General features: G+C 28.9%; 4 protein-coding genes across 4 annotated transcripts; 2 read left to right on the top strand and 2 right to left on the bottom strand.

Moving 5' to 3' along the window:
* The first annotated feature begins 8,732 nt into the window (after nt 1–8,732).
* On the top strand, nt 8,733–13,225 carry LOC145844461 (RNA-binding protein 25-like). The gene is made up of 3 exons (XM_082951865.1): nt 8,733–8,953; nt 9,649–9,720; nt 10,214–13,225. Exon 3 carries the CDS (start codon nt 10,251–10,253, stop codon nt 12,756–12,758), a length of 2,508 nt encoding a protein of 835 aa, XP_082807991.1. The 5' UTR covers nt 8,733–8,953; nt 9,649–9,720; nt 10,214–10,250; the 3' UTR covers nt 12,759–13,225.
* Nucleotides 13,226–23,483: 10,258 nt separating this feature from the next.
* On the bottom strand, nt 23,484–63,722 carry LOC145844723 (centrosomal protein of 135 kDa-like). Its single transcript, XM_082952143.1, has 25 exons — nt 63,621–63,722; nt 63,287–63,383; nt 62,872–63,000; nt 59,327–59,494; nt 58,880–59,007; nt 57,764–57,862; nt 49,986–50,114; nt 48,902–49,075; nt 48,301–48,408; nt 47,756–47,906; nt 44,501–44,661; nt 44,042–44,119; nt 42,221–42,364; nt 41,611–41,787; nt 41,012–41,116; nt 40,598–40,722; nt 40,222–40,327; nt 39,757–39,966; nt 38,769–38,908; nt 38,031–38,181; nt 37,051–37,245; nt 36,178–36,378; nt 34,965–35,167; nt 24,470–24,574; nt 23,484–23,941 (listed from the first exon to the last, which is right to left on the bottom strand). Exons 1-25 carry the CDS (start codon nt 63,708–63,710, stop codon nt 23,791–23,793), a joined length of 3,525 nt encoding a protein of 1,174 aa, XP_082808269.1. The 5' UTR covers nt 63,711–63,722; the 3' UTR covers nt 23,484–23,790.
* LOC145844272 (tubulin delta chain-like) lies at nt 44,914–46,191 on the bottom strand. The gene has a single exon (XM_082951655.1). The coding sequence runs from the start codon at nt 46,189–46,191 to the stop codon at nt 44,914–44,916; it is 1,278 nt and encodes a 425-aa protein (XP_082807781.1).
* Nucleotides 55,253–56,044, top strand: LOC145844442 (uncharacterized). The gene is made up of 3 exons (XM_082951842.1): nt 55,253–55,478; nt 55,688–55,746; nt 55,914–56,044. The coding sequence occupies exons 1-3, from the start codon at nt 55,262–55,264 to the stop codon at nt 56,022–56,024; spliced, it is 387 nt and encodes a 128-aa protein (XP_082807968.1). The 5' UTR covers nt 55,253–55,261; the 3' UTR covers nt 56,025–56,044.
* Nucleotides 63,723–72,089: the final 8,367 nt, after the last annotated feature.

Genomic DNA, 72,089 nt, shown 5'->3' with positions numbered 1-72,089 from the left:
TTTTTTTGATGTTTTGTGTTTTTTGGCGTAATGTATTTTAAGTGCTGCTCTATCACTAACATCATCTGTGGTTGTACTCTTCCAGATGTGTCTGTGAGAGCACCATCTTTGCGAAAAGGACGTGGTTGTCTGGCCGACATAGAACTCTTCGCATTCACTACATTTCGCCGCATATATCCCAACATTTTTGCAATTTAAGTTTTTTTTCAATTTTATCGTTTTTTTGTTTTTTAACTTTACTAAGCTTGTTTTCTTTACCATTGTATCTTTGCAAAGCAAACATTTACCACAAGGGGATGAAATTCCTTCTTCATTATTAACTTCATGAGCTAATTTCTTGTAGTTAGTTAGTAAAGTTGCAATAGTCTGCGGTCGTTTGTATGTTATCATCACGTTTTGATTCAGTTGTTTTTCTCTTTCTGTTAATTTAAGCAAATTTGGAAAGATTGTCGTCCAAATGCTTATGTTTTTATTACTTTCCTTCGTTCTTTTTGATGGTGGTCTGAACCGATCTTTCCATTTTTCTGTTTTTTCCAGCATCTCTACAACTAAACCCTCGCAAAAGTATGATTTTATGCACTTATCTTTTAATAGTTTCAAAGCTTCTAAATAGTCACAATCCCGTTCACACAATCTTCTTAATCTTATAGATTTGCTAAATACATGTATTTAGCGAATCTATAAGATTAAGAAGATTGTGTGAACGGGATTGTGACTATTTAGAAGCTTTGAAACTATTAAAAGATAAGTGCATAAAATCATACTTTTGCGAGGGTTTAGTTGTAGAGATGCTGGAAAAAACAGAAAAATGGAAAGATCGGTTCAGACCACCATCAAAAAGAACGAAGGAAAGTAATAAAAACATAAGCATTTGGACGACAATCTTTCCAAATTTGCTTAAATTAACAGAAAGAGAAAAACAACTGAATCAAAACGTGATGATAACATACAAACGACCGCAGACTATTGCAACTTTACTAACTAACTACAAGAAATTAGCTCATGAAGTTAATAATGAAGAAGGAATTTCATCCCCTTGTGGTAAATGTTTGCTTTGCAAAGATACAATGGTAAAGAAAACAAGCTTAGTAAAGTTAAAAAACAAAAAAACGATAAAATTGAAAAAAAACTTAAATTGCAAAAATGTTGGGATATATGCGGCGAAATGTAGTGAATGCGAAGAGTTCTATGTCGGCCAGACAATCACGTCCTTTTCGCAAAGATGGTGCTCTCACAGACACATCTGGAAGAGTACAACCACAGATGATGTTAGTGATAGAGCAGCACTTAAAATACATTACGCCAAAAAACACAAAACATCAAAAAAAGATTTAAAAGAAGCTTTTTCAATTATCTTTGTAGACACCACTAAAAATTATTCAGACTTAGATTTTTTAGAAAGTAAATGGATCAATAAACTCGAAGCAACAATAAATATAAACAAAACTGTATTACCACTTTACAGATAATTGACTAAATTACTATTATTTAACATGTTTTAATATTTATAAAGTTTTTTGATTATACATTTCTAAATAACTTAACAAGTTAAGGTTATACGCCTTACTACTTTTATCGACTTATTTAGTATGATTATTTACTCTATTTATTTTTGATTTTTTAACTTCAACCAACAATAAGCTCGATTACTATTTTAATTACTATTTTTATTTTTTTATTTTTTTATTTTGATTTTACATTCTAAAATATTATAAAACATTAAATCAAACACATCAAAGTTTAACAATGTAATTTCTTTTAGTTCTTTGTCTTTGATTTTATTTCATATTTACTTATTTATTTTATTTCAATTAGTTTTTGCGAGTTTAAACTAGAGATACTAATAAGATTTACTATTTAAAAAACTTTTGAAAGACAGACTTTTAAAACATAGTTTACCTTAAAACTTGATTTATAGTTACGTAATAATATCCTTTTTTGAACTTTTATATGCAAGAAAATTTTGAATTAATCAGTTCTAATTGTCTACTGAAGAAGATTTTGAAAGTACTTTAGGCAATATAACGTTTACTAAAAAATTTGTAGATTTTTTTGATAAATAAAAATAACTTTTTTATTTAAAACGATCGATAAAGGCAAAAAAATCACAAAGAACTTCACACAACCAAGGGAAGATTTGAGGCACTTAAAACTAAAATATTCTTACTGTTATTCTATTTAAGAAAGTTTTTTACTTTAAGTTTAATTTTATACTACAAATGGACATAAAAACATGTTTTTTAAAAACCTTGAAGAAATTTACAAAAAACCTTTAGCAACTTTGTAATTAGTAATGATAAATAATAATAAGTATTACATGTATCACGACAAAGTTTAGACAATGAAGCATTTACAATAAAATAAAACAAAATACAAAACAAAAAAAAGAAAACATTTTAACTAATTAAACAACAAAAGCTAAATTAAAAAACATGTCAATTAGAAATGAGGGCATAAATCAGCAAGCTTTAATTTTAAATTTAGTAATTTTTTCTTTTGAATTCTGCAATGGCAATTCTTCCCAAATTACATATTCTACTCACTTTGGTTTTTGAGGGGGTTGCATACATTTGTACATAATGTTCCATGGAATATTTCTGCAGTCTAGATTGTTTCTTTATATATGCCAACACTGTTGTTTGTGTGGATTTGTCAGAATTAAAGCTAAGTTTATGATGGTTGTATCTTGTGATTTTTATGAAATAGTCTATATTTTATCTTTTAGTTTTATGCCTACCTTTACAAACCTATTAACCGCTTAAAACTTTGATCACTTAAAACTCAAAAGTTACTTTATTACTTTAAATTTAAAAAAATGGTAAAAAGTAACAAGTAGCTTAATTAGCTATGTAAAAAAATAAGACAAAATTTGAAAACAAATGTTTTACCCCCTACGCTATTAAAACTACTTTGATTATCAAATGCCAATTAAAACATATAATTAAGAAAATTGAACATGTGCTAAGTTGTAGTATTGCATAAGAATATGACTTAAAAGAGCCATATTATTCCTTGATCATAATATATTAAGTGAATCTGATAAAGAGATTCTGTTTGCAGTGTGCACTTTGTAAAAACGTTACAAAAATAATTAAGGGCATAGGGGGGGGGGGTTCAACATTTTTTTACTAAAAAAAATTGTTCATATATGAAAGCTTCAAGTACAAACTACAAGCTAGTGTTTATAGAACTAAAAAAATATTTACCTTTTGAGATATGGTAATTTTTATAAAATTTTCTGATACAAACGTATAGACTGCAAATTTTTCAAGGTCAATTTTCTTGGAAATTTAAAAAATTACTAAAAATCTATCTACTCCTTCATTTTTGAGCTAGAGATCTCAAAATTCAGGAAACATTCCTTTTATAGTTTAAAAAACTTTGAATATTGTAATTAAAAAAAAAAAAAAAATTACATAAAAAAAAAAGAAAAAGAGTGGTTTTTTTAAATGAAATTTTGTTTTTTAAAATAAAAAAAATTCCTGCATTCTATCTTTTTAAAATTTAATAATATAGTTTTTGTGAAAATTTTAAGAAGATTGCTTAAAAAATGAAGAAGATAGATTTTTAGTGAAATGGTCTTTTTCTGCGTTTTTAGTTTGCGCCTTCCATTAGTAACCTATTGAGGTCACAGACTTTGATCACTCATATTTCAAAACTTACTTGGATTTTTTTAGGCAGTTAAAAATGCCTGATAACTCATTTAGAACTTTATAAAATAAGATCAAATTGTAAAAATCAAGGTGGACCCCCCAATGCCTTTTAAAAATGTTTTTTTATTTTATTGTACTTCATTTTATGACCAATGTCTTAAGCATGTGGCAATTAAGGCTTAACACTACATTATAATTATAAATTAGTTACTGTAGTAAATAAGTTCTCTCTGTTGTTTTTAGGTATATTTTTTTTAATAAACTCAGGATGACTTAGGCTAGCTTGAGATTTTCAAAAACTTAGTGCCAACTCAGACATATTACTTTTTTTTGCAACATTCTGGCTAGTTTTTTATTTGAAATATTTTTCTCTTAGGAATTGTTTTTTTATAAGTACCTTTGTTATTATTTTAGAGTAAAAACAATAGGTAATTAATCTCTATGTGTCTATTGGCAGTATTTATTTCATGTTTAGTGTTTTACACCCTTATGCCGTTAAAAAGCAGCTATTTTCAAGTCTCAAAATATTATTAAGTATTTCTAAATCTTTTACAATAATAAATAACCATCATGTTTTAATATGTATATATTACTACAATTATTCATTATACTCCAGACATTGCTTTAAGCTTCCTCAGATTAAAGTGTACAACGTTTTACTAAGTTTAAAATAAACCAACATATAATTTTATTGTATTTATTATTTTTACTTACAACTGATTTTGCTTGTAGCATTATTTATCATAAAATTAAACCATTTGCAAGTTTGACGGTTTTAGTTGTTGAAAAAATGAAAATGTCCATTCTTGGAAGAAAGCATTTCTTTGATTGTTAGTTAGTAAAATAAGTTTTGATGTTTTATTGCAAAAATCTTTTTGTAACTGTAATCTTATGATAGTCTCATATATAGGATTAATTACTAGTACAGCTAGTTATATGTTAAATTTATTAAGTAATGTGTGAAGTTAAGATAAAATATTAAGGCCATAGGGGGGGGGGGGGGGGGCTAAACCATGTTTTTTACAAGTTAGTTAAATTTTATAGAGTTTTTCAAAGCTTCAAGATGCTTTTTATTCGTTTTTAAAAATTCAAACTATTTTTTGAGATATTACCAGTCAAAGTCGGGCCCCATAATAGGTTCCCTGTGGGAAGGGAAAACTAAAACAGCGAAAAAAGACTATTTTGTTTGAAATCTATCTTCTCCTACATTTTTCAAGCAATCTTCTTCAAACTTTTACAGTCTAATCTTTATACATTAACAAAAAAACGTTACTTTGGACTTAAAAAAAATTGTAAAAATATATTTTTTTTGAAAAAAAACACTTTTTTTTCCAATTTTTGTGATAAAATTTTTATTTTTTAAAATTATTTAAATTCTGAAGTAACGTTTTTTCCTTTTATTATAAGGGACGTTTCCTGAAAATTTGAAGAAGATTGCTTGAAAAATGAAGGAGGAGATAGATTTTTAGTGAATTTTTAAATTTCCGAGAAAATTTACCCCAAAAAATTTGCAATCCATACGTTTATATTGGAAAATTTTTACAAAAAATTAAATATTTCAAAAGTTAAATGATATTTTTGAATTCTATAAAAACTGGCTTGTAGTTTATACTTAAAGCTTTCATATAAAAGCCAAAGTTAATTTTTGTAAAAAAAAAAAAATGTTGGACCCCCCTATGGCCTTAATTAGATTTTTTTAGTATTTTTATATGTGGTGGAAGTAAAAAAATATATATTATATGTCCAATGTGCATATTGGTATTAGTTGTTCAGATTTATGTTTTTAACCTTAATGCTAATAAGGTAAAAAGAATTGACTCTAAAATTTTATTTATGGTGGTTTAGTAAAAGTAAATCTTCTCTAAAAGTTTGTATAAATATATATTATTTTAATAGTTTGGTTACCTAACTAAAATAGCCCAACAATGTAACACTCTAGTAATGTTCAAATTTTAGACCCAGTTTTAAAGTTAAAAAGTAGAAAAATACCTAAGTTTGTATTTTAATTTGTAGGATATAAGTTTGCAAAAAACTAAAAAATATCATAACTCAGAAATCTACACTTCTAGTTTAATCAAGGCCATAAGGTGTCTAATATTTTTTTTAGAAAAATTAACATTTGGTCCTGTAAAAAAGCTTTTAAGTATGAACTACAAGCCATTTCTTTCTTTTAATATATTTGCTTTATAATGCTATATTAGGCTTTGTTTTATGGTATTTTTTGTAAAAAAATTGATACAAATATACAAACTAAAAAGTTTTTATTGTTAATTGTCTTAAAATTAAAAAAATGTCACTATAGTTCTTAACTTCTCATTTTCACTCATTCATGAGCTATAAGACCACAAATGTTAAGGAAAAATTCCTTATATAGTTTAAAAGAAAACAAAGTCTTGGAATTTTTTTAAAATTAAGGTTTTTTAAAATTAAAGAGTTATGGCCATAGGAGAGTGGGTAAGCCACGTTTTTTACAAGTTGATGTTATTTTATAGTGTTTTTTCTAAGCTTTAAGATGCTTTTTATGGTTTAAAAATTCTAGTTATTTTTTGAGATATTACCAGTCAAAGTCGGGCCCCATAGTAGTTTCCCTATGGGAAGGGAAAACTAAAACAGCAAAAAAAGACTATTTTGTTTAAAATCTATCTTCTCCTACATTTTAAAAGCAATCCTCTTCAAACTTTAACAGTCTAATCTTTATACAATAACAAAAAAACATTACTTTGGAATTAAAATAAAAAATTATAAAAATATTATTTTTTTGAAAAAAAAAAAGACTTTTTTTAAATTTTTGTCATAAGATTTTTAATTTTTTGAATTAATAAAATTTAAAAGTAACATTTTTTTTTTATAATGTAAGGAACATTTCCTAAAAATTTGAAGAAGATTACTTAAAAAATGAAAGAGGAGATAGATTTTTAGTAATTTTTAAAATTTCCAAAAAAATTGACCCAGAAAATTTTGCCGTCTATATATTTGTATTGGAAACTTTTTACAAAAAATAAAATATCTCAAACAATAATAAAAGCGTTTTATCCCCCCTATGGCCTTAAAACATGTAATTTTGCCGTCTATACATTTGTATCAAAAACTTTTTACAAAAAATAAAATATCTCAAACAATAATAAAAGCGTTCTATCCCCCCTATGGCCTTAACACATGTAATTTACTTAAATAATAGCAGTCAATTAACTGCAAAAGTTTAAACATTGTTTAAAAATGAATAAAGCTTATTATTTGTGAAATAGTTTAAGGTTGCCACCTACTCAAGATAACTCAGGACAGTTTAAAATTTTTGAAAATATCAGGATAATACAGGCTAGTTTGAAGTAATAATACTCTGTACTGTATAAAATCAACTAACAAAAAACAAGGTTAACCTCCCAATGATCATAATGTTTCTTAAAAAAAGTATTATTTTGAAAATTAAGAAAACTCAGTAAAAAATTGCCAGTTTGTAAATTAACAGTTGTACATTGTATGTATATGTTCGGTCTACAAATTAATTTTAAGCTACTTTTTTCTGCACAATTTTAAAACAAGTTTTACTCACATTGCAATTTTTTTTGATTTAAATACGTTCCTGCTTTCCCTAAAAAGTTTAAAGTAAGTTGTTGTACACATACTTAACATATATTTACTTTAAGTTGTTGAAGTGTTCAAGTAGTGACTTAAAATAAGTTTAAGCCCTTTTCATAAGCAACTTTATAAATTAACCTTATGATTTTATTTTTCAGTACATGGGCTATGATTGGGTTCTTTAAGGCAAACATGTACTTAGCAGGATTTCAAACTTTCAAGTTGCTTTAAATGTTATTTTAACTTCTTTTATCCTTTTTTTTACTTTTTTTCATTTAATCATATTGTTTTTATAGGCTTCAAGTTTTTTGTTGATGTTAAATAAAATAAATAAATTTTAATTTTTTAAATTTTATATTAAAACAAAGTCTAATATACTTTTTTTAGCTGGTTAAAAGTTTTTAAAGAATTTAAATAAAGTGTATAAGAGGCTACAGGTTGGCTTGAAATTTAGTGATATCATAGAAAATTGTTTATTCAAAAGATAGTGTTGAAAATCTATGGGATATTCTAAAAATTTTAATAATAATAAATTTAATTTTTAGGAATGTTGGACAGTTTTATTATTTTTTGAGTATTTAACTTCTGTAGAAACAGTGTTCAGGGTTGCAAAAAAACCTTAGTCCTAGAAAACCTAGAAAAAAAACTAGAATTAGAAACAAAAAAAAAACCTGGAATAACTTGGAATTTTAAACTATTTTTACATGTGAAGTAATGAAGTTTCGATTTGACAAAGAAAACTATCACGTAGATAATTTAATTTATTTTCATTAAGAAAATATTAAAAAACACATTTAAAGTAGATTACAGTATGTTTTCAATGTTGTTTAACTATTTGAGACAGTTTTTTACCTTCAACTTAACTTTTGACTAAAAATAGATCAAAAATATGTAATATTGAAAACCTGGACGAATTTTCTCAAAACCTTTTGCAACCCTGAGTGTTGTACATCTGACAACTTTATTTAATTATTTACAAATTCTCAGTTTTGTTATGTTCTACAGTTAGAAGTCTGAAACTTTTAAAGCTAACAAATTTGTGTTTAAAAAAAGTAAAACATCTTTTAATTAACCTTTAAATTTATTTTAAAGTTTTACTTTATATGATTGTTACAATAAATCAGTATAGTTATTTGTCTTTATTAAAAAAATATTGCTCAAATACTGTAATTGAAAGAGCTCATTTAGATAATAAACTACATACAGCTTACAACCAGAAAATCTAATCAATGTTGTAGCGATATAATTTTACACTTTTGGTCCTTTATCCGATCTTTCGTGATGATGTTGTTTTACATCCACAGGTTCTCAAGTTATTATTTTATAAATTTTTTGTTGTCTAAACACTATATGTTACCGATTTAACACTAGTCAATTTGAGTTGAATTTATTTCTTAAATATTAAACATGATATCATACAACTCTTATTAAATAAAGGTTATTTAAAGGATAAAGTAAAGTAAACATTGTAATTGATTGATACTACTTTTCTTGAGCATTAAAACAAAATAAATTCAATGTACATAACTAACTTTTAATATAAGAATAAATAAGAATAAAGCCTTGTAGGCAGTTTCTGAGTTAAGTCATTGTTGTGTAGGCAAGTCATATTGCATAAGCAATGAAAACAGTAGCTAAACATAATTCAGCAAACTTTCAAATATCTACAGAAGTTTTCCTTTCTTCATGTTGACTTTATAATACGGTATTGGATCTTTAATGTGGTGAGTATAAAATATTGAAAGCAACTTTTGTATCTAAATATGTTCTTACTTAATATTCAGCATTGAACAAGTTAATTCAAAGTATATTATAGCTGGTTTTGTTTAATAATTAATATTGATCAAAGGTTAAAGGATTATTTCTTAGATAAGTTCTAGTTTATTTTATTTAAAACAAAATATTTTAATTGAATGAATGTTTAATATGTTAAAAAATATGATTTAGCCTTAAATATATTTTTAAAGTCTATAGTAAAAAAATTAAATATTAATTGAAGCTAAAAATTGTCATAAAAATACTAGTTTTCAGATATTTTGATTTTTTACGATGAGTTTTGATACAAACTTGGTAATACTATTAAGTGTAAATTGTGTTTTTTTGAATTGATGCCTAAGGTATTTAATATAAAAATACATTTAAGAAATTAAATTTAAAAACAACGTTTTAATATAGCTTGAAAATAGATTGTTTTAATTCTGTGATAGTTCTATAGAAGTTATAATTTTTTTTCATATGATATTCAATAACAGTAAAAATCTTTTAACAACTATTTATTTAAGAAAGGATTTTATTTATAGAAAACTTATTTTTGCGAAAGTCTTTGAAATAGCTTTCTATTATTACTTATGTTGCAAAGTCACAATTTTTAAGCCAAAATAATTAAGCTCATTTCCAAATATAAACTTGTTGATTTCAGCTACATGTCTCGATATAATATTAGAGCTTAATAGAACAAAATTTAGTCCCATCTTCAAGATTTCTTCTTTTGGTATGTTCCATTGTGAAGTATTTTTTTACTATTTTAATTTTCATTAAAGCTTAACTTCTGGTTTTCCTTAAATAATATGTTTTTATTTATATATCTTTTTTAAGCTATTTTAAAGTGTTTTAAACTGTTTAATTAAGTTTGATAAATGTTTAATTGTATTCAACTAGTCTTTGTGATTTAAAACTTATCCATTTAAAGAAATAACAATATTTATAGTTTTTAAAATGATAAAGTATTTGTATGTTATTTAAAGAAGTTAAATATAGTTATTTAAATTTATTATTAGGGTATTTTTATTTTAGTTCAACTATTTTATAACATTGAAAATTGTTCTTTTGAAAGTTTAAAAAAATCTTTTAAATAAGTTAAAAGTATTTCCTCTTTGGTGCATGTGTAATGGTTATAAAAATAATTCATTTCTAATATTGTACTTAATCAAACAATTCAATATTTTTTAAAGGCAAAATGTTTGATCAAATTTTTAACTTTACAGTAAATTTTCCGTATAGAGTTAAATAAATACATAACAAATGTCGTACCAACAAGGAGTGCCAATGACTCCGGTGTTCGCGGCAACGTCCATGCCCAGCGGCACCGTCATGGTCAAAGTGCAGCAGCCCGGTCAGCAGGTCATAGTGGGCCAGGTGGTGCAGCGGCCGCAGTTCATCCAGGCCCAGCCCATCAGCCACATCGTCAGCCCGCCCATGATCCACGCCCACGGCATGGTGCAGCCGCAGCAAGCGGCCATACTGAAGCAGGTGCAGGCCCAGCAGCAGCAACAGCAGCAGCAGGAGAACGTGAAGACGGTGACGGTGTTCGTGGGCAGCATCACGGACCGGGCCAGCGACTCGCTCATCAGGCAGATGCTGATGAAGTGCGGGGCGGTGCACACGTGGAAGAGGGTGCAGGGGCCCGACGGGAAGCTGCAGGCGTTCGGCTTCTGCGAGTACAAGGACCCGGAGTCGGCGCTGAGGGCCATCGAGGTGCTGAACGGGTACCTGCTGGGCGAGAAGAAGCTCAAGATCAAGGTGGACTCGAAGACGCAGAAGGAGATCGACGAGTGGAAGAACTCGAAGGGTGACAGTTACAAGGTGGCGGGAATCGAGGATTCGAAGAACATGCTGGCAAGCTTGATGCTGGAGTACGTGGAAGAGCTGAGCAAGCCCAAGGAGAGCTCAGAGGAGGTTAAGATAGTGAAGGAGCCGCCGAAGAAGGAGCCCGAACCTGAAAAAGTGAAAGCTGAAAAAAAGGACGACAACATCGACCAGAACCTTGAAGAACTGAACATTGACGAGGACAAGAAGGAAGACATCGGCAATGAAATCAGGTCGTTCAGGGAGAGCCAGCGCAAAGAGGAGGAAAAGAAAAGGGAGGAGAGGATGAAAGAGAAGTCAAGGACAAGAGAGAGGACGAGGGAAAGAGAACGCAGCAGAAGAAGGAGAAGCCCGAGTCCGTTGAGGAGGTCTATTGGAAGAACCTCAAGAAGGTCTCCAGCTAGAAGGAGGTCTCCGATGAGAAGGAGCCCTGCCAGAAGGTCTCCGGCCCGCAGGAGGAGCCGCTCCCCGGTGAGGAGGCGCAGGGAAAGATCGAAGAGCCCGCGCAGCAGGAGATCAAGAAGCACGAGCCTAGTTCTGAGGTACATGGACGACAGTGACGAAGAAGCTGACGGGCACGAAAAGAGAAGGCTGGAGAGAAAGATCAAAGAAAAGGAGAAGAACTACCAGGAGCGGTTGAGAGGCTTCGAAATGAGGGAGAGGAGAAAGAAGAGAGAGATTGAAAATATGGAGGAGAGAAAGAACCGCGAGAGGAAGGAAATGGAGAGGGAAGCGAAGCGTTTGAGAGACTTCCTTGCCGACTACGACGATGACAAGTGCGACCAGAAGTTTTATTCCGGCCAGAACCTGTACAAGAGAAGGAACGAGCGCGAGCTGGAGATGGCCATGGACGCGAAGGACCGCAAGAAGGAGCAGGAAGAACTGGAGCTGCTGAAGAAGAAGCTGATCGAGGAGAACCACGAGAACGTGGAAGGAGTGCTGAACAAGATGAAGCTGGTTTCCGAGAACGCGTGGAAGCCGCTTCTCGAACCGCAGTCCCCGCAACACCACCAAGTTTCCTCCTCTCATTCCCACAAAAAGAGAAGGAGCGAGGAAAAGTCACAGAAGAGGAAGAAGTCCACTTCAGTAGAAGACAGCGAGTCCTCGTCTCCATCCGAGGAAGAAGAGCATTCTTCCGACGGAGCGGAGAGCGAAGAGGAGGAGATGCAGGTGGAGGAAGAAGTGGACGAAGAGGAAGTTGAAGCCGCCAACAACGAAAACATCATGACCACCGAGACCTCCACCGTCGTCATAAGCAGCTCCGACTTTGACAAGCCTCCAGTCAAAAGTCAACCCCCTCAGCCACCGGTTGTCAAGGAAGAGTCTCCCCAACGTAAGATTTCCCTTAAGCAGCAGGAGGTTCAAGCCGCCTTCAAGCCCATCTCGTTGAAGACGGACTCGAACAAGTCCACGCCCCAGCAGGAAGCCGGGAAGAGCAGCGAGAAGATGGTGATCCAGAAAAGGTCGCTGCAGAAGCTGCAGGTGAGCGAGATGTTCAGCTTGGAGGACGAAGACGAGGACGAGAAGCCGAAGAAGAGAAAGTTCGTGCCGTTCTCGTCGGGCGGCAAGAAAGTCGAAGACAAGAAGAAGGACGGCAACTCGATGGAGGACAAGAAGAAGCGGCAGCGGGAGCTGATCGAGTCGATCCCGTCGGACAAGAGCAAGCTGTTCGCGTACCCGCTCGACTGGGGCGTGGTGGACGACTGGCTGATGAACGGCAGGATCAAGCCGTGGGTGAACAAGAAGATCGTGCAGTACATCGGTGAGGAGGAGAGCACTCTGGTGGACTTCATCTGCGACAAGATCCGCATGCGCTACCCGCCCGACAAGATCCAGCAGGACATCACCATGGTGCTGGATGACGAGGCCGAGGTGTTCGTCATGAAGATGTGGCGCCTCCTCATATTCGAGATCGAGGCGAAGAAGCGCGACATCGGCATCTGATTGGCTGTCGCGGTTTCGCAAGAGGGACAGTTGTTGCGAGGCTTTTGAAATTGAACTTTTTTGTTGATTTGAAGTTTTTATGGCGGACAATAACATTTATAAGTCCGTTATGAAATCATCTATTTAATATTGTGTATTTAAAACTTAAAAAACTAAGTCTAATATTATGGATCGAAAATTCTAGATAAGTTTAATTTTGAAGATATTTTTTTTAAAGTTGTAATATTTGTATATTTTAGTAATTCCAATATAGGTTATTTAATTAATTGTTTTTCTAGCAAGTAATATAAATAAACGAGTTATTCAAAACTGACATATGTTTTATTATTTTTAGTTGGCTCGTTTGTCGGCTAATGTTACTTTAAGAAAAGTCTAAAAACTCTTCTTGTTTTTCCCATTTTAATTGTATTTGCTCGTACTTTTCTAAAAATAAATCTGGTATTTAATGGTAATTGTTGACATTTGTTACGAACTATTGTCATATTAATACGCGATACTGAAAAAAACTATTGAAGTCTTATTGAATAAAAATGGTAATTATTTTTGCGTAGTTTTTTAAATGTTCTAATGTCAAGCATATTATTTTGTTAAAGCAATCACGTTTAACACGTCACGTGTTCTAAATCATCAAGTTGAAAATTTAATTATATATTACAAATAAATTGATTTATAAGAGTCCATGATTCATAACTAAATATTTTTGATTTTAAACTTCGACCAATTAATATAAGATTTAAAGAAATTGTGTTATAAATAAAAAGATAAGTAACCTTGTAAAAAGTAATTTTATTTATTAAATGTGGTCTATAACGTAAATGTCTAAAATTTCTTTAAGTTATATATAAAAAAGCATACAAATTGATATCTATTAGTACAGTTGCTACCCATAAATACTTCCCAAAATAATTAAGTGCTCAAGTGAATAAAATGTATCTTAAGTTAAATGTATAAGAAGTTATTACAACATATATTTGATAAAACTACTAGTTTGTTATTGTTTGATTAAAAGCCAGATGACCATAATTAATCTTTGTTTAACTCTTTTTTTATACTGGATCCTCGAGACTTATGATATTTTTTAGAAAGACTTAAGCTACATTGCATATATAGAATTAAGTAACTTAATTTTTGTTTTACTAATCCTAAATTTAAACGTATTTAAAAAAAAAAAATCTTTTATAAACCAAGCTTTGTGTTAAATTAAAAACATTTAAATAAGTTAGCGACTTTTTAATAAATTTTTTGGTATCCAAAATAGAAAAATAGTTAAAAAAAACCACCTGAGTTCATAGTATCCTTGTATTGTTTAGTGTTACTCTTGGTCAGCTGAACAAATATACTTTCGTTTTTGTTGCTTGAATTTGCAACCGATGAAAACTTACTGTCATAATTGTTTCAATGCATTTTTATATTTAAAATCTGAAAACACGTTGAATGAACGAGAATGCAAGTTTTTACTCAAGTTAACAAAATTCAATAGAATTTTAAACATCTAGCATCATTATTTTTAAACTTGGTCTACATTTTAGTACTATTTGTTTAGTACTTACTTAGTGGAACATGATGTACATAATGAATGAAAATGAAAGTATTTGAGATTAAAAACCGGAATCAGATTGTCACTCATTGAAACAAAAAAAACCTGATTTACATTAATTATTTGATACACGAGTTTATAGAAAAATTAAAAATAATTAGTTATTAAAGTATTTAGAGCCAAACAGAAAAAAACCGGTTATTTAATACATAAACATTAAAACAATATGCTTTGGTATGTAATATAATTAAAATAAAGACTTAATATAGTATCTAGAAAAAAACAAAATTATTAATGAAAGAAATACATAAAAAATTAATCTGAGAATTTTGAATAGATTTTTCACTAAAAGTAAGCTAAAAAATTTCAACTTCTGTCCGACAGACGCAAATTTCAAAAATTCTTTGTTCTCTTAAGTTTTTTAAAATAGAGAGACAGAAACCGCAACTAGTAAAATAAAACTTTTAGCTTATTTTGTCGAGTAAGTTTTAAAGTTTTACTTCTAGTTAAAAAGTATTATTAACGAAGCGAAAAAGTTCTGTTATACAAAATAGACTACAAATGAATACCAACAAAATAAATTATACTACTTAAGTAAAATCAAACATACTGACACTATAAAAAACACTTAATTATAGTTTTTTAACAAAAAGAGTTAGCCAAAAGCCTACAGTAATACATAAATAACTTAGTTTTGTCAATTTTAATAATGTCATTACTGCATTTATTTTTATTCCTGATAGTTTTAGCCCTTAATGTAAGTTTTGAATGTTTAAACTTGCTATAAAGATACAGGTTTCCGCATTTATTACCATCTGTTCAATCTAAAACTACAACTGTATTGTACACACTTGATGAAGTCATGAAAATTTATATAACAGAGCATATAACAAACAAAGGTCACAAGCGGTTTTTGGTAAGTTCGTCTAAAATTGTTGATTTATAAATTAGCTATCAGTTGATTATTAATAGGTTTAGAAACACTTGTCAACCTTTAAGGTAAAGCTTTTAAGTATGCGAAAAATAACTTAAACAGACTCTGGTATTAAAATTACAATTAGTTTTTTTACATATATTAGTCAAGTTTTTGATAAAACAATCTTAAGTAATTTACATACGGTTTGATCATACCAACTTGATCATGAGAACACAAACATTCGTCCTTTTTAGGACTCACCAGTCAGTCACAACCGAAAAACCTGCAGTCATAAATTTAATCTTTAAAATAACTGAGAAATATATTAATACAGGTTTTGATTGAGTTAGTTTTATTTATATTTTCAAACGTAATTTGATTTTTTTTTCAATTACAAATGTCTTTGTTGAATGAACTCAGCGGAAAGTTAAATTTAAAAGAATATATATATATATTTCTAAATAACAAAAACAAATTGCGCGGTACTTCTTTTATTGAAACTCATACCTTTCTAAGTATTAAACGAGTTAAGGCACTTCAACAGAGCTCTGTAGAAAAATACTGCCAGAAAAGAATATAAGCTAAAGTAAGTGAGTATGTGTATTTTACTACAAGTAAGCATAATTACTGTAGATTAGCCATGAAATTGGATAAGTTTTAGTAGTTCGCTTCTACTCTAAGTATCATCAACCATCTTAGAAAGATCCTCTAAGTATATTTTTGGAGAATCAATCTAATCATACGAAACACGTTGAGCTCTCAAATTTAATCTGCTTTATCCCAAAAACTATCAAAGTTTTTTCAAGCTGCAAAAAGCTTCTGATAGCTAAGATAAAATTCTACAAAACAAGACCAGCTTGTAGAATTTAAAGCTGACCCCCATTCTGCTGGTATACACTTGTGGTTTTATAAACTAAGGCTTCTAAAACTATGACTTTTGAGATTTTTTCAACGAAAGATAAATTTTACAAAATTCATTATAACATAACTTCATTAATGAGTTTAGATTTTCAAAGAATCATCATAAAGGTCTTTGAAAACTGTAGTATGACTTTTATTTATTTTTAAACGTTATGTGTGATATGTTTATATTTTATACTTCCGATGAGGTTGTTTAATTACTATTTGTACATACAATTACTATTTTAATATTTCTGATGCAATAAAAAAATTTCTCAACACATAAAACGTCAACAATTTTTTCAGTGTGTATACATTACTTTGTTACTTTTAAGCTAATTTCAATAAAAAATTACGAAATGCGAACGGAGCGGCAGCGTCACAGTTTACGATCAGTGACGTCATCAACTGCGAGGCGATCCGTTCGGTGTCGCCGATGAGTTCCGACCGAGGTTCCGAACTCCGTCGAAGTTGTTTTATGGCTGAGTTCAAAAGTTTTTTGTAACTTTTTTTGTGAGAATTGTTTTTTTAGTTTTCATTTTGTATTTTAGATAAAATTTTATCAAACATTCATTGAAAAAAAAAACTTAAATAATTGTAACAAATGTCTAACTTAAATTTGCTATAATAACATCTTTCTGTTAGAATATAATTTTAGACACTAATTAATATACATAAGTTTGATCTTATGAAAGCAATTATGTTGTAGTTAATATTTATAAAATAAAGTGTAAATGTTAGTTTTAATTTAATAAAGGAAATTTTAACTACTGTAATTCTACTGAGATTGCCTAATTAGAATTTCTAGTTGCGTAGTTTGTCTATCATAGAGTTTATTAGATACATATGAAAGTTATTTCAGTTGCAATGTTTACGTTAGAGTGTTCACTTTTGTCAATGTAGGAAGTGTTAATGATGTTTGATGTATGCTTTGTAATGGGTGTCAATTTATTTAACATGTTGGAACTTTTCAATACAAAGCCAATGGATCGGCGCATCAGTTTGTGCAGCAAGTATATGCAAAGAAATCTGTTGAAGAGTCTAGCGGGATAATTTTTTTAAACAATTTTTAAACAATCTTTTTCAACTGAAATTTACCAAAAAAATCTAAAAGAATATTTTGTAAGCCTAATACCCACTTTGATTAACATTTAAATATTTTCCGAATCTTATTTTACATTTAAAATGCCTACATATCTTATTTATAATTTTATACTGTTGATTTCATCTAACTTATCGCTTGTTTTGTTATAAAATCTTCTTCAAAATTTACATTATTTAATTTTACTTTTTCCATTGAAAGTATTTTGCAAAATGATCAATTTTGGTTATAACATTTGTTGCATAAATTATTTTTGGTAGTGTAAAAAAATTTGCTATTTTTTAATATTGAATTTTGTATTGAAAGTGTAACTAACTTTTTAACGGATACTTTAACTCAACTTTTTACAGAAACTATCTACTTATATTTTATATTTTAATCGAAAATTTTTAAATAAACGATGGAAAGGAGATGACGGTAAGGTTAAATAAGCTTTATAACCCTATAGTTAAGTATTTTGATGCGTAAATTATAAAAAAAAAATTAAGGAGTTTCATGAAAGTAAAATTAAAGTAAACATAACAGTGCTATAATATAGTTTAACTAAAACAGAAACAGTCATTTATTAGTAATTTATTAATAATAAATTCATATATTAAGTTGTTGACGCAATACATTACTGCTGAAGGTTGGAATGTAATTGCTACGAAAATATCAACACTAAAAAATTGATAAAAGTATTTTAAAGATATTAAATACATGTGATTAAAAAAAAATCAAAGCTCTTTTTTGTAGATTAAGTTATTAGGGACACTAAATGCTGTGTTTAAAAACTTGAAAGTAAACAAAAACCTATACAAATCTATTCAAATAAATGATTTTTAACACCCAAAAAAAACTACATAAAAATCAGAATAACTTTTTATTGATAAGCTATTTGAAAACATTTAAAAATTTATCTTAAACTAAAAAAATACAGTAGTTTAAAAAAAGTTGTTTAGACAAAACAAATTTAGCACATTATGAAGTCGAATCTCATGGAAGGCCAATTTATATACGTAAAAACCTGGATCCTGAAATACCTGGCCCGAATATTCTCCTCAAACCTGTTAATGACTGGCGTGGCCCTATCCGCGTTTCCTTGAAAGTTCTTAAAATATATTTTTTTTACTTATTTTAAGTTTTAAATGGTTTAAAACATAGACCAAAAGTTTTTTAAATATCTTAAAGCATTCAAAACATTTATATTTGTAAAAAACTCTAATAAAAAAATCTCAACTTTGTACAAAAAAAGTATTACTTTAGGCTGGTTGTTTTCGTCGAGGACGGTTTGGAATTGGTCTTCTTCGTCTTTTTTGTACTGGACTCGGTAACTCGTGACCCACTGGTCAGTACTGTGCCTACCCTGAGTAACTACTCCCTCAGCAACAACGTTCCCGCCAAAATCTGCCTGCACCCACAGGTCATCGTGGATCACGCCTTAAAAATATTTTTTGTTCAAATCACAAATTACAAGTACAACCTGTACATAGATTGCTAAAAAAACTTAAAAACTAAAAACACCAGGAAACGGTTTTAAGCTTTAATTCTACGAGAAAAAACAACACATGAAAAAAATTTAACTTATAAATTAAAGTTGCACTTTCATGTTTTAAACTTGAAGTTTATTTACCCTCATAAATAGGAGGGGTACCTAATTCCCACCCTAACAATTTAAAAGCATTGAAAAATTTACCAGATTTTCTACCGCTAGGGCCGCACCACGCCCCAACGCCACTGGTGCTGAATAGCCTTCCCTGTACCGCCGAATGACTGCTTGAAAAATGACTCCCGGATGTCAATCGACTGTCAGCCACTTTTGATCTGTCCTGCACTCCCAACCCGCACGCTGGAAGTAAAATTAAAAACATTGAAAACAATTAATAATGTTTTAAAGTTTATTTACTAATCTTGTTTAGTTTGCCGTTGAACTATAATGTCTATACAAAGAGTTGCATAGATAATTGCGACGCACACACTTATCTAAAGCTTAAAAAAGTGAACTTTGTAATTGAAATTTATTTATACATGTCACACTTATACAACTTACTTTTCGCAATTTCTTTGCCTAGCCCTTTGTAAACAAAATTTTTCAGATGCTTCACTTTTTTTTCCACTTTTGACACCAAATTGAATGCTTCTTCGCCAAAGTGAGCGACTTCTTCAAAAGCCGCCATTCTTTCCTCCAAACTTCTCACAAAGTTCCCCGGTTCCCCCGGTGGCCCGGCTTCACCCTTCTGCCCCTTCGGTCCCTGCTTGCCGCGCGTCAACGCGGCAGAGGGACCGTTTTGGGCAGAAGAGGGGAATACCCTGTTGTTTTCATTGCCGCACACAATCCTGCAGTCGTCTGCGCAGTGCTGGCAAATCGCCGAGTGAAGAACAAACATCAAAATAGCAATGATTTTTATTTTCATTTTAAATAATTTCTTGTTGAAAATAAAACTTCTGTCTCGATTTTTTTTTTTAAATGATATGAACGCACCAAAGCTTATTTATATAAAATTTTGAAAAAAAAACATCGTATGATTTTTGTGTAAGTAGTAAGTATTTAATATTTTTTGTTGAAGTCGTTGGGAAATAAAGTTTAATAGTTATAACAAACAATCCTTGAAATTTTTCTAATAACTTTACATTGTTCAATGCAATTTATCCTTGGGAAAAGCAAATATTCAGTTAAAAATGCATAAATAAACAAATAAAACTTTTATTTAAAGAGCATTATTTTCCCATATATTATTTTATGTTTCATGTAAACAAGTACAATGTTCAAAAAAAGTTAAATTTTTTACAGTTTATATTTCAAAACACGCATTGTAACCCTTATTTTTTTTTAATCCAAATTCTAATAAATTTAGTTTTAAGATTTTCCTTAAGTTTTTAGCAGATATACTTGTGCTTTCTTTTAAAATTTTGATCATAAGAAAATAAGCGACCACATTCCGAGACAACATATTGTTTAAAACAATAAATCCCTTCTTTGGTGCTGTTGACTAAACAGAAACAGCTGGTATTAGTTTTAGTCAGTAGTAACTTTATGATGTCATAATAAACATATGACCTTTAAATGCCTTTTTGTGAAAGTAAAGTCATAACTAGTTTTCAATGGAAAACTTTGTTTTGGTAAATAAACTAGTCTCTGAACAGGACTTGAACAATATTCACTTTAATTTCCATAGTTATAGAAGTTGAACTAAGCTTATTAATTTGTAAGAAATAAACTGCTATGATACAAACTTTTATCTATTATTTATACATATAATTTGGGCTACTTAAAAGAAGGTTAGTTCACGTTTTTCATCATGACATTTCATTAGTAATTTTTTTTTAGTTTTGAGTTCTTACAGCTTATTAAAGATGAAAACTTTATTTTTTTTTACTAGACAGGTTTGCCAAATGTTTTCGGCTAGTTTTCTCCAGGTTTCAAAAGTAAATGTTTTTAAACCTGGAAAAGACGTTAAAAGGTATCCGTGGTGTGCGACTCGATAGCCGAAAGGTTTTTCGTGCACCGGGTCTTAGGACCAAATATTTTGAGCGTTTTTTTTGTCGTTCAATAAACTATGTATATATTTTAAGTTTAAAGTCTAGGTTAAGGTAAAAACTGTGTTTAATAGTAAAAAAAATATTGAAAGCTAGTGTAAAGCTACTTTATATGCGTTTTTTAATAAAAATCTATATGATTTTTTTTTTATGTGAAATAGAAATTTCATATTCTGAACATGTAACAATTGTTTAATACTTAACATAAAATTTATTACTTATTTACTACTACTAATTATTACTACTACTTATTATTACTACTACTTATTATTACTACGACTACTTATTTCACTAACATGAAATTTCACTACTTAAAATGTAAAATATTTTAAAACTTCATGATATTTAGTAACTTTCCAGGTTTTTTTTTTCAAAATTTCTCAAATCATAGGTTTTTTAGCCTAAATTGTCAAATTCCAGTTTTTTTGAGAACCCTGACTAGAGCACGACATCAATAAAATGATATTTAATTTTTTTTTGGCAGCCAGCTAAAGTACTTTATTTTTTAAAGATACGTTAATAATACTTAAACCAGTAATTTTTTTTTATAACAACATTTTAAATATTAGTATTCGAAGTGTATTAATAAAACTAAACAGTTTTACCAAAGGTTTTTTAATTCTTGCTTTAAACTTATAGTTTGTTTTAAATTATTTTTTATAACCAACTGTTAATATATACTAAAATTTTTTACCAGTTTAACAAACACTAGTTGTTTAGTTTTTAAATTTTTGTCACATTTGAATAGACCCTGTGCAAGATATGATCACGTTACAGTAATAGCGTCCGTATTCTAAAAGTAGTACAACTGTTATAAATATAGAACACTGCATGTCGTTACAAAACTTCCACGAAAAAGCTTTACAAGACAGACTTTAGAGCCGCGTAATGTTAGAAAGTTTAAGTAAAAAAATTAAAATAGTTTTTTGCAATCATAACTTTATTGGAGCAGTGTTTTAATAATTAGTACTGTGTAATAGAACTTGGAATTAAAAAAAAACTTAAAATTAGAATTTTAAATTTACTTGTTTCGCAGGTTTTACATTCACTTTAGTTTAATTTTAGTAACAGCCTTATTGGTTAGCACAAAACTGAGTTTGTTATGCTGCAACTACTTGCATAATTCATTGTTGAACTCTGAATACTAAGAGCTTGCTGCAGTTATGAAAAAATAAGGCTTAAAATTAATGATGCAAGATTTTACAAAAAAAAACATAACAAACACATTTTTATGTGTGCAGTTAGTGTGTTTTGTGTAGCTGAAGGAAGAAACTACTGAAAAAACTTTTTTGAAAACTTTTGTTTATAGTTTTAATTATTGTTTAGATTTAAAGTTAATATTCAAACTGGTGTTTAAATGCTTAAATAATTGAGCTAGATTTACATGTTTAATAGTTTATTAAGCCTTTAACAGTTTATTGCTCACTAAAAGCTTTTATTGTTTGAAGTCTTTCAAATAGTTGCCAGTTCTTTAACTGTTTTACAATTTGTTGCACTAACCTTGGTTTTTATTAAGTTTGCACTTTTGCCAAGAGATTTGTAAATGTTTTAAAAGTAATTTATATTTTTGAAATAGAGATTTTGTACTAGTGTTTTGTGGTTCCTTATGTAATAAATACATCACCAAAACTGTTTTGTCTGATTGTATAAAGCAGTCTTAAAAAGAATATTTATAAGATAATAATTAAATAAGGTAGAATTTAGTCATGATGAGTAGCACCAATAAACTGAGTGTACCACAATCCATATCTTGTAATGCAACTAAATATCTGTCTTACACAATTAACGATTTAATATGATCCGTTAGTTACGAATTAAGATTTCAAAGGTTTTAATAAAATTTATGACGTAATCAATTTAGCAATTGGAGATCTATAATATTTTTACTTATAAGAAACACTTGCGAAGCCATGACTGCACCTTTAAATACTTTTTTTTATATTGGTTTTTAAATATGATAACTAGAAAATAATAAATAAAAATGGTTTATTTTTATCACGTTAAGTTATTGTTAGATTAAACTAATAATCCCTATTATCTTTGGTTATTGCTACTCAAATATAAAAATACTTTTATTTTTTTATAGTTTATTTGGCGAAAATAACAATAGCACAGTGTATGAATCTGCACAATTAAAATAAATACAAAGTGCATAAAAATAGAAAATATAAATTTGGTTTCAATATAAAAAACTGTTGTTTTTACTAAGAGGTTTCAATATAAAGAGGCGGCAACTTTTAAAAACAATTAATTTTTGAACTGCAGCAAAATAAAAAAGCAGCTAAAAAGCTTTTTTTTACAGATTTTAAATAGAAATTTAAATATATTTCAAACACAAAATAATATTAAAAACAGTTATTTTTATCATTTTAGTAAATTTAAACTTAAATCAAAGCACTACGAATAAAATTAAAGGATTAGTAGGAGTTAAAAGAGGAAAAAAAAAAAGGTAGATGAGATTTGATTAGCGGATTTTTGAAACGACTTTTAAGGGTTTTAAAAACTTAACAATTCTTTAAAATATTTTTTGACCTAGAGCGACTTTTTGAAACATAAAAAAAAATCAACAAAAACTATTATGGACAGGGTATAAAGCTAAATTCTTTAAATCAAAACTAACTCTAGGTGTTTTGAATAAAATCTAGTTTAGAGATGAGTTTAACTAAACACATTAATAAAAGTCTAACTTTAATTTTTTGACCTATTAGGTTACTTTTTTTAAACTTAAACTTTAATGAAAATATACATGCTTGGGTTAAGAAAAACTAAAGAGAAAACTCAATTCAAAATGACATATAACTGAAATCAACTATTTGGGTGTTGAAAGTTAAACTCTGTTGAAACAAACTTTACTGGGTCTTTATTTTATTTTTCTACCTGGGGTATTTCTGGTAATTAATTATATTTTTCGACCTAGTGTGTTTGTTTTGTGTGAAAAAGTTGAGAATAAAAATTAAACTTCACAAGGTATTTATTGTAAAATTTTTTTTTTTTTATTGTAAAAAATTACAATTTTTTTTATTTATTGTAAAAAATTACAATTTTTCACTTATTTATTTTTCTACCTGGTGGGGCTTCTGGTGGGCGAAAGGTTGAAGGACACGTTCCTGGAGGGGCTGACGGACCTGTTTACCGGGGAGTGGGCCCTGCCGTACCTGGACATTGCCGGGGACGGGTAGCCATGACGACGGAGCTCCTGAACCGCTTTCTCCCTTTTTGATTGGTTGATTATTGTACAACATTTATACATATGTGTATTAGTTACCCTGTGGTAAAAAGGACCAACTTTTTCTCCCGGTTTTTTAAAATCTGGGAGAATAAGTTGGTCCACCGACACAAGGCATTACGTCATACTACGTCAGTCATTACTAATTGCTACTTATGTGGTTGATTGAAAATTATTTGATAAAAAAATAGTTATTAATGAGCTGTTTAATTTTGAAAAGTTACATTTAAGTTATTAAAAATAGTCAGTTGCAGCATTAAAAGCTTCTAAAATATTTAATTTAGTTTAGTGTTTTGTAAATATGCTTAAGCTACCATTTGAAAGTTTATAAATTAGCAAATACAAACAGCTTTAATACTTAATTTAGGGATAACCAAAAGTCTGTAACTTCTCAAAATGGAAAATTTATGAGTTATACTTGTAAAGCCAATACAACTGAATTAGATACTTAAAACAAAATAATCCAGAATTAAATAAATGCCTATTAAGACAATAATATGCATGAACCACTTACCTCTCATATCTTTCATTGGTCAGGCTTCTTTTAGTGACTTCCAGTTCAGCGTCCAGCTGTGAGTTTCTGTCTCTCAGAGCCAAGACTTCTCTGTTCACGCTGTGTCTGTATTTGATAAATAAAAAACTATAAAAAATATTGTACTAAGTTCAACACTTTAAATTAAATGATACATGTGTAAGTTTAAATAAAAATAAAGTGTGATTTATAATGATTTTAAAAAAGTATAACATTGATTCGGAAATAAATTTGTCTGTATTTAATAAATAAAATAAGAATATAACAGAAATAGTTACAATACAATAATAACAAGCAGATAGTTTTGATTTTTAGTCTTGATGAAATTAGGTGTTTGATCTATTACTTAAAGTCAGTTTGTCATTTAAAAATAAAGAAAACATAAAATAAACAATTTGCTTTCATTAAGCGCAAGTTTGTCTCCAAGAAATGAAAGTACTTAATTAATAAAATAAATAAACTAAAATAAACAATTTGCTCTCATTCAGTGCAATTTATCCCTCAGAAGTTGTAATTAATTATATAATAAACAAAATTAAAAACAAACAATTTGCTCTCGTTCAGCGCCAGTTTGTCACTCAACAATAAAATTAATCTAATAATAAAAACAAACAATTTGCTCTCGTTCAACGCCAGTTCATCCCTCAACAATAAAATTAATCTAATAATAAAAACAAACAGTTTGCTCTCGTTCAACGCCAGTTCATCCCTCAACAATAAAATTAATCTAATAATAAAAACAAACAATTTGCTCTCGTTCAACGCCAGTTTATTCCTCAACAATAAAATTAATCTAATAATAAAAACAAACAATTTGCTCTCGTTCAACGCCAGTTTATTCCTCAACAATAAAATTAATCTAATAATAAAAACAAACAATTTGCTCTCGTTCAACGCCAGTTTATCCCTCAACAACAAAATTAATCTAATAATAAAAACAAACAATTTGCTCTCGTTCAACGCCAGTTTATCCCTCAACAATAAAATTAATCTAATAATAAAAACAAACAATTTGCTCTCGTTCAACGCCAGTTTATTCCTCAACAATAAAATTAATCTAATAATAAAAACAAACAATTTGCTCTCGTTCAACGCCAGTTTATCCCTCAACAACAAAATTAATCTAATAATAAAAACAAACAATTTGCTCTCGTTCAACGCCAGTTTATCCCTCAACAATAAAATTAATCTAATAATAAAAACAAACAATTTGCTCTCGTTCAACGCCAGTTCATCCCTCAACAATAAAATTAATCTAATAATAAAAACAAACAATTTGCTCTCGTTCAACGCCAGTTTATTCCTCAACAATAAAATTAATCTAATAATAAAAACAAACAATTTGCTTTCGTTCAGCGCCAGTTCATCCCTCAACAATAAAATTAATCTAATAATAAAAACAAACAATTTGCTCTCGTTCAACGCCAGTTCATCCCTCAACAATAAAATTAATCTAATAATAAAAACAAACAATTTGCTCTCGTTCAACGCCAGTTCATCACTCAACAATAAAATTAATCTAATAATAAAAACAAACAATTTGCTCTCGTTCAACGCCAGTTCATCCCTCAACAATAAAATTAATCTAATAATAAAAACAAACAGTTTGCTCTCGTTCAACGCCAGTTCATCCCTCAACAATAAAATTAATCTAATAATAAAAACAAACAATTTGCTCTCGTTCAACGCCAGTTTATCCCTCAACAATAAAATTAATCTAATAATAAAAACAAACAATTTGCTCTCGTTCAACGCCAGTTCATCCCTCAACAATAAAATTAATCTAATAATAAAAACAAACAATTTGCTCTCGTTCAACGCCAGTTCATCCCTCAACAATAAAATTAATCTAATAATAAAAACAAACAATTTGCTCTCGTTCAACGCCAGTTTATCCCTCAACAATAAAATTAATCTAATAATAAAAACAAACAATTTGCTCTCGTTCAACGCTAGTTTATCCCTCAACAATAAAATTAATCTAATAATAAAAACAAACAATTTGCTCTCGTTCAACGCCAGTTCATCCCTCAACAATAAAATTAATCTAATAATAAAAACAAACAATTTGCTCTCGTTCAACGCTAGTTTATCCCTCAACAATAAAATTAATCTAATAATAAAAACAAACAATTTGCTCTCGTTCAACGCCAGTTTATCCCTCAACAATAAAATTAATCTAATAATAAAAACAAACAATTTGCTCTCGTTCAACGCTAGTTTATCCCTCAACAATAAAATTAATCTAATAATAAAAACAAACAATTTGCTCTCGTTCAACGCTAGTTTATCCCTCAACAATAAAATTAATCTAATAATAAAAACAAACAATTTGCTCTCGTTCAACGCCAGTTCATCACTCAACAATAAAATTAATCTAATAATAAAAACAAACAATTTGCTCTCGTTCAACGCCAGTTCATCCCTCAACAATAAAATTAATCTAATAATAAAAACAAACAGTTTGCTCTCGTTCAACGCCAGTTTATTCCTCAACAATAAAATTAATCTAATAATAAAAACAAACAATTTGCTCTCGTTCAACGCCAGTTTATTCCTCAACAATAAAATTAATCTAATAATAAAAACAAACAATTTGCTCTCGTTCAACGCCAGTTCATCCCTCAACAATAAAATTAATCTAATAATAAAAACAAACAATTTGCTCTCGTTCAACGCCAGTTTATCCCTCAACAATAAAATTAATCTAATAATAAAAACAAACAATTTGCTCTCGTTCAACGCCAGTTCATCCCTCAACAATAAAATTAATCTAATAATAAAAACAAACAATTTGCTCTCGTTCAACGCCAGTTTATCCCTCAACAATAAAATTAATCTAATAATAAAAACAAACAGTTTGCTCTCGTTCAACGCCAGTTCATCCCTCAACAATATTAATCTAATAACAAAAACAAACAATTTGCTCTCGTTCAACGCCAGTTCATCCCTCAACAATAAAATTAATCTAATAATAAAAACAAACAGTTTGCTCTCGTTCAACGCCAGTTCATCCCTCAACAATATTAATCTAATAATAAAAACAAACAATTTGCTCTCGTTCAACGCCAGTTCATCCCTCAACAATAAAATTAATCTAATAATAAAAACAAACAATTTGCTCTCGTTCAACGCCAGTTTATCCCTCAACAATAAAATTAATCTAATAATAAAAACAAACAGTTTGCTCTCGTTCAGCGCCAGTTTATCCCTCAACAATAAAATTAATCTAATAATAAAAACAAACAGTTTGCTCTTGTTCAACGCCAGTTCATCCCTCAACAATAAAATTAATCTAATAATAAAAACAAACAATTTGCTCTCGTTCAACGCCAGTTTATCCCTCAACAATAAAATTAATCTAATAATAAAAACAAACAGTTTGCTCTCGTTCAACGCCAGTTCATCCCTCAACAATATTAATCTAATAACAAAAACAAACAATTTGCTCTCGTTCAACGCCAGTTTATCCCTCAACAATAAAATTAATCTAATAATAAAAACAAACAGTTTGCTCTCGTTCAACGCCAGTTCATCCCTCAACAATATTAATCTAATAATAAAAACAAACAATTTGCTCTCGTTCAACGCCAGTTCATCCCTCAACAATAAAATTAATCTAATAATAGAAACAAACAATTTGCTCTCGTTCAACGCCAGTTTATCACTCAACAATAAAATTAATCTAATAACAAAAACAAACAATTTGCTCTCGTTCAACGCCAGTTTATCCCTCAACAATAAAATTAATCTAATAATAAAAACAAACAATTTGCTCTCGTTCAACGCCAGTTCATCCCTCAACAATATTAATCTAATAACAAAAACAAACAATTTGCTCTCGTTCAACGCCAGTTCATCCCTCAACAATATTAATCTAATAATAAAAACAAACAATTTGCTCTCGTTCAACGCCAGTTCATCCCTCAACAATAAAATTAATCTAATAATAAAAACAAACAATTTGCTCTCGTTCAACGCCAGTTTATCCCTCAACAATAAAATTAATCTAATAATAAAAACAAACAATTTGCTCTCGTTCAACGCCAGTTCATCCCTCAACAATATTAATCTAATAATAAAAACAAACAATTTGCTCTCGTTCAACGCCAGTTCATCCCTCAACAATAAAATTAATCTAATAATAAAAACAAACAATTTGCTCTCGTTCAACGCCAGTTCATCCCTCAACAATAAAATTAATCTAATAACAAAAACAAACAATTTGCTCTCGTTCAACGCCAGTTTATCCCTCAACAATAAAATTAATCTAATAATAAAAACAAACAATTTGCTCTCGTTCAACGCCAGTTCATCCCTCAACAATATTAATCTAATAACAAAAACAAACAATTTGCTCTCGTTCAACGCCAGTTCATCCCTCAACAATATTAATCTAATAATAAAAACAAACAATTTGCTCTCGTTCAACGCCAGTTCATCCCTCAACAATAAAATTAATCTAATAATAAAAACAAACAATTTGCTCTCGTTCAACGCCAGTTTATCCCTCAACAATAAAATTAATCTAATAATAAAAACAAACAATTTGCTCTCGTTCAACGCCAGTTCATCCCTCAACAATATTAATCTAATAACAAAAACAAACAATTTGCTCTCGTTCAACGCCAGTTTATCCCTCAACAATAAAATTAATCTAATAATAAAAACAAACAGTTTGCTCTCGTTCAACGCCAGTTTATCCCTCAACAATAAAATTAATCTAATAATAAAAACAAACAATTTGCTCTCGTTCAACGCCAGTTTATCCCTCAACAATAAAATTAATCTAATAATAAAAACAAACAATTTGCTCTCGTTCAACGCCAGTTCATCCCTCAACAATAAAATTAATCTAATAACAAAAACAAACAATTTGCTCTCGTTCAACGCCAGTTCATCCCTCAACAATAAAATTAATCTAATAATAAAAACAAACAATTTGCTCTCGTTCAGCGCCAGTTCATCCCTCAACAATAAAATTAATCTAATAATAAAAACAAACAATTTGCTCTCGTTCAACGCCAGTTTATCCCTCAACAATAAAATTAATCTAATAATAAAAACAAACAATTTGCTCTCGTTCAACGCCAGTTCATCCCTCAACAATAAAATTAATCTAATAATAAAAACAAACAATTTGCTCTCGTTCAGCGCCAGTTCATCCCTCAACAATAAAATTAATCTAATAATAAAAACAAACAGTTTGCTCTCGTTCAACGCCAGTTTATCCCTCAACAATAAAATTAATCTAATAATAAAAACAAACAATTTGCTCTCGTTCAACGCCAGTTTATCCCTCAACAATAAAATTAATCTAATAATAAAAACAAACAATTTGCTCTCGTTCAACGCCAGTTTGTCCCTCAACAATAAAATTAATCTAATAATAAAAACAAACAATTTGCTCTCGTTCAACGCCAGTTTATCCTCAACAATAAAATTAATCTAATAATAAAAACAAACAATTTGCTCTCGTTCAGCGCCAGTTCATCCCTCAACAATAAAATTAATCTAATAATAAAAACAAACAATTTGCTCTCGTTCAACGCCAGTTTATCCTCAACAATAAAATTAATCTAATAATAAAAACAAACAATTTGCTCTCGTTCAGCGCCAGTTCATCCCTCAACAATAAAATTAATCTAATAATAAAAACAAACAATTTGCTCTCGTTCAACGCCAGTTTATTCCTCAACAATAAAATTAATCTAATAATAAAAACAAACAATTTGCTCTCGTTCAACGCCAGTTCATCCCTCAACAATAAAATTAATCTAATAATAAAAACAAACAATTTGCTCTCGTTCAACGCCAGTTCATCCCTCAACAATAAAATTGATCTAATAACAAAAACAAACAATTTGCTCTCGTTCAACGCCAGTTTATTCCTCAACAATAAAATTAATCTAATAATAAAAACAAACAATTTGCTCTCGTTCAACGCCAGTTCATCCCTCAACAATAAAATTAATCTAATAATAAAAACAAACAATTTGCTCTCGTTCAACGCCAGTTTATCCCTCAACAATAAAATTAATCTAATAATAAAAACAAACAATTTGCTCTCGTTCAACGCCAGTTTATTCCTCAACAATAAAATTAATCTAATAATAAAAACAAACAATTTGCTCTCGTTCAACGCCAGTTCATCCCTCAACAATAAAATTAATCTAATAATAAAAACAAACAATTTGCTCTCGTTCAACGCCAGTTCATCCCTCAACAATAAAATTAATCTAATAATAAAAACAAACAATTTGCTCTCGTTCAACGCCAGTTCATCCCTCAACAATAAAATTAATCTAATAATAAAAACAAACAATTTGCTCTCGTTCAGCGCCAGTTCATCCCTCAACAATAAAATTAATCTAATAATAAAAACAAACAATTTGCTCTCGTTCAACGCCAGTTCATCCCTCAACAATAAAATTAATCTAATAATAAAAACAAACAATTTGTTCTCGTTCAACGCCAGTTCATCCCTCAACAATAAAATTAATCTAATAATAAAAACAAACAATTTGCTCTCGTTCAGCGCCAGTTTATCACTCAACAATAAAATTAATCTAATAATAAAAACAAACAATTTGCTCTCGTTCAACGCCAGTTCATCCCTCAACAATAAAATTAATCTAATAATAAAAACAAACAATTTGCTCTCGTTCAACGCCAGTTTATCCCTCAACAATAAAATTAATCTAATAATAAAAACAAACAGTTTGCTCTCGTTCAGCGCCAGTTCATCCCTCAACAATAAAATTAATCTAATAATAAAAACAAACAATTTGCTCTCGTTCAACGCCAGTTTATCACTCAACAATAAAATTAATCTAATAATAAAAACAAACAATTTGCTCTCGTTCAACGCCAGTTCATCCCTCAACAATAAAATTAATCTAATAATAAAAACAAACAATTTGCTCTCGTTCAACGCCAGTTTGTCCCTCAACAATAAAATTAATCTAATAATAAAAACAAACAATTTGCTCTCGTTCAACGCCAGTTTATTCCTCAATAATAAAATTAATCTAATAATAAAAACAAACAGTTTGCTCTCGTTCAACGCCAGTTCATCCCTCAACAATAAATTAATCTAATAATAAAAACAAACAATTTGCTCTCGTTCAACGCCAGTTCATCCCTCAATAATAAAATTAATCTAATAATAAAAACAAACAGTTTGCTCTCGTTCAACGCCAGTTCATCCCTCAACAATAAATTAATCTAATAATAAAAACAAACAATTTGCTCTCGTTCAGCGCCAGTTTATCCCTCAACAATAAAATTAATCTAATAATAAAAACAAACAGTTTGCTCTCGTTCAACGCCAGTTCATCCCTCAACAATAAAATTAATCTAATAATAAAAACAAACAATTTGCTCTCGTTCATCGCCAGTTCATCCCTCAACAATAAAATTAATCTAATAATAAAAACAAACAATTTGCTCTCGTTCAACGCCAGTTCATCCCTCAACAATAAATTAATCTAATAATAAAAACAAACAATTTGCTCTCGTTCAGCGCCAGTTTATCCCTCAACAATAAAATTAATCTAATAATAAAAACAAACAATTTGCTCTCGTTCAACGCCAGTTCATCCCTCAATAATAAAATTAATCTAATAATAAAAACAAACAGTTTGCTCTCGTTCAACGCCAGTTTATTCCTCAACAATAAAATTAATCTAATAATAAAAACAAACAGTTTGCTCTCGTTCAACGCCAGTTTATCCCTCAACAATAAAATTAATCTAATAATAAAAACAAACAATTTGCTCTCGTTCAACGCCAGTTTATCCCTCAACAATAAAATTAATCTAATAATAAAAACAAACAATTTGCTCTCGTTCAACGCCAGTTTATCCCTCAACAATAAAATTAATCTAATAATAAAAACAAACAATTTGCTCTCGTTCAACGCCAGTTTGTCCCTCAACAATAAAATTAATCTAATAATAAAAACAAACAATTTTCTCTCGTTCAACGCCAGTTCATCCCTCAATAATAAAATTAATCTAATAATAAAAACAAACAGTTTGCTCTCGTTCAACGCCAGTTTATTCCTCAACAATAAAATTAATCTAATAATAAAAACAAACAGTTTGCTCTCGTTCAACGCCAGTTCATCCCTCAATAATAAAATTAATCTAATAACAAAAACAAACAGTTTGCTCTCGTTCAGCGCCAGTTCATCCCTCAACAATAAAATTAATCTAATAATAAAAACAAACAATTTGCTCTCGTTCAACGCCAGTTTATCATCAACAATAAAATTAATCTAATAATAAAAACAAACAATTTGCTCTCGTTCAACGCCAGTTCATCCCTCAACAATAAAATTAATCTAATAATAAAAACAAACAATTTGCTCTCGTTCAACGCCAGTTCATCCCTCAACAATAAAATTAATCTAATAACAAAAACAAACAATTTGCTCTCGTTCAACGCCAGTTTATCCCTCAACAATAAAATTAATCTAATAATAAAAACAAACAATTTGCTCTCGTTCAACGCCAGTTCATCCCTCAACAATAAAATTAATCTAATAATAAAAACAAACAATTTGCTCTCGTTCAACGCCAGTTTATCCCTCAACAATAAAATTAATCTAATAATAAAAACAAACAATTTGCTCTCGTTCAACGCCAGTTCATCCCTCAACAATAAAATTAATCTAATAATAAAAACAAACAATTTGCTCTCGTTCAACGCCAGTTTGTCCCTCAACAATAAAATTAATCTAATAATAAAAACAAACAATTTGCTCTCGTTCAACGCCAGTTCATCCCTCAATAATAAAATTAATCTAATAATAAAAACAAACAGTTTGCTCTCGTTCAACGCCAGTTTATTCCTCAACAATAAAATTAATCTAATAATAAAAACAAACAGTTTGCTCTCGTTCAACGCCAGTTCATCCCTCAACAATAAAATTAATCTAATAATAAAAACAAACAATTTGCTCTCGTTCAACGCCAGTTTATCCCTCAACAATAAAATTAATCTAATAATAAAAACAAACAATTTGCTCTCGTTCAACGCCAGTTCATCCCTCAACAATAAAATTAATCTAATAATAAAAACAAACAATTTGCTCTCGTTCAACGCCAGTTCATCCCTCAGCAATAAAATTAATCTAATAATAAAAACAAACAATTTGCTCTCGTTCAACGCCAGTTCATCCCTCAACAATAAAATTAATCTAATAATAAAAACAAACAATTTGCTCTCGTTCAACGCCAGTTTATTCCTCAACAATAAAATTAATCTAATAATAAAAACAAACAATTTGCTCTCGTTCAACGCCAGTTTATCCCTCAACAATAAAATTAATCTAATAATAAAAACAAACAATTTGCTCTCGTTCAACGCAAGTTTATTCCTCAACAATAAAATTAATCTAATAATAAAAACAAACAGTTTGCTCTCGTTCAGCGCCAGTTCATCCCTCAACAATAAAATTAATCTAATAATAAAAACAAACAGTTTGCTCTCGTTCAGCGCCAGTTCATCCCTCAACAATAAAATTAATCTAATAATAAAAACAAACAATTTGCTCTCGTTCAACGCCAGTTCATCCCTCAACAATAAAATTAATCTAATAACAAAAACAAACAATTTGCTCTCGTTCAACGCCAGTTTATCACTCAACAATAAAATTAATCTAATAATAAAAACAAACAATTTGCTCTCGTTCAACGCCAGTTTATTCCTCAACAATAAAATTAATCTAATAATAAAAACAAACTATTTGCTCTCGTTCAACGCCAGTTCATCCCTCAACAATAAAATTAATCTAATAATAAAAACAAACAATTTGCTCTCGTTCAACGCAAGTTTATTCCTCAACAATAAAATTAATCTAATAATAAAAACAAACAATTTGCTCTCGTTCAGCGCCAGTTCATCCCTCAACAATAAAATTAATCTAATAATAAAAACAAACAATTTGCTCTCGTTCAACGCCAGTTTATCACTCAACAATAAAATTAATCTAATAATAAAAACAAACAATTTGCTCTCGTTCAACGCCAGTTCATCCCTCAACAATAAAATTAATCTAATAATAAAAACAAACAATTTGCTCTCGTTCAACGCCAGTTTATCCCTCAACAATAAAATTAATCTAATAATAAAAACAAACAATTTGCTCTCGTTCAACGCAAGTTTATTCCTCAACAATAAAATTAATCTAATAATAAAAACAAACAGTTTGCTCTCGTTCAGCGCCAGTTTATCCCTCAACAATAAAATTAATCTAATAATAAAAACAAACAATTTGCTCTCGTTCAACGCAAGTTTATTCCTCAACAATAAAATTAATCTAATAATAAAAACAAACAGTTTGCTCTCGTTCAGCGCCAGTTCATCCCTCAACAATAAAATTAATCTAATAATAAAAACAAACAATTTGCTCTCGTTCAACGCCAGTTCATCCCTCAACAATAAAATTAATCTAATAATAAAAACAAACAATTTGCTCTCGTTCAGCGCCAGTTTGTCCCGCAGAAGCTGTCCCTCGCTCTTCTGCTCCTGCGCGTTCAGCTGCGCCTGGAACTCCTTCTCCCGGCACGAGGCCATCATGTCCTCCAGGTTCTTGTTGCCCGCCCGCTCGCTGTCCAGGTGCCTGTGGACCAGCTCCAGCTCCCTCGACACGTCTTCGTAGTTGCAGTGGAGCTGTTTGGAATATTTTTTATTTAGTTAGAAATGTTTGATATTTTTATTTGTTGTTATCGTATTATACATTTTTTTTTAACTTTATAAGGATTACAGTACTTATTCACTTATGCGGACACTTTCAGTCAGAGGAAAATTTATTATGCATTGTATTTTATGAAAAATTAATTTTTTGTAGTTATCCGGATTTTGGTTATCCGGACATGTTTACAGAAAAATCTTGCCCAATGTGTCCGGATAATTAAATAAGCACTGTATTACTAAATGAATGAAATTAACAAAAATTGCAGTAAAACAATACATTTATTTATATTTACTTTAGTAGGAATTTTTAAGGTTTATAAAAAAATAATTGTTTTTTATTATATTTATCTTAATCAAGAAAGTTATTAACTTTTCATAGCTAGTGAAGCTGTTTTGAAATTAGTTTTTGTTAAAATGGGGTTTTAAATTGAGATATATAATTTGAATAGAGGTTTATCCGGAGTTAATAAAATTGTTGACAAGTAAAATAAAATATTTAAAATAATAACAAATGAAAACATTAAATATTTCCAATGTTACAATTATTAAAATATTTCTTATTCAACGATTGTAACTTAAGCTAACGCCGTTTTTCCTAAAAGGATCTTCAGAGCTTTCTAAGAAACAATAAAATGACACGAAGCACACAAACATATATAGTAAGATCAGGTAATGAGAAATAACTTAAGTGACAATCGCTGAATAAAAAACATTTTAATAATTAAGCTCTTATATATTCAGAACTCTATCCCATACAGTTATATAACTTATGTATTATAAACATAGTTGTTATACAGCTGAAACAGCTGTACCAAGCAAAAATTTATTGTGTGTATTTTAGTTTTATCTATGTATATACAATATATATATATATATATATATATATGTATATAGAACTAAATCTTTTTTGTCTTTATGAAACATATGTTCCAGTATTTTTAAAATCGTCATTTCAATAAATATATATATATATATAAAACACCTACCTGTTCGAACTGAACATTCTTCTCGCTGAGCTGCCGGCTCACGTGATCCTTGTCCTGCTCGCACTTCGCGTTCAGCTCCCTCAAGCCCGTCAGCTCCTGCTGCAGCCTCGACTTGTCCGCCCGCAGGTTGTCGCAATCCACCTCCGCGCTCGCCAACTGTGACGTCACATTGGAAAGCTGCTGCTCGTACGACTGGCTCGCCTGTCGGTGTTGAGGTTTTTTAAATTATTTTGAAAACAGTGATTAAAAAATTTAGTGCCATGTTTTGAAAAAATGATGAAAAGACGAAAGTGTGTAAAAGCATAAAAAAAAAGTTCTTTAAGTTTAAATGAAATTAATTCCTTACTTTTTATTTCCAACTTCCTAATCTTAGTTCTTTAAAAAAAAGTAAACTAAAATTAACTGTCAAAAACTTTGTTTTTTGATTCAAGACATAATCCTACTCTATTACAAAGTAATTTAAATTAAACCAAAAAGAAGTCAAAAAAAAACTACTTTTTTTGGAAAGTTATAGCAAGGATAACAGCAAAAGTTGACAACGATCAAATAAAAACATAGCTAAACTCATGAGTTTATTTTTTGTAAGAAAACTTTTAAAGCTTACTAAATGTTCTTAAAAGCATTGTCAACAAAAAAAAATTTTTAAATATATAAATTTTAAACCTTTTTAAATAAATTTCATATAAATTTCGCACACCTTTTGTCAACAAAAATTGACAAATTTAAATTGTCAAAAATTTAAATAAAAACAAATTTATCTTTATTTTCCCGTTATTCTTGATGGGAAAATAATTATTTCCATATAAATAATTGTTATATAAAAAATAACATCTTTTATATTTAATAATATAAATTTCATATAAATTCGCATACCTGCACGTATTTAGTCACTTCCCGCTCGTAATGCTCACACTCTTGTCCCAACTTCTTCCTCTCCCCATCAACCGCCTGCAACTCCTGCCTGGCAACCGCCATCTCGTCGCCTAGCAACCGGTGCTTCCGGTCCAGGTCCTCCCTGTCCAGGGACATCTTCCGGTACTGGTCCAGCAAGTCGCTGATCTCTCGTTCCTGGTGAAGGGGAATTTTTCAGTTAAAACGTTTTAAATTAAAACTTTATGCAGCTCAAAATTAAAGTTTATACTTTAAAAAAAATTGTTGTTGACTTTTTAAATTAACTCCCACAATACTGCTGATTTAGATAATTTGATATGCAAAACTAAATTTTTAAATTAAAAGTTATAAAACTGAAAAGGCATAAGTTGCTATTTACTTCAGGTTTTATTGAGTAAGTCTCTAGCTCCTAAGAAATAAGGTAAGAATATTGTGATGAAAATCTATTTTTATATATCTCAAAGTAATCTTAAATATTTATAATAAAGTTAAAAACATTTTGCTTAAAACCGACTTATAGTCAAGTATTTATTAAGATAGAAGCCTAGTTTTCAGATGTAAACTTAAAAAGTAAATTTTTGTAAATTTCTAATAATTGAACGTTAAAAACTTTGTTATTTAACACCATAAAAGCTTACAATACTATAATATATTAAAGTTATTGTTATATATCAATACTTTAAGTTTATACGTTTTTTCCAAGCAACAACTTATTTGTTTAAAGAACATTAATAAATGATATTAAACTATTATTTTTATTTAATTCAAAACTGATAACAGTTTACAATTAAATGTTTGTAATTACTTCCAGACTGATATTATTTTCCAGGTTGTGATCTAACGTATTTTTATCTTGTTTTATTTTTTATTTTATTACTAATACTCACTTTAGAACTGATATTATTTTTTAGATTGTGAACCAATGTTTTTTGTCTTCTATTATTTTTATTATTAATACTCACTTTAGAACTTATATTGTTCTCCAGGTTGTGAACCAATGTTTCTTTGTCTTGTATTATTTTTTTCATGTCTTCCCGGCTCTTCATCGTCTCTTCCAATTCCAAATTGACGTCTTGGTTTTCGCGGGTCATCGTCGAAAGGTCGTCTTGCATTCTGTGAAAGTTCACAGAAATAATTTAAGAACTCAATACTGTTAAAAGTCTTGAAAGTAACGTCCTTAAAAAATCAAATTAAGTTTTTACATTAAAATTGTATTTACAATAGTTTTTTTTTTCTATAGTAAAGTTTAAAAATCATTTTTAACATCAATATTAAACTCAGGATTGCCATTCGTTTTTTCCAAATTTTTTCCAGGTTTTTAAAAGTACACACTTTTGTGTCTTAATATAGTTTAGAGTTAAGTTAAAGATAAGAAACTGTGTTAAAAAGTATAAAAACATTGAAAAGATACTGTAAAGCCACTTTATGTTTTTTGATAAAAATTTTTTTTAATGATGACAAAAAATTTCTAATTTATATGATAGATTTTTTGAGTCAAATTGAAATTTTACTAATAAACATGTGAAAATTGTTAAAGATCCAGGTGTTTTTAGTGATTTTTGTTTGAAATTCCAGGTTTTTTTGGTCTTAATTGTCAAATTCCAGGTTTTACAAGGTTTCCAGGTAAAGTGGCAATCCTGTAAACTTAATATCTAAATTTGTAGCATAATAAAATTAACTATAAAAACTCTCAAACAAACCTTCTGTTGTCACGTGACAGATTTTCCTTGATTCTATTGGTTTCAACAAGTTCCGCCTCAGTGGTTTCCAGTTGGCGCCTCAAACTTCGAATTTCCCGCTCGTTTGCCGCTATGTCGTCGTTGCAGTGGTCCAGTTTCACCTTAATATTTATAAAAACTATTGTAACAAAATGTTAAATTTCACCTTAATATTTTAAGAATATATAAACAAACATAGAATTTAAATGTGTACTTTGAGCTATTTTAATCTGGTTTTAGTATTTCATTACTTCAGAAAAATTTGAGGAAAATTTGAATAACAAAATTTCTAAAACTCTTAGAATAGAAAAAGAATTGAATAAATTTTCCATGACGACGAATCATATAACTCACATTTACAATAAAAACCACAGCAGCTTCTTGTGATACTTTTTAGTTTACAATGAACTATTTATCATTAAAATGTTAAAGTTACCAAAATACAACCGACATGTTATAGTTGATAAATAAATCTTGAACAACTCAAGAGTACTATACATTAAAATTAGATTACTTTTTATTTACGAATTTTAAATTTAATTAACATAAAACATTAATAAAAACCACCCCTTATTGTAAATTGTAATTCTTTGATTTATTTATTATTATCATTTAATAAAACAATGTATTTGTAAATAGTTAAACTAATTAACACAAACTCAATAAAAAATTATTTTAAAAACAAATACCTCCTGTAGTGAGCTGTAATTCTTTAAATTATTTACTATTATCATTTAATAAAAAATATATTTATAAATTGTTTAACTAATCAACACAAACTAAATAAAACATAAAAATAAAAATTACCTCCAATTGTGAATGGTTATTCTTCACTTATTTATTTTTTATTATCTAATAAAAGAAATGCACCAACAAGTAAACAAATTTATTATATTAACTTAAACTAATCAACACAAACTCAATAAAAATCAAAACAAAACAATCTTTAAAATTAAATATAAAAATTTACCCCCAATTGCGATTGGTTGTTCTTCAGGTCTTTCACTTCCTCCTGCCTCGCGATCAGCTCGTCCTCCAGCTGGTGCAGCTTCTCCACTTTGTCGTCCAGCTTCGCCTGCAGCGAGTCCTTCTCCCTGTCCAGCGACGTCATGTTGGCGCGGAGCTTGATGACGTCATCGCGCTGCTGCGTCATCAGCAGCCCCTGCTCCTTGGCGCGATCCTGCGGAAGTTTTTTTTTTGAACAAATAATTTTGTATTTATTGTTTTTGCTTATTCAGTTACATAAATAATTTATACTTTAACTTTTTTGGTTGAAATTGTAAAATTTTATTTATTACTATCAGAATTTATTGTCATAATAACATTTACATAAACAACTTTTAAAGTTGTGTTTAAAATGTGTACTTTAACTATTATCTAAAATTGGTTGTAAACATTTTCACTTGTTAAACGCATTTAAAATAAAATAAAAAACCTCCATATCGTGGATTCTGTCTTCTGATTGCCTCAGTTCTTGTGATTTTCTGTTCAGCTGGCGTTGAGTGTTGCCCAGTGACGCTTCCAACTGGTTCTTTACCGCCCTGTAGTGGATAAAATTGCGTTAAAAATGTTTCAAATAATACAATTGCTACCAAACAGTAGTAAAATATTTTTATCTAATGACCTGGTTACATGCATCATGCACGCTCATTTAAGACAAAATAAAAAAGCAGTCTATTTTTGAGGAATTTTACCTGATACTTGATATATTAGAGTGAGACAAGTTAAGTTATACAATTTAAATTCTTAAAAATCAAAATAAATCAAAGTTAGAAAAACATTATTTATAAAAAAAACAAATATTTATAAACCTAGTGTCGTCAAGTTCGCATCTTGTGATCTGCAAATCGTCTTCCAACGCCTTCAACTTGTTACTCATTATTTTAATTTCTCCTTCTTGTTCTATGTTCAGTTCCTTGATCGCGTTCAGGCGGCTCTTTATATATTTTTGTTATTGATATTAATATTGTTTATTTCATATTTTTTAAATTAAACGCAACAAGATTTAAAAGCTTGAGAATTTTTTATCTTAACATTACACACAGCAAAACTTTTTCGTATACCAATCTTGATAAATTTTACCGAAAAGAAAATAAAAGTTTAACGCCTTTATGTTTAATAAACAAATTAACATAAAAATCGATAGTTTGTTAAGCCACTTTTTACACAAACCACAACTGACAGCTTGTTAAGTCACTTTTTAACCACATACACAACAAACTCACTTCAAGATCCAGTCTCTCCTCATTCAACGAGTTGATCTGCAGCTCGAGATCGTTCGATCTTTGCTCCAGCCGCGCTCTTTCCGCTATCGACTGGTCTTGCTGCACCTTGATTAGATTTGGTATGAGTTGGAAACATATTGAACGAGTAAACAGTACGCATTTTTGGAAAACGCTTATGGGTGACTCTAGCACGAACTCATAAATTAGGTGACGTTTTAAAGCAGCAAGTCAGAATTTGTCAATTTCGTAAAATGTAGAGTTGAGTAGATCATTATTTGTTATTATCTTTACAGATCGATCTTTTTTCTTAACACTTAACTAGTTAAGTAACAAAAGATCTTTATGAAAGTAAGGATAGTACTTTTGCAAATGGAGCATCAAAGTACTAGATTTGAAAGACCAACGTTTGAGGTTACGGTTTTCAAGGATTTAAGGAGTAAAGATTTAAAGGCGTTTACTTATAGATACCGGATAGAAAGGCTCACGATGAAATCAAACTTAAAATTTCAGAGTTAGGATAAATACTATGATGTCGATTAATAATTACTTTTACCTTCAATCTTACCCTAAAACTATTATCAACTGTATTTTTAAACTACCTTCAACCGCTCCCTCAAGCAGTCCCTCTCGGTGGTCATCCTCCTGAGATCTCCGATGCTCGAGTCCCTCTCGCTTTCAACTCTCCTCAGGATCGCCTGCGCCGTCAGCGACGTCTTGCTGCTCTTGTGCGGCGACTTCATGCACTCCCTCCTCAGTCGTTGCAGCTCGTCGTTTGCCTGGAAAAATTAAATGTATGTTCGTTAATGTTATTTTTCAATACTGTCGTATATTATTATAAGGTGTTAGAATTCCCTACGCAGTCGTTGCAACTCAGCGTTTGCCTGGACATATACATTTATATATAATTTATTTAAAAAAATTAACACTGGTTATATATTCAACGCATCTGCTGCGCAGACGATGCGGCTTGTTCTAAGAATTTACGAGTGTCAAAAAATTGGGAGAGTGAACACAAATTCGTTAATACAGCATATTTGTCTTAAATTAAATTAAAATTAAAGTGTCTAAAATAAACCCATTTATACAACACATTAGTCTTATATTCAAAACCAAAATAAAATAAAATAATATAACTTAGCTCAATTTAAAAAATTTTAAAGAGCTTCATATCAACTTAAAATCACTGTACAAAATGTTTAAAAAACAAACCTGTTCATATAAAACATTGGTTTTGTCTCTTTCCTGGCTCAAAACTTTCACGTTAGATTGTACTTCCGCCAGGTGGCGTTGAAATTTGTTGAGCATCATCTGAAGTTCGTCTCTTTCCTCAACTATTTGCTTGTATTCAGCAGACTGTATATTTTTTACTATTTATATCTAATTGTTATTGTAATTATTCTAATTATTATTCTTGTAATAAAAACCAATTATCATTTCTTCAACTATTTGCTTGTATTCAGCAGACTGTAATTACTATTAATTGTTCTTAATCATTATCTCCACAACTAATTGCTTGTTTTCAGCTGACTGTAGTTAATATTAATTATAATGAAGTATATTTAAATGTTTTTTCATTAGTGTAGCTAAAAAATGTTATTAACACATGTGTTTTATTATTTTTTTTAAAACTATGCATGTATTTTGGTAAATGCTGGAAAAAAGTCTAAACTGTAAGTATGAAAATATTAAATATTTTGTATCAAATTTTTCCATTTTTTTAATAAAAAAGTTACAACTTCTTTTAAAATAAATTTTAAATACAGTTTATAAATTATTCTATTTGTTTGTTTAACATAACCGTGAATAGGTCAGCGGACTGTGTAATAATTCATTTAAACAAATGTAAAATGAATAAGTAATTGAACAGTCCACATATTTTCTATTTTACGATTCAATTGAAAGCTTTCAATATACTGGAAAAATTCGTCAGTCAAATAAAGTATGAATTAACTGAAATCAATTTTTTCCATATTAATTTTATGACAGCCTTAACTGTTAGCGGAAAACTGACAAACAAGATCTGATCATAATTTACCTTTTTACAATGCAAATTTGTCAACTCTAAAAATTCCACCAATGTTAACTATTAATTGTTTCTTTTAATCTTAATTTGTGCACAGTTACGACTTCTTTGCTTTCTTGGTCGTAAAAAAGATTATGTTTACTATTAAATTTTTGAATAACAATAGTTTCGGGTGTTAGTTTTTGGGAGTTCTGTGAGACTAAGTGAAAATTTAATAAGACTAATAATCAGTTTTTATACTGGATAGACCTCTTTTAAGAAATTTAAAAATATTTTACGTAGAAAATTAATCAAGACTAATGTGTTGTGTGTTTGTAACTAATACTAACTATCGATTTAAATTGTGCTACTTTAAATTGAAATATCAAAAGATTTGTGTAACAATTACATAACTTTTCAATTATATAGATTTGATTTTTGCTTTAATTTAGTTATTTGTGAATTGAATAAAATTATAAAAGCTTTTAAAATAAAATTTAGAGATTATAATTTATTTATTTTGTTTATACTATTCTTAAGTGTTTGAAATTAAAAAAACAATTATTCATTGCAATTATAACATTTCCATTTTTTTGTCATTCCATCTATACTTTATACCTTTCTGGGATTAATAGTATTTTGTTTTCTTCTGGGAGTAGTAATAGCTTTTAACACTTTCAATTCTCTTTTATAATAATCTCTCTCACTCTCTAGTTGCTTTACAGTGCTTTGCTATTTGATTAAACAAAAGTTTAATTCAATTCCACAAGGTCACAGATTTTTTAAAAGTTTTATGCACAGTATAAAAATAATAAAAAACTGTGTTGCGTTCTTTTGTAAGTTTAATATCGGTTTAGTTAAATTAATAAAAAGACAAATTCTAACAACCAGTGAGCTTTAGTGCTTTTGTTTAAGTATAAACTAAGTATATTTTAACTTGTAAAAAGCGTATAAGAGTAGTTAAAGTAAAAGACTTTGAAAATACAAACAATCTTTCATGTGTAAAAAATATAAATTTAAAAACTCACACTTGATAACTTTTTAGGGGATTTCCCGGGACTTTTGGATCTCGTTGGGCTTCCGCGGCCGCTAGCTCTCTTCGATTCCTGAGAATACATAGGTTAAACTAACTAGTCAAAAGTATATGTCTATATAAAACACATACTTGAAAAATACCACATTTTAAAATCTTATACGAATAGACTAATATTAATATAAACTATAATAAATTTTTTATATTAAACCCTCAATAAAAGTTGCAGATTATCGAATAAATTAGTATTTAGTTTTATAAACATTTTCAATACAAAGCACCAAACCCTCAAATCTATCACAACAAAGTAAATTACTTAATTAATTAAATCAATTAACATTTGGTTTTAATTTCAAACCTTCAATAAAAGTTGCAGATAATCACATTTGATCAGTATATATATATTTATCTAAATAAGTAATCAAATATGTATGTTATTTTTAATATATCATACCCTCAATAAAGCTTGCAGATTATCGCACTCATCTCTGTAGTGGTCCCTCTCTAGCTCCAGCGTGCGGACAAAATTATCAAGCTTCGAAGGAGTTTTGTCCATTCTCCGGGCCCTAGATGGCGATGTTCTGTACCTTTCCAGCTCGATTATCAGCTGTTTCTCTGAGAATAAAAAATTGAAATAAAAAGTAGAAAATTGACAAACGCCGTCAATTGTATAGTTTATAAACAACCGAATAAAAAAAGAGGAATATTTTTATTGATATAAAGCAGCTGAAATAATCAATAAAGCTCAAATAAAGCAATCTCGAGATCGTAATATTCAAAAGTAAACCAAAAGAGCTGTGAAAAATAAATGCTAATTTCAATAAAAATAAAAGCAGTGTTCAAAGCTGAAAGTAATTCAATTACGAATCACAAATAATTGTAATTAGAAATGACACTCTGAAGTGACAAAATAGAGTTTTTTAAATCTTCCTCCTCCAAGCCGTGCCTGTAGTACTGATGAACGTAACTTTTCGAATTGAACAATTTCCAGCTCTTCCCGCAAATTTCGCCGAAACCTTCCACGCTGCTCCTCGAGTTTGTGACGCAGCTGACGCTTTTCTCCAAACCCTGGACTCCCCGCTGACACTTCCGCACCTTGAACGCGTCACTTTCGCTGAACGATGCAAAAGTGTCGCTACTGAAACCTAATTGTGGAGAAATGTCGCACTCGCGAGCGCCCAGCCCTCTCAAAGACACCAGCAGGGAGAAGTACTTGTCGTCGCCATGGCAATTGGTCGATTTTCTCCTTAACCGCCGCTTGAGGTCGCAGGCGAGAGACTTCCACTCAAAAGTCTCGAACTTGACCGACTTTCGGGAAATTACCGGAGTCGAAATGATATTCAAGAATTTGTACTGCGAGCCCGCCGTGGTGTCGAACACAAAATCGGCCATTTTGTGCTTCCGGTATTTCACCCAACCCGAGACGCTTTCGGAGGGGAGTAGGGCGGAGGATAGCTGCTCGGAGGCCAGTTTGTTTATGTCGTCGAAAGAAACTTTCTCCACACCCAATTGGTTCTTGCATGCGCCGTGCAGCTTGTTGTTGTCCAATGAAATACAAGCAGATGACGTGACGCTCATGTTGGCCAATGAGAGGGCCGCGTTGTAGCACTGCACCGCCACCTCGCCGTCGTTGTAGGGGAGCACGTGGGGCGTTACTATTGACGACCGCGGGTACCGGTCCCTCAGCTCGTTCAGGTAGAAGCTGCCCGCCCCGCTTCCGGTCCCCCCGGCGACGGACATGCTTACCAGGAACCCGTCCAGCGAGTCGCACTTCTCCACCTCCCTGGCAACCATCTCCATGACGACCTCGCAAAACCTGGGCCCCAGTTTCTTGTACCCGTGCGCCCAGTTGTTGCCCGCCCCGCTGCCGTAGCAGAACTGGCTGCCATCCGGGTGCCGCCACTCGCGGGCGCTGTCCTGCGCCAAAATTTTTCCGACCGCCTTCGGTTCCATGTCGACCATGACGCACCTCGACTCTAATTTCTTTGTTTTGGGGTTTTCCCTGAAGTAGGTGTCCAGAGCGGCACTTTTGTACTGCGGGTCGTGGTGGTGGTTGGGGTCGGTGGCCTCCTTGTGCAGGTTGCCTAGCAACTGGTGACCAATCTGGGTGCCGCACTGACCCAGGTTAAGTGACACGCAAGACATTTAATATAAAATAAACCTGAAAATTTATGAATAAAAATAAAACATAAAAACCAATATTAAATTTACAGTATTTCTATTTTTAAATTAAACTTTGTTTTCAATCGGTTTAATCCAAGTTCTCACCATTAATCACCCTAATTCCTAAACCTTGAAGCCCTTACCTTTTAAAACCTGTTGACTTTTAAAAACAAACCTTTAAACGTCTGTCCTTTAAACTTAATGTTATAAAACTTAATACTGTTAGCTGACTTTTTCATCTACAAAGATAACAGTTAATTTTAAGTCTTAACTATTTGAAATACTGGTCCTCTAAACTGATCTTAAAGGGCTCCCTGAGCGAATCTAACTTGTTACAATTGATTTTATTTATAAAAAATACTTTACATTTCAGGTAACTAATAGGTTTTGATACCATATACTTTTATAACTACTATTGGTTTGAAGCTTCTCTGTGACTTCTTAACTATTTCTATGTTGAATGTTGAAACTCATTTTTAGGGTTAAGAAATACTTGATAATGTTTTAGCTGATTGATGATAAAATTACAAAAAATATTCGCTTTTAATGAAATAGTTAGTTACTTTAGCGATTATATAATTTGAAAACATAAAAAAACATTAGTAAAACATATAAAACAATAGCACAAGTAAACATATGTTGTATAAAATGCTTTATAAATTTCAGTAAACATAAATTAGCTTCAAATTAAGTGATTCAGATTAGTAGTAATTCAAAATAAATTACTTTTCATCATCATTATCACCTTTTCGAAACAAAAAAATATCTTAACTGTTATTAAAAAGTAAAAAAAATCAACTACACTGAAATAAGTTACAACTTTTAAAGTAAGATAGATTTACACGTTAAGCACATATGAGGAATAAAAAAGTATTTGCAATTATCTTACAAATATTAGACGCTTAAAATTGTTTAAAAGTTTTATACCGTATTAGTTAATAATTTCATAACTTTTTTCCGGTTCACAACTTATTCAAAAAATACAACAAAACACATTTCTTTTTTCAATATATTTACATAAAACAAGATTTGTTATTTTAACTTTAAAAGTTACTTATGTAAAAAGAGTTCTTATTTAAAGCTTATAAAACCGAGTACTTACAATTTGTCGACCAAACACCGACCCAACGTGTAAACTCATTTTTTTTGGTTGTCAACTTTTTCAGGGGATCTTATTGTTACTAGGCAACTAATTCATGATTACTAGGCAAACAATTCATACTTGCTAAGCAATAAATTCATGGTTACTTGGCAATTTATTTATGTTTAGTAGGCAATTTATTCATGGGTACTAAGTAACCAACACACTAACTAGGCAACTTATCGATGGTTACTAGGCAAATTAATAATGGTTACTAGGCAACTTAATAATGCTTACTAAGCAACCAACCCATGGGTTACTAGGCAACTTATTCATGGTTACTTGGCAAGTTATTTATGCTTACTAGGCAGTTTATTAATGCTTACTAAGCAACCAACCCATGGGTTACTAGGCAACTTATCGACGGTTACTAGGCAACTTAACAATGTTTACTAGGCAACGAACCGTTGTCCTGCAGGGTCTTCACTTTCTCCCCCAACACCCTCTTGTCGGACTGAAGTTTGTCCAGTAAGATGTTCAGCCTGCTGATGTCACGTGACTTGTCGTCTATTTCCGCTCTGACGTCATTCACTTCCGCCGCCAGTCTGTCGTTTGTCTGTTGTGACGTCATAATTGTGAAAACATTTAAGGATGGTCAATAAATCAGGATGACACTTTTGTAAAAGTAAAAAGATTAACGCTTTAAATATGACTTAAGTAAGAAAGTTTACAGCCATATAAAAGTTTGTTGAAAAATATACAAGGTTCTAAAACTTTCTAGTTTGTTTTTTACATTTTAAAATGTGACATTGACCCGCCATTTTTGTCTTAAGCAAACAATGAGCTATATGAAAGTTTATAGAAAAATTTTAAAACTTGTACAAAAATTATTTTACTAGTTTTAAGATACATTGGTATATCTAAATTACCAAATAAATATTTAAACTATCATTTTTATAAACACAACACAAATATTACAAATATCTAAAAAGCCAATGTGAATATCAAACCTGTTCAACATCTATCAGCTGATCTTCCTTGTCCTTGTTACTTATCACTGTTTGCTTCAACTCGATCTGTGCTTCTTGGATCTCTCTATCCGCTGTGTTTAGTGCTTCCTGGAAGAAGTAAAAAGTTACAGGATAAATTAAAATCTCTATGGGATTATAGGTATTTTAAAGAACAAATCAAAAGTCTGTGCTTCCTGAAAGAAGTGTATACATTTATATTAAAAGTTTAATACTTAAAGATGATGACACTTTTTTTTTAATGTTAATTTAAACATTCCGATCAACAAATTTTAACTAAATCATAGAAATATGTTTATATTTTTTGCAATTTAATATGTTTATTTCAAAAATAACTTTCGATGAACTGCTAAGATATAGTTTAAGCGAATTACAAGTACTAATAAAAAAAGATAAAAAAGATATTTTTATGATTCCTGTACATAACAAAGACAAATTCAAACTTTTTTGTTTTTTGAAAAAGTTTAAACCTTAATTTCAACAAAAAACTCAAACCTTGTGTAAAAACTAAGGACTACCTAAACAGTTTTGAAACATATATTTCATAAAACGCCTTTTACTTTTTCCATACTAATTTTCAAACCTGTTTTTCTCTTTCCAGCTGCTGGGCCAGCAAGTCGATGTCCCTCAATTCCTGGTGGAGCTTTTCCACGTCCGCCTTCAACCTGGCGTTCTCGTCCACGGCGGACTGCTTGCCGGCGTCCAGCTCCCCGATCCTGTCCTCCAACTCCTGGTTCGTTTGCTGCAGGTAGTCCACCTGTTTGAAAAAAAAATGAATAAATAACAGGATAAAAATAAATAAGTAGTCAGTCTGTAAAGATATAAATAAAATAAAAACTACAAAAAATACCAAAAGTTTGAATAAATAAAAAATTAATAGGTCTAACAGGATAAAAATAAGTAGTCAACCTGTAAAGATATAAATAGAGTATTTAAACTCCTGAGAAAATTAAATAAATAAGTGGTTCTTCTGCTGTAGGTAGTCAACCTAAAATTTAGTTAAAATAAAGTATTTAAATTTCCGAGATAAATAAAAGAGTTGTCCACCTGTATGAGTTTATAAAAAAAAAATACAAAAATCTTAATCATCTGAGACTTGAGATGTGAAATGAGCCACCAATTACTTTTTACTAAATACACAAACATAATAAATACTAAAGCATTTATCTTACCTGCAAATTGAGATGACTTATCAACCTCAAAGATGTACCAAGTAAAATTATTATGCGATAGTAGAACTTTATAAATAATTTTTTTTTTTTAATAAGTTAGCATTCAATTTAAGATGCTAAATAAGTGTTTTTAAGAGATAAACACAAATAATTTTATTTACCTTTCAACTAAAGTGACTAATGAACCATTCAATTACTTCTGTTATTAATAACTATTTATAAACATTTAAAGCGTGTTTAATTTAACAAAATAACAGGCATACTGAGGTGACTCATCAATTTAACATTACTTCTTGTTTTTAATAGACATATATTTATATATATAGAATTAAGTTATTTAACTTGATAAATTAAATCTTTCACACTGAGCCCACCTTAAGGGCTTTATTAATAAAAAAGTTTATTTCATAATGTAAAACTCAAAGGACTCGAGTTTTACATCTTGAAATACACTTTTATATATTTATATATATAGTTAAAGGTTGTTCATCTTACTTGCAAATTGAGATGACTGATCAACCTCTCATTACTTCTGTTTTTAGCCTCAAGACTGATGACGTCATGGGGTCTACCGCCCTCAAGTGATCGATTCAGTCTTTCAATTTCCTTTTCACGTGCCTCGACCTTAATTTAATAAAATATTAAAAGATATGTTTACTATAATTAATATTATTTAACTTTGAGTAGAAGAAGTTGAAAACATTATAGTACTTCTGTTGTACTTTATTTAATTAATCGATTGGTTAGTTTAATGAAATATAACAGCTAATTTGTCTAAAAAGAGAGCCAATAACAGCACAACTGTTTTGTCAGTTTCTGGATTTTTGTGCAGATAACAAGTTTAGTTTTTAGTTTTAGCGTAAAAGATGGAATACTATCGAAGTGTGAGATCTATGTCATGAAAACTTAACAAATAAATTATAACTAACCTTGACTTAATAAATTATTTACAATCTCGTGCAAAATTTTTGTACGAACATTTATACTGTTGTTTGGAAAATATTATTAGTAAGCTCGGAAAGTGTTAACTGAATGTATAAAAAAATTGTTAATGATAGAAATGAAACTAAAAACATAATGATACTACTAGAATAACTTTATTATTCATTATTCTTATTTCATAATAACTTCAACAATTTTTCTAAACAACATTTATTAAAGTTAAAGCGACTGTTAAGTAAATAATTGTTATACAAATCATCAAAACTTCAAATACAAAAATATCATTTATTTATAACAAATATTTTGAAGAAAACTAGAAGTATTTAAACAATGAAGTTGTATACAACTGAGTACTAACTTTTAGTTTATATAACAAATAGAAAAAGTCTCTCAAAATATTGTAATACAAGCTAGTTTTTCTATATTTCAAAATTATATATATGAAGATTACTATGGAAAATATATATACTATGGAAAATATGTGTTTCATATAAAAAACAAAAACAATAATAATATGATAAAAACATTTATCATAATTATCATAATGACTTTAACTATTAATTATTCAATAAAAATCCGTGTTAAATCAAAACATATATCATAAAAAACAAAACTTGGACTACCAATAGCGGGTGTAGTTTTTAAATTCTAAGTTATATTTTTAATGTGGAAAAAACTTTTTATGTCTAAAATTTGCAAGTTTTGTACAAAGACAATATCATAGTATTGAAAGTTTTATTGGTTATTTTTTTGATTAAGTGTAAATAAGTTGAAATAATTTAAGATAAAAGTTAATGGCATAGAACATAGTTTTACAACATATGTTTTAAAATTGTTAACATTTTTTCAATAGTATGCAACTTATATTGATAAAAAATATTTCTAAACGATTATGTGATATATAAGAAGACAAAAAATAAAGCATATAAACCTAATTAAAAAAATTATAAAGAATTTAAAATAATAATAATATAATTAATTACCGCTGCACTTCTACCTAGTCCTCTTCTGCTTCTAGAAGACATTTTTATTTTTATTATTTAATTAAATTTTTATAACATCTGTTATTATGTTTAACAAATATAAACAAACAAAAATTTAGTTTAAATATATCTCAGGTAAAAAACTCAACTTTTACGAATGAAAATAATAACACAACTTATTTAAAAACTATTTCAAAAAGATGTAAGATGAGTTTAGCAAAAAAAAAAGTTTGAAATGAAGTTTAAATGACAATTTTTGGCAATTTAAAATCTCAGAAACTTGGAGGATACTATTTCAAAATAATCAGGCCATACCTAGTAAAAAGTAAAATAACTTTAAAAAAAATAATAAAAATAACTTCTAAGAAGCTTTTCTAATATTATCACTGAACAAAAACACAAGTAATGAATTCATAAAACAACTCGAATAAACTAACGAAACCTAAATCCATCTGATTAAAAACTAACAAATTGTGTTTAGTACTTTTAACATTGAAAACCTAAAAAGCTCTATCTTGTTAACAAGAAAAAGTTACTAACTAGAAAAAGTCATCATAAAAAAAGAAAACAAAAAAGTGATAAACGGATTTTGTGTTTTCGAAAATGTAACGACATTTGAATCGGTCCGTACATGCTCAAATGTCTCACTTTTGCTAATGTTTCGTGAAAAAATGTCGCTTTTTGTTTGCAGAGTGAAAACACTTTTGTTTTCTTCTTTTATCTTTTCTAGAGCGGCGCAATTTTCAAACTCGTTGCTAGGCACGCTTCCATGGGTGACGTCATAAAAGAGTGTAAAGCAGCGAGGGCTGTTTGCTCGATTTCAAACGATTTTTTTGCGACAAAGCGAAACCGATTAGTTGGAAAAAAGCACCAACACTGAAAAATATCTTAAAATGTCTTTTTAACATATCTTGTTTAACACAAAACTGTCTCAGAACTATCATTTACGAAAAAGGTTACAAACGACAAAACTTCTGCTAATGTACAATTTTCTCAGTTAATATATTTATTTTAAAAATCATACTTACAGTCCTCATAAAACCGACGTAGAAATAAAAACAATAATGTTAGCTCAATTTAAACGACTTTTGTGAAAATGCGAAGTTTAAGTTGGAAAAAAACACCTGTCTAAAAATTTCTTTGTAACAAAGCTAGTTTAAATACTACAACTCACATATAAATGAAAAAAATGCAAAAGTTACTAAAACAGTTTTTTCAGTTGAGCTGCTTTAGAGTTTGTTTTTATCTCAACTTTACATAAAGTTTTTGTGAAGCTGCCTAAAAGTAAAACAAATGCGTTATACGTTACACTAGTAAACATTATTTCATTTAAAACAATTTTTTTTTTTTAGTTTCAGATTATAACAGGTTTTATCCACAAATTACGGTAAAAACATAATCAATGTTAATCAGGGTTTCTAAATTTTGGAATTATAAACTTAAATTGTAAACCAGTGTAAAGGTAAATGGGTAATTAATTAGTAAATGGGCGATATTGAAAAAGGAGCGATTATTTTCTAAACCGATACCAAAGGACGTTTATGAAAATAAGTTTGGGAAACCCTGATGTAAATGCATGAACTACTTAACTTGGTTTAAAAAAAAGTCAAATTTACTGCATTGTTTATTATATGAAGGATATAGGTTTTATTAGATACTTTGGTAAAAGTTTAATTTATTAAATGGTGTTTTAAAATATGTAATACCTTATTAACATAACTAATTAACCGTTTTTTAATATACAGTAACCTCTCGGATCTTTACGCACTCGTGACGTTACGCACTCTCGTTTAGTTACGCATTTCAGAATTCTATAAAAGTATGAAAATAAAAAAAATATTTTTTTTTAATATTGCACAAATTAGGTTTATTATATATTTTAAATTAAAATATGTTTTTGAATGCTAACACACCTCTCTATATCTTTAGACTTTGTAAATTTATGTTCCTTGACTAACTGGTAAACAATTTAGAAATTTTGTTAACAATAAGAAATTAAATCAAAATTCTGAAATAAAGATGACTGTGTTTAATAATAAAAGTATAATGAAATAATGAGAGTTTAAAACACCAAGAAATAATACAGCAGTCTTGCCCAATATATTAATAAACACCATTTTATGATTGTAAAGAAATGCTTAATTATAAATTGAATTTGCTAAGTAGAATAGAATATAAATGTCACATATAAATAAAGATAAAGATAATTTCTACTTATTATTAAAATAGTAAAATTATTTCTACTCGTATTATTATTTTATAGAAATTAAATCCTTTTTTTTATATTGTATAGTTTTATCTGTTGTTTTCATATTTATAAATAAAGTAAACAAATAGTTAAAAGTCGGAAAGTGCCCAGTCTGCTTTTAACTAGAAGCAATATTAAAAAACAGCCATTATAGTGAGTATATTTAGTACCTGTCGTTTCTTTACGATCTCTCATATATTTACGCACTTTTTCTGTGGACACAATGTGCGTAAATATGCGAGAGGTTACTGTATATTAAATGTTAACTATTTTTTTAATTCGGTTATTTTCTGTTATAACAAGTTTATAACTAATAAATATTTGTAGCTTTATTTATCTATCTAAAGTATTATACTTTACCAAAGGATGTCGTTTTAATCAATGATGTCGTTTTAGTAGGTATAACTTAACGTTTTTTTTAACTACATATATACTAAGTTTTAAATTATACAAAGTTCAAGTTTTTTTCTAATTCATATTATAGCATACACTCTTAAAAATTAATGAGAGAAAAATCTATTTTTAGACTAAGCATATTACAAAAATAGCTTATGTGTCCAGTAAAAGCAAAAACAACAAAATTTCAGATCCGGACTTAAAAATTTTGAGACTTTGTAAAAAGTAATATTATAAGAAACTTGAAAACCACTAAGATTAATTTAGCTGGAGATTTTAAATTTTCCTTTTAAAGCTCCACGACAATGGCGATTTTCTTTTTCAAGCACTTTTGTACTTTTGCCCCTTTTTCCTTTGTCGGAAAGCTTGAGTGTTATTTTGCGTTACATATATAAGAGTGAAAGTTTAAAAGTTTCTCGAAATAAACTTTTTTTGTTATAGTATACAGAAGGTTTAGTTAGAGAACATATTTAAAACATACTTGTTTCAAAGTTGGTAATAAAAGCAAATAATAGATGTTATATAAGAGTAGATACTATTTAAAACAGTTTTTTATTGCAGTTATAAATGTATATATATATATATATATATATATGCTTTAAGTAGGCAAAGTTTAAACGATATCAATTTATGTTCAAGCAGATTTTCAAAACTAAATGTTACGATCTTCAGAGATGTGTATATATTTTCATCTTTCAATTAAATTAGAACTTATTTATAATGTTTAATCATTTTAGTTGAGTCAAAACTGTTTTACTTTTGATTATACAAAAAGTAATTTTAGTATAAATCTTCAACTAATTGCGTATTGAATTGGTTGGTCAGGGTTCTAAAATGCCGCAGTTTATTCTAATTTCAATTACTAATAAAAAGCGTTATTGTTACTTGTAGTCTATATGATACGTTGCGTAAGCTTGTTAGTTTGTGAGAATTAAATATCAGTTGCTTTTTATACAAAATATTTTCTCATCACCACATTGTTAGTTTTATTGCCTAATGCAGCAATTCTTAACCTCGTTTTCACATTTTACCCTCAAAATACAATATTTCAATTAGTTTTGAGGAACAAAAATATATTTTTTGGACCTTAAGCTTTTTAAATGTAAAAAACTATAAAATACTTAATTAAATTAAAATTAATAATTAAAATTTTAACTTGCACAAACACTCTCGATACAAGAAAAATATTTTAAAACAACCAAATGGGGTCGAAAGTGAGCCACCACGCGGAGGTTCCGCAGCAAACTCACCGGGACAAAAGCAGGAACGCCGACGGCAACAGCAGGCCCGATTGTGACGTCACGCACGAGAAGACGGTTGTGACGTCACAGACGGCGCAGGAACGCGTCGCCTCGTGGGTGATGAGCTGCCAGCGGCAGGAAAACAAAAACAGAAAAACTTCAGCCAGGAACAAGAAAGGTTAGAAAACATTTAAAAACGTTTTATTTGTCTTTTTTTTAATCATATTTTAATAAATTAAATAAATATAGTTTCTACGTTTTCGAAATTATAGCTCATCAGTAAGCTAAATGACTTTTTCATTAAACATTCACATTTTATTAATCTGTTTTCAATTACCTTGTAGTGTTGATTAAGGCTCTTTTTTAATTAAACCTTTTGTTTTAAAGACAGAAGTTCTTCGAGAAATTGCAACCTGAGCTCGAAACAGTCGACCAAGCAAAGACAGGTTGGATTTTAAGAAGTGCAATTTTCTAAAACTTTCTTCGAAATAAATTTAAAAACATTACATTTGAGCTGTTTCTCATGACGTTTATGAAAACTTTAATCTAATAACTTTGATAAAACAACAATTATTTACTAAATATTTATTAAAACTGAAATATTTATTAACAGCTGAACAGCAAGAGATGCGGGATGATCGTCTACAAAAACGCAAAACTAAACTCCGCGAAGGAAAAAGTTAAAATTCTCCACACTTCCGGCGATGACGTCACGGTCAGCTGACAATCGGCCGCTTCCGGTTTCCGACGGCTTCACAATGACGTCACGATCAAACCGGAAGTCGCGTCGTCGAGGGTGACGCACGAGGAGCTGATGAACCACCCGCGCTTGAAGCGGGTTTTGGCGGCAAAAAAGGGAAAGTACCCGGAAGAGAGAAAACACTTTGGGGGATTTTGGCGGGGAATAAAGCGGAAGTTCGTTTGGAACCAACACTTGAACATTTTCAGGGGGTTCAGGAAACCGCGAAAGTTCGAGGACGATCTCCATGACGATGGAGGGGTGAGGATCGAGGTGATTCCCCCTCCGGACTTTTCGGCCAATCAGAAAGCTGCAAATAAAGAGCTGATCGCGAGGACTAGAATCAAGAAGAGAAAATTCGTTTGGGGAGAACCGCCTTGATGTATTAATAAAAAAAATAAATATATGAAACTATTTGTAACTTGTGAGACTTAAATACGTGTTGGTTGCAATTACTAGAAGTTTATTTCTGGCATTTTTTTTTCTGTTTATTTTTCTATACTTTTTAATTTGTCTTTTAGCTGTTTATGTTTTAAGTACTTTGAAACTTGGAATAAACAATTATTACTTTTTTTAATTCGGACTTGGTTTGAAACTGTTTAGCTCAAAAAAACTATTTATCATGATAAAAAACAGTAGAGTATATTTAATTAAATTAAATTAACTGTATTGCTCTGAATTGTAATTTTGTTATTCAATGTTTATCACTATTGCACTTTTTTTTTTCTACTTTGAAAGTAATTCATAATTGTTAAGTAAATCATAATCACATAAATAAAACTTGACTGAAAATAAAAAAAACAAAAATAGATAAGTTAATTTCCTAAATGCTAAACAAAACTCCTACTTATTAATTTTATTCAATTATACTTTTCATACACATAAAACTATTCCAACCCAATAAATACAAATTACAGATTCACAATGTAAAACCATAAGTTTTGTGGTCAAACAAGAATTACTCTTAAACTTTCCCTGTTTTTTTAATACAAAAAATAATGAATAATATTTCAATTTGACAGAAAGCTATTAAAATGAGCGTGGCTTTTTTCAGTTTTAAAAACAACGCAGCACTCACAAAAGGTGTTGGAATTTTCCATTAAAGTTTTAGTTTGTATAAAAAACTAATTTTGATGCTGTTACCTACTTACTGTTGTTTGCTTTGGAACAATAAAAATAAGTTTAAAAGTTCAACAACTAAAAACTACAAATACTTTATACAAAATCATATTAAAAGCTTTTAAAACTTTTATTCAGCTAGTTTTTAATCTATGTTTTCTTTTTATGAGTAATATCGGTTTTGAAGGCATGCAATTAAACTTGTAGATTTTTAAATATATTTTTTTAACTTCAGTGTATAGTTGTATACCTTTAGTGTCAAACTAACAAAGAAGCAGAAAAGTATATCAACATATTTCAAATTATACACGTTTCTTCTCTAAAATATTATAAATTCAACGTTGTATTAAAAATATTTTATATATTTTTCACCTAATAGAAATATATAACTATATTTAAACTTAACTTTTTTTATATTCAAAAACCTGTATTAACCAGATAGCTATGTGAAAAGTTTATTAACTTTTTAAAGTATTCCACAAACTTATCTAATATTTTAAGCAATATCTTATCACAATTTTAATCAAAACAGTATAGCTTAAACACTATCTTAAACTCTTGCTAACATTTGTTTAGCCAACGCTTTTAATAATAAAACTACAAACTTGGTTTCGGAGACATGAAATTTTACTTTGGTTAATTTCTTCGGATTGTTTTAAATTTTCAACTTGCACTCTTAGTTGCTCTATTTTGTCATCTGCGACCTAAAACATTTGTTTATATTAAATAAAACAAGCAGAATAACAAAATTTAACGGTTAACAGTATATTATTACTACTACAAAGTTTTCATAATTGTTGTAATTAAATTTGATTTTATGAAACAAATTTACTTAACTTTGAATTATCGTTTACTAAAAACTTGTTTTAGATCATCAACTTCTAAAACACAGCCTCGCTTTTAAACTTAGTTTACAAACATAAATTTCTAATACTTTTTTTTAACTACAGCATTCTTATGCACTAAAAACAATTAAGTTTTGTGATTGTTGAAATTATAGCAACCGATGTATGAAAGATACGAATGTACAGCCAATTTTTATTGGTTAAAAAAGTCTAATTAAGCTTTTTCGTTTTATTTATTACTAAACTTATTATCATTATATTTTTTAACCATTTAAGTTTTTTCTTTTGTTTTCCTGAGGTTTAAACAAAAACTGGGTTTTGCTTGAATTTACCAAGACTAAGTTTATCGTACTTAAATAGATAATTACATACGAAAATTATCAACGGGATTTGGTAGAATCAAAAATACCAAGCTTTGACATACATTACAAAGCTCAAAGATTTATCTTTTAATCCTAACACATTCTGTTAAGAAAAACATTTTTGTTCAAATAGTTATTCTTAAGTATTACTTTCTCGATCTCCTAAAAACTGAGTGTTCATGCTTTTATTCATTTTTGTATTGTTTATTCTGCAATGTTGGACTCAGGCATCAAAATATAGGCCACTTAAACAAGACACACAAGAAGAAAAATAAAAACAAAAAAAAAACTTATTTTCCACAACTTAACACTAAAATGACAATAATATAACAAAATGAAAAAAATAACTAATAATTAATTAAAATTTTTCAAAACATAAGACTCACGATTCATGTCTAACAAGCTTTCTAACAGGAAATCACCACAAAATTTACAAAATCTTAAACATGAACAACTATATATTAATTATTATATTATTTTAATTATTATATAAATATATCCAAACAAATCAAACTTGCACGAGGTCGGCGATGTACGGGTCGTCGGGTTGGCTGCTGACGTAACACTGAACACCGGAGGGAGGCAGAGAGGCGTCGATGTTCATCCGCTGCCTTCTGAACGGTATCGTTCTCTTGCGCCCGCCTGCGGATAAATGATTGAAGAATGAATATTTAACAAAAAGAGTTTTAACTGTTTACGTTAATTCACTTTTTAGCTTATAGTATTAACTATACCAATTTTTACAGCTTTAACTATTAGCCTTTAATTATTAATCATAAAGCAATATTAATAGCTTTTGATGATTGTTGAAATGAATTTTAATATTAAACCAAAATACTAGCATGTAGCTACATCTTTTTTGAAAATCCAAAACAAAAACAAAACCTAGTCAAAAATAAGTCTTCAATACAAACAAGTTGACATAAAAAACCTCGAAAACAAACAAACGCCAAAAACAAACCGGGAGTCTGTATGACTGCCTGCAGGTTTTTCTCCTGCAGCTTGTGAATGTTTTCGGTTTTTTCCGCCGACTCCTTCTCAACAATCTTCAGCCTGTGTACGTACTGAGTGTTGAGGAACCTCAGGTCTGCGTTCTCGTGCTCCAGCTTCCTCGTAGTAAGTTTCAGACCTGAAGATGTCATAATATGTTTTAATGTTTACTGCAGATACAAATAATTCTAAAAACAATAAAGCCTTCATATATGTAGACTGAAATCTCATGAAACCATTTATCTGTTTTATACAGAACTTTGGAAATGAAACGACTCGTTTTTATTTCAACTTGTAGAAAGTTTTGGTGAGTTTGTTTTCAAAGCGAAACGTTGTAAACAGGGCTATTTCAAGCCTAGAAGTTATAAACTGTTCTTTTGAACTGGGTTGTGACTAAACGCATTAATCTAAGTGTAACAAAAAGTAGAAATTAGAACAACTAGCAAACTTACTTGCAATCAGTGAAAACAACAACTCTATTTGTGTAAATAGCCTTTGACGTTTTTTATTTTTTTGGACAATAAATAAAAACTGTAATCATTCATACTCGACAGCATAACAAATATTCGCTAAAAAATTAAAAGACTACAGTGCATTTTTATTAAAAAACGTGCTTTTTTTTTTCTCAGGGCCTAAAATATAAACAGTACTAATTCAAGAACAATTTTAATAATTTAAAAATATGCGTGTGTGCCATAGCATTCGAACAGTTTACAGTGAAATAACCGTTCACTGAAAGAAAAAAAAAACTTAAAATTAATGAATCTTGTTAGTTAATACATTTAACTTGGGCTAGCCAACTATAACATTTGTAGTATTGGTGATAATGACAAAAGCAAACATTACTTTGAAGCAGTTTGAAATCAAAGTATATACAAGCAATGCTAGTAAAACATTTCTTGCTTTTAGGAAACTTAGTTAATAAATACCTTTTTACTAGTATCACCAGTCTTTTCATGGCTTAAGTACATTGAAATTTTTTTAGTGTTTATTTAATTTGTGAACAAAAATTATTAGTTTCGATTAATACTACTGGATAAAAAAACAAATACTTTTAAAACCAAGATCAAGACTTGGCTTTGTTTTTGGGCTTCTTTTTAAGAATCAGAAACTAAATTTTTGAATGTTCAAGTTAACAACTAATAGTGATACCTTTTATATGTGGCTAAATGTCTAAATTTTTACCAGACGAGAGACAGACCAAAATAGTGCATAAAGTTATTGCTAATCTTCTAAATCACTATTTTATGTATGTTGTGCATAACTAATTGTAACTCTAACCTTAAAACTTTCCAAAATCGCACCCATCTAAATAGGCATGAATGTAGTAAAACACAAAACTAAATCCAAAATGTCTAAGAAAATATATTTCAAACTAAAATTTTTTTTTTACAAATATTAAAGATTAATGTATAAACTATAAATATACTGTCAGTCAGTTTTGTTTAAACTTGCCAATAAAAATATATGGACCACAATTTATCTATCTTCATTTTTCTCTGAAAATAAAGAACTTTATTAAAAATCTATCTTTTTTAATTTTTTTTAGCTCAAGACTTTATTTTTTTAGGAAATATTCTTTATATAGTTTCAAAATTTATCAAAATAGAATTTTGAATACATTAAAAAAAAGATGATTAAATGTTTTTTATTAAGCTGTTGTTCCACACAAAATATTAAAATATTACTTATGGATTTCCAATGAAAATTCAAAATGAATACTTAAAAACGAAGGTAAAAATAGATTTTTATGTAATAGTCTGTTGAACTCACTAACTTTTATTGCTTATACCTCAAAGGATACTTTGAAGTTAGTTAATCAGTTAACTAAAAGTAACTTATAGCTAGGATTAGTCTACAACAGAAGATCAACGTGTAAAAACCAAGTTTGACCCCCTATGAATTTAAACTAACAAAAAAAAGATTTGTTACTTAACAACAACACTAACTAACCATTATGTGTTTTTATAGAGCGTTGAAGAAAGTAATTTAATTAAAGTTAGGACCAAACATGCAACATAGATTGTGCGCAATTTTTTTTTTGTTTTAGACCAGTTTAGCATGATATCTTTTCAAAGTAAGGAAAACTCCCTTTAAAAGTTATTTTGGGTATCAGGAGGTCTTAATTAGTAAATGAACAAAACAAAAATACTTACTAAAACTAATTAAAAAAAAATAAAAACTTAACGTTATTTTTCAACATTTATCAATTGCTTACCTAGCAACTTGAATATTTTTAACTTGTCATTTTAATTTGTGCTTCAATGAATAGTTGTCTTTATCAAATTTTTATGGTTGCATCTACCACAAATCACACGTGTAGAACAAAATGTTATATCTTAAGGCTAAGTTTTATTCTTGTGAATATATCTAATAACTTTAAATAAACAAACAGTAAAATATATTAACAAACTGCTAAGAGTTTTAATCTAAAAAGTATTTGGTATAAAGCTTCTAAATTAAAAATTAAAACAGTTAAACCAACTAAGCTCTGAAAAACATAGCTGGTATAAACAAATTTAAACAAACAGCGAAGTTATTGATGTAAACTGTTTTTTTATGAGTTTGCATAATAATGACGTATATATCTTATTTTTAAAAAAATAATAAAGATTCTTAAAGTTTTTTTTAAAGATTCAACAAAAGGTTTTAAGCATTTGTTGTTAGAATACTAACTGATTTTGCCTTTAATAATTAAATTTATATTTAGAAATAAATTCTCACCTTAATAAGATTTACTCAAGAAAAATAAGAACTATTCTCATTTTATTTTTAATTAAGAAGTTTTCAAGCGTTTAAAAAGACATAAACTGAAACTCTAAAACTTTCAAGCAAAAACACTGAAAAAACTGATGTTTTGAAAATTTTTTCAAAAAATTGATTTAGCCTGATACACACAAACCTTAAAACAAGTTAAAATTTTCAAAATACATATAATTTCTCTGATTATTTGTAAAATATTTGCATAAACAAATAAGTAATAAAGTGTGCAGTAAAATTTATATTACATTAGTAGTACATTTCAAAACAACATTTACACATGACATATTTTATAAAACATGGTAGAGACTTGACCACTAAGCTATCAATTAGATTAAGAGAATTTGATTAGTTTTGTATATATTTAGTTATTTAACAAAACTTATACCTCAAAAACTAAATGCTTCTTTGATGAGATAATATCATTAGTCATTTTTTTTAAATCAATAAATATTATTATTTATTTCATTGTTATTTAACTAAGTACTTTTGACCAAAATTTATCAAAACTGTATTTTAGTAAATTAAACTGAAATAACTTTTTACTGCAATCAAAATTTCTATAAGTCATAAAAAACAAAATGATGTAATCATTGAATAATAGGGAAAAAATATATAAAACTATATTTGTAGTTAAAGTTTATAGTTATAACTCACAATTAGTGAAAATACAAGTTTGTACTGAATTGTAGAATAATGAAACAAAATTAAAACAAATAATATTTTTTAGTCTTACTGTTTTCTAGTACAACTAACTTTTATTTGATGCATCTAACTCATCTTTGTTTTTCAACAGCTGAAGGTTTAAAGTGTTGTTTTCCTTAACCAGTTTAGAATTTTCAATTTTGTATGCCTCAATGAAATCATCATCAACTTTGATATGATCTGCATCGCCAGCTAAAAAAAGTGCATATAAAAATAGTTATTTTTAAAATATTTTGTTAAACTATTCATTACAGCAACTACAACTTACAATGTTAGGTATAATATCAAAAATATCTTACCTTGTAAGGTAAATATCATCATATATTTTTTTATTTTAGTAAAATTTAATTTCAAATTATAAATAATAATACATAACCTAAAAATGAAACAATTAATTAATCTAACTGATGTTTAAAATTAGAAACAGATTACTCAGCTTGAATTACTTAAGCAATGAAAACTTTACCTCCATTGTTTTTAGACTCTGGTGTTTTCAACTTGCTTATTTTAAGATTTTTCAAACTGTTAGTTGTGTGTAGCAGGTCACTAAATAATCGCTCTACCTAAAAAAAAGTATAAAATATTAATAATATTTATTGATTAAAACACTAACTCCTCAAAATTAAGATAACGAAAGTGAATATACAACATTAATTGTTTTGCAAAGAAATACTATACACAATTTAATATTAAAATTCAATGGCCAATATTAATCATTACAAAACATATCTTAGCTATAACTTTTTAGAACAAGACACTAGTTTTTCAAATTAATATCATATAGATGGACAACAACTTACCAGAGGCAATGTTTCAATACCAAGTGTTTGTCTATAGCCTAGCTGGTCAAGACGCTTTCTGAGTGTAACAAACTTTTTTTCATAACTCATTTTTGTAATTGTTGATATACTCTTGATGTCATAAAAATTTTTTATCTTAAATTTTTACTTATATATAAATCCTGTTGGCGTAACAAAGTTAAATTGTAGTATTTCATATAACTTAATTGAACAAAAAATTTGTTATATTTATTATAAAAGATATTTTAAAAAACTATTAAGCACTAAAAATGTCACTACATGCCTGTGTCAGGGTTCTCAGTAAAATTAAAAATATATATATAGGGAATTATAGAGAAATGGTAATCCTACTGTGCTACTAATTCAAAAAACTCTCAAGTCAGCAAATTATCTGTTTATAAATTAAATAAGAATATTTTTGAACACACCTAAAAAAATATATTGAAAGAGCTGTTTTATAAAAGTTGTTTACTTTGTAACTAATAAATTTAAGTTTTAGTCTAAGTATTGAAAAAAAAACTTGAGGTTAACATATATATCTTAGGATGCTAATATAATTACAATCAATAACAGGGTTGTCACTCATTGAAGCAAAAATTTTAGACTGAGTGACCAAAAACCAGTCTGAGTTAATTTAACTAGCATGAGTTCAAAAGAAAACTTAAGAAAGTTTTGGGAAAATACTTAAATACTTTTTAAAACCTCATAACTATTAAAAAATATATGTTTATAAAAAAACATTCATTTGTTTGCTTTTCTTAGAGTTTTTTAATTTTGGCATTAAGTAGAATGATAAATTGAGAAAGTTATAAATTAAAGGGCATATAGAGGAGGTCCAACATTTTTTTGCTAAAAATAACATTGGATCTTATATGAAAGCTTGAAGTACAAACTACAAGCCAGTTTTTATAGAATTTAAAAATTTTATTAAACTTTTGAGATATTGTAATTTCTATAAAAAGTTTCCGATACAAACGTATGGACCACAAATTTTTCAGGGTTAATTTTCTCAGAAATTTATAAAATCACTAAAAACCTATCTTCTCCTTCATTTTTTGAGCTAGAGACCTCAAACTTTCCGGAAACATTCCTTTTATAGTTTAAAAGACTTTAAATGTTAGAATTTAAAAAAAAACATTTTTAGATTAAAAAAAACAAATAATAGGTGTTTTTTTTAATAAAAATTTTATTTTTTATAAATTTAAAAAAATCCCTATATTCAAGCTTTTAAAAATTTAATAATACGCCTTCTGTGAAAATTTGAAGAAGATTGCTTGAAAAATGAAGGAGGAGATAGATTTTTTTTTAAATGGTGTTTTTTTGCGCTTTTAGTTTGCGCCTTCCATTAGGAACCTATTGAGGTCACTGACTTTGATCACTCATATCTCAAAAAATACTTTGAGTTTTTTCAAGCTGTTGAAATGTCTGATAGCTCAGATAAAACTCTATAAAATAAGATCAACTTGTAAAAATCAAGGTGGACCCCCTTCCCTATGCCCACATTCTTATCAGTGTATTTATAATTTTAAGTACAACAAGTACTTTTTATAAAAGAATATATTTATTTATTTTTGGATAATGTTCTTTTATCAATTTTTTTATAATCTATAAATTAAAAAATAGGTGAGTTAAACCAAAACCCATGGCTGACACACATGCAAAAAAAACATGGTTAAACATTGTAATAACAAAGTTTAGTCATCTTACCAGAGGAAAATGAGGGACAGTTTTGATTTTTTTTTGTGAAGTCACAGCTTGAATTAAGGGTCATCAAAAGTATGCCTATAAATTTTCATTTCTATACAGACAGTAACTTATCTAAACAAAATTTTCTATTTTATTGACTGTCCTCCAAACAGAACACTACAAAATTGAAACTCACTAACCAACCCATATAAAAATACAGACTATACAAAAAAATAATTAACAACAATTCAAAATAATCCAGACTCATAAATATGATCAAACAAACTAGTGAGGAATCTTACTATTTTTTATGGTAGTAAAAGTTATTTTTAACTACTACAACACATTAAATTACCTCCCATTTACTTAAATTAAAATAGTAAATTTTCTAAACTATATTTTCTATTAAAAACATATTAAAATCTACTTAAATTTAAAACTTTAATATATGAAAATCTGTTGTTAAGACAGACTATTGTCATAACATTATAGCAGTTAGCAAAAATAGATACTTTCTCCTAGCAAAAAGGATAAAACTTTATGCATGACTGAACACCGTTCTTTTTCAAAGCTGCTGTTGAATTCCGCCAGTAGAAGAAGAAAAACGGCTTTTATTTGTTTATTTAGTTTTGTAACAAAGAGCGCAAACAAAATAATTATTAACTATTAAGACAATTTAGAATTAAGTATCTAAGAGTTTATATTAAAAACAATTAAAAATTACGCATATAGATTTACTCTAAAATCTGGCCCACTTTGTACTTTTTTCATCAATCTAGTTTAAACTGTTCAAGATTTTAAAGATAATAAGTTGGTATTTATTGAAATTATGTTGATAAGCTTTTTAAATTAAAGTTTTTGAAATTTTTCTAATAAATAACTTATTTAACTAACATTAGTTAATGAAAAATTTTCAACTTAAAATAAAAATAACGTTTACAAGAGAAGCTACGTTAAAACTTTTAAAAACGTATTGTGCTTTTTTATGAAAAATAATCATAATCAGCAGTATAAAGGTGACTTTATAGATCAATAATTGTAATACTTAATTTGTTTATCAAAGGAAATTTGCTTCAATTTTTTTCTATTTCAAATAAATTGTTATCAAAGTCTGCTTTTAACTTCTAACAACTTTACTTGTTAATTTATTGTTACAAAAGAAACAGTCAAATGACAAAAACCAATCTTTAAAGTGTTTAAACACTAATGGTCTTTGGTTTCATGCTGAAAAAGTAAAATTGATTAACTAAATTTTCTCTATTTTTTTGAGTAGGACCATGTCTCTTTAATTTATCTATGCAATAAGAATGAACTAACAACAAACTTTTTGGTTGATCACACGTTAAAGTTAATGGGTTTTATGGCGTAGCACAGAAATTTTGTATTCTATTGAACTTTGCTAATTGTGATACAAAATTCTTTACCTAAGTATGAAAGCTATAATACCAAAATTAAACTTTATGGTATGTTTTTATGGCTTGCTTTTATCAGAAAAAGTAGTTTTGTGAAACTTAACTAACTATTAAAGGTCCATTATTAATAAAAGTTTATTTTTAATATGTGTATTTTTTTAATTAAGTAAGGATAACAAATCGTATGCACTCTATGGCGTATTTTTAATCGTAATATTAACTTATAATCGTATTTTTTAGTTTAATATTTTCCATTACTACAAAACAACTCAATTTGAAATACTAGCCAGAATAAGGATTTTATCCTACTCACCGTAATCATTTAAATTTTTGTTTTACTAAGTACTTATTAAATTTAAAATATTTCATCATCAAAATAGCTTAATAGAGATTTCTAAAAGTGTTATTTAATTGTTGAATGAGATATTTAATTAAAATTCTCATTTAATTTGAATTTTTTAGTATGCCCCAAAGGCGTAACTACATTTTATTATTTTTTAAATTTTACTTTGAACTAAAAACTCTTTAATATTTTGATAATTTTTTTTAAATTGCTAGAATAATAATTATAAAGCTATGTTCATACATTAAAAATACTACTGAAAATAGGTGCAACCATATTTTTTTTATAAATACTGACATATTTTCATCAACTTTTTTATAGTTCCGTATTTTATCGATATGCAAACAGTTTATGATTAAATAACAACATTTTATTTTAATTAAATATGCTTGTCTTTTAGTTTTTCTTCATTTTATAAAATGTTTTGAACTGTTTTCGTAAACTAAAATAACTTTTGTTATAAAAGTGCATCGAAGTAGTTTTTGTGTTAGTTTATTTTTCGTTTTAAAATCTATTTAATTCAGAACAGCTTACTTATCATAAGTAAAATATTCATGTTGAAAAAATCAAGCTTGTTTTTGTAATTAATAGAAAACTTACATTTAAACTACGGAGTTTGCATTAAAGAAAGACGATTAACTTCTTGTTTTTTTTTCGAAGAAAAGATAATTAAAACGTTTTGGAATTCTTATTTTAGATGTTTCTACATGTTTTATAGTTTTCTGTTATTAAATTAGTTAAAATATTTCGTTTATGTATATAATTTTCTTATAAATTTCTCATATATTTGTTTCATAAAAAAAGTTTTTTTTAATCCTTTATAATTAAAAATATTTTCTTTATTGCACATTTACACTTTGTTAGTGTAAAAATAAGTTTTCTCAAAAAAATTATAAATTAAGTACTTTAATTTTCTAAATTAAACTCATTTCTAGTATAAGCTTTCTTTTATATTTATTCTTTAATGATATTTGTTAACTAGTTAATTATTAAATCGAAGTTAGTTTTATTTATAAAAATACAACTTATACCTTGTAAATGTCTATCTTACTTTTTACTGATAAAATTTTGAGTAAAAAAACTTATAAACAGGTTTACTAAATAAAAGTCCAAATAAACTTCACAGTGCTATAACATAAGCAAAAATAAATAAAAACAGCTTTTTATAAAACATTTTATTAACGTTAAACGATTTGTAAAACTAGAAGAAACGTTAAAGGTTGGAATCCAATTACTAGGTAAATATAAAAAGTCACAACTTTAACACGCGATAAAAAAAACTATAAACAAAATCAAAGTTTCTTTTATGTTGATTAAATTGTTAAGGACACTGTATGTTTTTTATTTTAAACTATAAATTAGACTACAAATTACAAGAAAACATTTAATAAATTATTTCTAACACACGACAAAAAACTATATAAAAATCAGAACAACTTTTTATTAATCAGCTTATGTAAATCATTAAAGTTTAATCTAAAAAATGAATAAAATATGTAAGTTTTTAACAAGCTGATTAGTAAAATTTACGTTAACACATGATAAAGTCGAATCTCATGGAAGGATGCCTGTGAAACGCCACCACCTGGATCCTGAAGTACCTGGCCCGAATATTTTCCTCAAACTTGTTTATGACTGGCGTCGACCTATCCACGTTTCCATCAAAATTCTGGAATTTTTTTTATTTAAGCTTAGTTTAATTTTGTTTAAAAAATTTTCAATAGTTTAAAGCATCCAACACTGGTTATTTTTCGTAAAAAGACTTTTATAAAACAATCTAGACTTTATATAAACACAAATGTTACTTTAGGCTGGTTGTTTTCGTCGAGGACAGATTGGAGTTGGTCTTCTCCGTCTTTTTTGTACTGGACCCGGTAACTCGTGACCCACTGTTCAGAATTTCGCCTTCCCTGAGTAACTACCCCCTCGGCAACAACGTTCTCGCCAAAATTCGCCTGGATCCACAGGTCAGCGTAGATCGATCCTTAAAAAGTTTTTTGTTTTTGCACTACTTTTAAAGTCAGCTTGAAAACATTTCTAAAGTTCCCCTACCTTGCAAAAAAAAATTACACTTTTATTATTAAGCTAACTTTTAGTCTTTGAAGAAAAACACGTCTTTATTAATAAACAACGGTAAAACAAAGTTTTAGTAATTTTAAATAAAAGTTGTCTAAAATTTACCAGATGGGTATCGGCCGCACCACGCCCCAGCGCCACTGGTGCCAAATAACCTTCCATGTTGCGCTGCATATTTACTACTTGAACTTGCTTGACTGCCGGATGTCAATCGACTGTCAGCCACTTTTGATTTGTCCTGCACTCCCAAACCGCAAGCTGAGATAATTTACTTGTGTTTGCTTTTTATAAACTAAAACTAACTTTTACTAATTTGGTTTAGTTTGCTTCCGAATTCTCAAGCCTAAGGAGTAATTTAATTAATTGTAAAACATAAATGTTTCTAAATCATAAAACTAAAAAAATCTAATAGAATAGAACTTAATACACTTTTGCACATTTTAATTTATATAACTTACTTTTTGCAACTTCTTTGCCCAACCCTTTGTAAACAAAATTTTTCAGATGCTTCACTTTTTCTTCCATTTTTGACACCAAATCGAACACTTTTTCGCCAAAGTGAGCGACTTCTTCAAAAGCCGCCATTCTTTTCTCCAAACTTCTCACGAAGTCTCCCGGTTCCCCCGGCGGCCCGGCCTCCCCCTTCTGCCCCTTCGGTCCCTGCTTGCCGCGCGTCAACGCGGCAGAGGGACCGTTTCGGGCGGAAGAGGGGAATACCCTGTTGTCGTCATTGCCGCACACAATCCTGCAGTCGTCTGCGCAGTGCTGGCAACTCGCTGAGTTCAAAAAAAGCAGCAACAAAATAGCAATGGTTTTCATTTTTGTTTTAAAGTAATTTCTTGTTGAAAATAAAACTATTCCTGCTTCGATTTTTTTTCTTTTTTTGATTATAGGAACGCACCAAAGCTTGTTTATATACAACTTTGAAAAAAAAAACATCGTATGATTTATGTGTAAGTAGTAAATATTTAGCAATGTTCGTTAAAGTCCTTGGGAAATAAAGTTTGGTAGTTATAACAAACAGACCTTGAAATTTTTCTGATAATTTTACGTAGTTTAACGCAATTTATCCTTGGGAAAAGCGAATATTTAGTAAAAATTGCTTATGTAAACAAACAAAACTTTTATGTAATGTGCATTGTTCTCCATCAAATGATTTTACTTTTTATGTAAACAAGCACAACAATCAAAAATTGAAAATTGTTTACAGTATTTAGTCCTATGGTGAAAAACTTTAACAATCTTAAATGTTCCATATAGTTAACCATGAATGTTATACAAGCCTTAGGTATAAAAAAAGCTATGTAAATAAGCCATCAATAAAAACAGTGTATTTTAAAAGTATTTTCAAGTTTCAATTGTTATTACAGTTTTTTTAATTCTATACTTACAAAAAACTTATAATAGTCAGTATTTTAGAAAGTAAATTCATTACAGTTATAATGCACTTCAAAATAATTTAAAGTAATGTTTGAAATTTGTATATTACATTTGCTGTATTTTAAGCTTATGTATATGTTGCTGTTGTAGACAACTATGGCAACTATTTTGTTTTTATTTAGCAATGGAATGTTAAAAAATAATATTATTATTAGTTTAATGTATATATAGTTTAGTTGTAGTTAAAAGGCTGGTAATTAAACTGTGTAAGAAAAATACTGGATATTAAGTTCTAAAATAAATAAAACTCTGTTTTTGTGCGCCAAATGTATTAAAATTTGATTTCCAGTAAACATTAATCTTATTAAAATATTGCATCAGTACAATAATAACTTGAAAGATTTTATTTTGATTTTTTTTATTGAAATATTACCTGGCCAAAAACTAAAACTTCTAGTCCGTCAATTTTATATTTTGATCAATTTGGCCTACTGACTAAACAAGTTTCTAAGCCCTACTGTACAGTTATTTAGATTTATAGTAGATGTTTTAATTTTTAGCACATCTAAATTATATATATAAAATAAAATCCTAAAAGTTATCTGTATAAGTAATAACTCCGTGCTTACGTGTTATGTTTTTTACATAAAAATTCTTTTAAACAAAAGTAAAATTATTACACATACAGTTTTTCTATTAGTCTTTTCATTTACTGTAATTCGCTTGCATTTGATTCATCTATAGCTAATAGTTTAAAAAACTTGTATAGATAACTAATCGTTTACTTATTTCAAACTTTGTAATAGAAAATGACTCGTTAAACTGCGATTCGTCAAGTAAAAATTTCGAGACAGCAAAGTACTTACAGCCAATAATTTTAAAAAAGAAGCAAGACTAAGACTTTTATAGCAACAAAATTACTAATTTTTTTTTTTGCTTGTAAGCGCCTATAAAGTCTACTTAATGTTCTTTTCATTAAATACTCCTAAGGTAAGTCTTTTAAAAAATACTTTATCCTGCGGAGGTATTTTCTTTTATTATATAAAAAGTAATCTAGCCCTTTCCTCATAATAGGCAGTCTACCAATTGTTTTATCAATATAAGATGTAAGCAAAAATGCACATGAACTCATCATTCGACACGTTTTTATTGGTGCAACGAAGAAAAACTATTGCTAAAAAATTACGTTTAAATGTTTTATTGAAAGTATTTTTATATATTAACCTCGTTTTTTATAAAAGGTCGGCACTCTTGTTTAAGTCGTAGATCATTTTTTATTGAAAAGGTATTTTGCGGGCCACAGTTATATAATTATGTTATAGTTTACTAAACAGAAAAAACAGACGCTCAAAGTATCAAGTCCTAGGACATAAAAACCATAACAACTTCTTAAAAATATCAATAAACAGCGTTTTAAATGCAACAAAGCAAGTACTTTTTAGAATAAAGTTCAACACTTGTCAATAGCACTAGTATAGAATGGAAAAACCTCGGTAAAAAAGTTACAAAAAAGATTAAACTAAATTATCCGTGAAATGCGACCTTTCAGTAGCTTCGGTCCCTGCTTGCCGC

The sequence above is a fragment of the Thalia democratica genome, chromosome 9 (assembly GCF_965202585.1).
Source record: "Thalia democratica chromosome 9, ktThaDemo2.hap1.1, whole genome shotgun sequence".
Lineage (NCBI taxonomy): Eukaryota > Metazoa > Chordata > Thaliacea > Salpida > Salpidae > Thalia > Thalia democratica.
The sequence above is the reverse complement of the archived record's forward strand: the minus strand, read 5'-3'. Positions and strand labels throughout refer to the sequence as shown.

Coding starts and splice junctions, on each gene's coding strand:
- LOC145844442 (XM_082951842.1), top strand. CDS start 55,262: ATGGGGTCGAAAGTGAGCCACCACGCGGAGGTTCCGCAGCAAACTCAC. Junction 55,479..55,687: donor TTCAGCCAGGAACAAGAAAG/GTTAGAAAACAT, acceptor TTTGTTTTAAAG/ACAGAAGTTCTTCGAGAAAT. Junction 55,747..55,913: donor AGTCGACCAAGCAAAGACAG/GTTGGATTTTAA, acceptor ATTTATTAACAG/CTGAACAGCAAGAGATGCGG.
- LOC145844461 (XM_082951865.1), top strand. CDS start 10,251: ATGTCGTACCAACAAGGAGTGCCAATGACTCCGGTGTTCGCGGCAACG.
- LOC145844272 (XM_082951655.1), bottom strand. CDS start 46,191: ATGTCTTGCGTGTCACTTAACCTGGGTCAGTGCGGCACCCAGATTGGT.
- LOC145844723 (XM_082952143.1), bottom strand. CDS start 63,710: ATGAGTTATGAAAAAAAGTTTGTTACACTCAGAAAGCGTCTTGACCAG. Junction 48,409..48,901: donor AGCTGGAAAGAGAAAAACAG/GTTTGAAAATTA, acceptor TACTTCTTCCAG/GAAGCACTAAACACAGCGGA. Junction 35,168..36,177: donor AGAATGTTCAGTTCGAACAG/GTAGGTGTTTTA, acceptor TATTCCAAACAG/CTCCACTGCAACTACGAAGA.